General features: G+C 45.5%; 3 protein-coding genes across 5 annotated transcripts; 2 read left to right on the top strand and 1 right to left on the bottom strand.

Annotated features, from left to right (window-relative positions):
* The first annotated feature begins 2,863 nt into the window (after window positions 1–2,863).
* Window positions 2,864–16,889, top strand: CTSO (cathepsin O). Its single transcript, XM_081023202.1, has 8 exons — window positions 2,864–3,179; window positions 5,190–5,298; window positions 6,526–6,665; window positions 8,098–8,265; window positions 9,288–9,409; window positions 12,994–13,157; window positions 14,427–14,519; window positions 15,536–16,889. The coding sequence occupies exons 1-8, from the start codon at window positions 3,048–3,050 to the stop codon at window positions 15,568–15,570; spliced, it is 963 nt and encodes a 320-aa protein (XP_080879328.1). The 5' UTR covers window positions 2,864–3,047; the 3' UTR covers window positions 15,571–16,889.
* A 22,088-nt stretch (window positions 16,890–38,977) lies between these two features.
* Window positions 38,978–47,312, top strand: LOC308486415 (endonuclease domain-containing 1 protein-like). Of its 2 annotated transcripts, none has more exons than XM_081023249.1 (3): window positions 38,978–39,217; window positions 44,674–44,984; window positions 46,750–47,312. In XM_081023249.1, exons 2-3 carry the CDS (start codon window positions 44,700–44,702, stop codon window positions 47,293–47,295), a joined length of 831 nt encoding a protein of 276 aa, XP_080879375.1. In that variant the 5' UTR covers window positions 38,978–39,217; window positions 44,674–44,699; the 3' UTR covers window positions 47,296–47,312. The 2 variants fall into 2 exon arrangements, with proteins under 2 accessions (XP_080879375.1, XP_080879374.1); XM_081023248.1 differs by lacking the exon at window positions 38,978–39,217 and adding an exon at window positions 41,706–42,328.
* Window positions 47,313–49,605: 2,293 nt separating this feature from the next.
* On the bottom strand, window positions 49,606–70,743 carry IL2RA (interleukin 2 receptor subunit alpha). Of its 2 annotated transcripts, XM_081023270.1 has the most exons (6): window positions 70,571–70,743; window positions 62,089–62,283; window positions 60,364–60,456; window positions 57,648–57,878; window positions 53,647–53,713; window positions 49,606–50,475 (listed from the first exon to the last, which is right to left on the bottom strand). In XM_081023270.1, exons 1-6 carry the CDS (start codon window positions 70,647–70,649, stop codon window positions 50,454–50,456), a joined length of 687 nt encoding a protein of 228 aa, XP_080879396.1. In that variant the 5' UTR covers window positions 70,650–70,743; the 3' UTR covers window positions 49,606–50,453. The 2 variants fall into 2 exon arrangements, with proteins under 2 accessions (XP_080879396.1, XP_080879397.1); XM_081023271.1 differs by lacking the exon at window positions 70,571–70,743 and having other exon boundaries at window positions 61,988–62,094.
* Between the last annotated feature and the right edge of the window lie 208 nt (window positions 70,744–70,951).

The raw sequence follows: 70,951 nt of genomic DNA, 5'->3' as shown, positions 1-70,951 counted from the left end.
GATGCAAATCTCTGGTTTTGCTAGAAAGATGAGACGATGCGCTTCATATTAAGTTATTCCATCTGCTTGCAATTGCACCCTGCGTTTACGCCGCAAAGGAATGAGATCCTACAAAAGCAAAGTTTCAATTACACAGCAGCTTCTGGCAGCCTGAAAACTGGGCCTGGCCTGCTGCTAATGGAGGAAGAGAATAGGAAACCCATTTCTGTTCCTTCCATACATGCTCCTGAGATGGGTGGCAGGAAAGATTGAAGCACTCTTTTCCCCCATCTAACATTTGTTAAAAAACCTGAAGCGTTTCTGTTAGGGATTGTAGGAAAAGACCTGCCAAACAAGTTGAAAAACATCTTCATGTATGCAACAACGGCTGTGAGAGTTTTAATAGCACAAAGATGGAAGATCGAGGAAATCCCGACTAAAGAATTATGGCAAGAGAAACTGATGGACGATGCAGAACTGGCAAAATTGACACACAAGCTACGGGACAAGGATCCCTGTGACTTTAAAGACGAACGGGAACCTTTTACAAAGTATTTAAAGATGCAACAAAGTGAATTGGACTCCTTGGCAGGTTTTGAATAAACACTCACAAACTTTTTATTGATAATAACCAGTTAGACAAATTAAGGATTTATACAATGTAATATGCAGAGAATAGCGTTTATAGAGAAAGCAGAGATTGGAACTGAGGGAAGTCGGGGGGGTGTTTTATGGGAGGGAGGGGAGGGCGAAAAATGGGGGGGAATTAAGGATGATATGTTTTAAGATAATATGTTCTGTTTAAATTCCTAATAAATTTTTTTTAAAAAGAAGAAGCACACATCCCCAAAACAGGACCTGTCACTCCTCAGGTATATTTCTGGTCCCCACTTCCATCTCCCTCCAGGTTAGCTCCCACATTTTGCAAAAAAATAAATAAAAATGGAATAAATTCCTGGCAATGCCTGCTCTGAACAGTGAACAATAACTTCTCAACTCATGGCTTGTACTGATGGTGAAACGTCCAGATGTTGACCTTAATTAAATGAATGATTAATCTAGTCCCAAGAATGTCATGTCCGGCACAGAAAGAGCAAACCATTTTGTTTTCATGTCCCTTGCTGACACCAACCTCTTTTTAACAGAGTGTCTTTTTAATAAAAGTGGAAGTGCCCTGTGGTGGTTTAGGCTTATGGGCGACCTTTGCAGACGTGGGTTCGAATCTCCACTTGCTCAGTGCGTGACCTTGGGGGCCAGTTCCTTCCTCTCTGCCTTACCTTCACGCCAGGGTTGTTGTGTGGATTAAGCAAGGAGAGAGGAGAAGCATATGTTCATTTTTAAAATGTTATTTCATAAAGTTTACACACCGCTTGATGGCAAAAAAAAAACCAACCCAAAACAATACCTCAAAGCACGTTTACAAAAAAGATAAAATCATAAAATCAGGAAAAAAGTTTCAAGGCATTAAAACATGGAAAATTTTAAAATATTAACAAATTAAAATTCCCACCAGTGTTTCTAAACACCTGGGTAAGCTACCTTGGGATACAAATGCAGTAAATAAGAAACTGAGTATCTTAAGAAGTGTGCGTGCACACAAAAGCTCATACCAATAACTAAGTTAGTTGGGCTCTAAGGTGCTACTGGAAGGAATTTTGTTATTTTTAAATTTTATTTTATTTTATTTTATTTTGACTACGGCAGACCAACACGGCTATCTACCTGTAACTAGAATAATAAGGGTCTGTCATAAAGAGAGTCTGGGTGAAATCAAAAGCTTCCTTCCGGGATCTAAGTGGGATGTTTTGAAATCCCACAAGAGTTCTGTAAGGGGAAATTAGAGTCTAGAATCATAGAGCTGGAAGGGACCTGCGGGGTCATCTAATCCAACCCCCTGCAATCCAAGAATCTCAACTAAAGTATCCCTGGCAGATGGCCATCCAACCTCTGCTTAAAGTTGGATGCTTATAGTTGGCCTTGGTGAAGATTTGACGTTTTCATCTCTAAAATGTTTTTGATTCAAGTTCCTACTGAAATGGGGCTGCATTTTAATGTTGTACTAAATCTTGTTTTTAAGTTGTATTTTAATCCATTGTTTTTACCTGGTGTTGTGGCACTGTGCGTTAAACCACAGAGCCTAGGACTTGCCGATCAGAAGGTTGGCGGTTCGAATCCCCGCGACGGGGTGAGCGCCTGTTGCTCGGTCCCTGCTCCTGCCAACCTAGCAGTTTGAAAGCACGTCAAAGTGCAAGTAGCTAAATAGGTACCGCTCCGGCGGGAAGGTAAACGGCGTTTCCGTGCACTGCTCTGGTTTGCCAGAAGCGGCTTAGTCATGCTGGCCACATGACCCGGAAGCTGTACGCTGACTCCCTCGGCCAGTAAAGCGAGATGAGCGCTGCAACCCCAGAGTTGGCCACGACTGGACCTAATGGTCAGGGGTCCCTTTACCTTTAGCCGTCCTGAGCCCGGTCTTGGCTGGGGATCATAGCTGTCAACCTTCCCTTTTTTTGCAGGAAATTCCCTTATTCCAACGCCGTTTCCCGCTGCTTCCCGCTACTATCCTGGATTGTTAGACTGTCCCCAGGACAGGTGAGGCTGCTGATCCCTTATTTTCAAAACTGAATGTTGACAGCTATGCTGGGGAGGGCGGGGTATTAATTAATTATAATAATTATTATTATTTATTAAAAACCTCCAAGGAAGGAGAGCCCAGGGTCCAAAAGGGGGGAAGGCAGAGATTCACCTTGAGGGGTGAGAGCCACCGTTTTTTTGCAGTGACAAGTTTTGGCAGTGACAAGTTTTGCCAAGTTGCAAGGCTAGAGGCGACGCCTCGTATCCCTCCCTCCCTCTCTCCCTCCCTCCCGGAGGGACCACTCAAAAGCGCTTTCTGCAGCGACAAGTGGAACAAAAGAGCCGAGCCGGAGGCAGCTGGAGGGCTCAGAAGCGTAAACGTCTTCTTTGAGGCTTCTTCTCTGGGGAGAAGGAGGAGCCAGCAAAGCGAAAGGAAAAAACGAGTCCAGCTGAAAACCAAGCGGCGCCAGGGCGCAGCTCTTCCGGAGAGGCTCTCCATGAAGCCGTGGCTTCTACTCTCCTGCTTGCTGCCCTTCCTGGGAGCCGGAGAGGGTCGGCATCCCGGATCCAGGCATCCCGGATCCAGGCATCCCAGGGGCAGCGAGGGGACGGAGGAAGCCGCCTTGCAGGTAGGTGCGAGCGGGGAGAGGAGAGGGAGAGGCCGGCCGGAGTCCCAGTCCTTGCGCGCTGCTGGAGGCGAGATCTCCATCCCAGTCCCAAATGTGGCGGCGCAGCCAAGGCACACGCGCGTATCCAACACATATTTAAAGCATATGGCTTCTTCCTCGCCCTCAAAAAATAAATTCCGGGCATCAGATATGGGGTGGGTGGGGGGTTACAGGTCCCAGGATTTTGGGGCGGGGGGAGTCATGCGCTTTAAGCGTATGGGGTGCATCTGCCACACAATTTACTCCCGAGCCGACCCCGCTGGAATTAATGGACCCAATTGAATCACAGACATGGATTCCAATGGGTCTACTCTCGAGTAAAGCTTCGTTGGCGACCACCCCCTTCCAGATCCCCAAGTCTGCTCTTTAAATTATGTTTTTAATGATGTACCCTACCCTGGCATCTTTGGATAAAGGGAGGTGTAGATATTGAATTATTATATAATAAAATATATAACATGTATTTAATAATAATAATAATAATAATAATAATAATAAATCGCCCAGCGCTGCTTCCTATTGATTCCAATAGCTTAGCTTCGTATTCAGCTGGGAGTTCATACAAAAGTTACGTGTCTTGTTTTCTATGGCACCATCTGTATGCTTTGCCGTTTAAAAGGTTGGAGGAAATAAGATAACAAAAAGAGGGGTGGGAAAAACAAAGGGTGAAGAGGGAGAAAAATAGCTTGGAGTTTACGGGGTTAAGGAGAAAGACATACAGGAAAAGTGGGTTTTGATGTCCTGTTGAAGGAAGAAGAATAAGCCCAATTTCAAAGATGTTTCCCCCTGTAAAATTGACAAGCAGTGAACAGCAGATGCTTAGGAGACTATTTCCTACAAATATTTTTCAGTGAATAAATGAAAGTGGATAGTTTTTGTACTCCTCATCTTCACCACAAGATGTCAGACTTGAAACCTAAATCCTGAAAGTGGGGCTGTGGTTGGTGAAAGTTTATTATGCCGTACTAATTTTGTGAGCTATGAGATTTTTTGCTGATTTGGCTGCAACATAGACGAACAGGGAATTGCTCAGAAATTGTGGGTCCCTGTGTTAGGGTAGGTTGGTGCTGTTCAGCCAATTCCTGTCTTGGCATAAAACAAATAAATGTTTGTGTGTTTAGCATTTTTTAAGTTCAGCAAGTAATCTTGTGGAAGTGCAATCATTGGGCTTGGCACTTGGTGGTTGTGAACCACTGGGGGGAAAACCCATTGTACTATCACTGTTTACATTAATTGCATGTAACTGATTACATACCCTCCAATATTTCTCCAGTGAAAATTGGACGTCCCATTCAATAATGATTATTTTTACTATTTATACCTCACACATCTTACTGGGTTGCCCCAGCCACTCTGGTGGCTTCATATATATATATATATATATATATATATATATATATGTGTGTGTGTGTGTGTGTGTATTATTAAACATTAAAAAACACTTCCCTATACCTCTGTACCTCTGGTTGCGAACGGGATCTGCGTGTGTGCGTGCTGCGATTCAGAAAAAGAACTGAAGATTCAAACAGGATAGAAAACTATATTAAAAATATAGTGAATTACCAAAGATAACAGAGGATCAAATGAGGCTATTAAATATAGAAATTTCAGTTCAAGAAGTAATTGAGGCAACAAATCAAACAAAAGTAGGGAAATCCCCAGGGCCAGATGGAATAACAGCAAAATATTATAAAAAACAAAATAACAATAACAAAAAGAGGGGTGGGAAAACCCAAGTGACCTCCCTGGGGCGCAAGCCTGGGCAGTATGTCTGGAGGTCCTGGGCTGCCCAGACGACAAGACCCCCCTCTCGGCCTCTCTGATGTGGTCCAAAGGAAAGCAGAGCAAGACGTTTGGCACCAGCTTGGTTATAGGAGTTGCCGGAAGGAGGCGTACAAGACGCCATCCAACAAACATACTGACAGACTTCATTACATTTCAAGAGCGTAATTATGCTTTCGTTTTTTCCAGGAAAGCATTAAGAGAATCAGGCATTTGAATTCGTTATCATCTAGCGACAACGCTACTGCTGTCTATGGAATAAATAAATTCTCCCACTTGTCTCCTGAAGAATTTAGAGGTACAGAGTATTACATTACAAAATATTTAATGCTTTTGCATTTATTATTATTATTATTATTATTATTATTATTATTTATACCCTGCCCATCTGGCTGGGTTTCCTCAGCCACTCTGGGCAGCTTCCAACGGAATATTAAAATACAATAGTCTATTAAACATTAAAAGCTTCCCTAAACAGGGCTGCCTTCAGATGTCTTCTAAAAGTCTGGTAGTTGTTGTTCTCTTTGACATCTGGCGGGAGGGCATTCCACAGGGCGGGTGCCACTACCAAGAAGGCCCTCTGCCTGGTTCCTTGTAACTTGGCTTCTCGCAGTGAGGGAATTGCTAGAAGGCCTTCGGCGCTGGACCTCAGTGTCCGGGTAGAACGATGGGGGTGGAGACGCTCCTTCAGGTATACTGGAATGAGGCCTTGCCTTATCTTCAGTGCAAGCTATTTTGACATCCTTTTGATATGATTCGGTGTGCCTGAACATCATGCTAAGAAGGACTAAAGTGCTCGTTTTTGTTTTGAGAAGATCTATGGTCTCCCTAAATTTCAGACTCTCTGAGCTTCAACCTGTCAGAATGTTTCATTATGCATGTTGCTATGGCGATTATTACTTTTGCGGCTATTAATCATCCCTTTCTCTGTTTATTTCATTTAACCACCCCTTTCTCTAACAGGAGCTTTTCCCTTCATAGTTTGATATCTCGGGGTCTAGGGTACACCTGAGAATTGAGCAGTCCAGACTTTTGCAGAAATAAATAATAATATTTATTATTTCCCCAGCCACTCTGGGCGGCTCCCAATCAAGTGTTAAAAACAATACAGCATTAAATATTAAAAGCTTCCCTAAACAGGGCTGCCTTCAGCATGAGCTCTTAATCTCAAGGTTGTGGGTTCAAATCCCATGCAGGGCAAAATATTCCTGCACTGCAGGGAGGTAGACTAATGATCCACCTAGACCCTTCCAACTCTACAATTTTATGGTTCTATTATTATCCCAGGCCTTTGGTGTTTTAAACTGCGGGAGGGATTGTTCTGTTCATTACTATGTGATTTATTTTTGTGTTTCTGTACTGTAAAGCACTGTAAATCATAGGATCCTCAGATGAAGGGCAGTATCTACATTGTGTAAATAATAATGACTGGGGAAAACGCAAGTGTTTGGCTTTTAGAAACCATGTCTCTGAATTGGCTGTAATTAAAACTAGAAAATAACAGAACTTTTGTTTTGTTTTAAAGCTACTTACTTACAAAGTAGACTTTTTAAAGTTCCCAAGTTTATGCCGAGAGCGAGCCTAGAGGGCACAGAAGCACCCTTACCAGCAAAGTTTGATTGGAGGGACAAGAATGTCGTTACCAGCGTGAGGAATCAAGAAGCGGTAAGTTCCACAGTTGATTTTCTGCCTAACTTTGGACTGGCTTCCCTCAAAACCCCAGCAACCTTAAGGTAATATAATGAGGCAAGATGATAAGAAGATAAGAAAGGAAAATTAACACAGAAATAATAAGTAATGTTTTAAAATAGATAGGAGGGATGTGCAAACTTTTTGGTTCTTTAAGGGTATACAGTATTGTTCGGTAAATGTACGAGTAGTAATTGATAAATCGAAAGCTGTTGAATAATGGGAGCTGAACATCAGGAATGGATTGTGAACCAGAGAAAAGTGTGTACTATTAGGCAGCAAAGGGGGGAAAAACAGGGGCACATCTAAGACGAAGAGTGGGAGGTCATCTTGTTTGCATTAAATTTGATTTAATTCGGCATTGATTTGTTTAAAATTTGGAAAAAAATTAATTGGCAAAAGAAAGAAAGAAAAGATAATACAGTGAGGGTTCCAGTGCCCCTTTGAGATGAGAATACATCTGCATTATTGACACGGCAGTGGTGCATGCTTATAGCACCATTTCTCTGGTTGATATGAACTGGCTTTTTCATTACAGGTAATTGAAAAGCTGAGTTGAAGCCTCTGCACTTGCCGTATTCTTTTAAAAATCCAACAATGTCTGTCTACAGCTGCTGAAAATAGATGGGATAGGCAAATCTGGAAAGGACTGCAAGACAATTACTGTATAACTGAGAAATATGTCATTATTAACTCTATGGGTGTCGCTCAGCTGGCGGTACGGCTTTTCGGTCGTCCTCCTCATACAGTTGCAAAGCCACCCTAAATCTGCTCTGGAAAGTTTTTTTGGGGGGAGGGGGCCCTCTAGAACAGATATAGGGAAGGATAGGAGGACAGGAAATGCCTGACAATTGCTTCCTTCCCTGTTCCACTGATGGAAGCCTTGCTGCCAGTTGAGCAACACTGCAGGATAAAACACTATCTGTATGGAACTATGTGAAAAACAGGCTATTTTGAACTAAATTTGTGCTAAAAAAAAAGTATGAAGGGCAACTAACGACGATTGTTTTTCTTTTTCTAAATAATTGTTAAAATTAATTTTCATTTATAACAAGCCAACAAAAGCCGCATTAATACAATACCAAATTATAATACAATTAAAAAGCCAATTATCCAATACCAAATTAAACAATTTTGAATGACTTCCCGTGTTCTGGATTTCAGGGAATGATGTTCTTATTTCGTCCTGCTCCAATACTCTTAGTTAGTCCAAATACGACAGTTCCGATCTTGATCCTTTATTTTAACAGCCACTGATCTGATGACTTTCGTTCGTATTTAACTGTTCCATATCCATTAATTTTGCAAGGGGAGTTTTTATCCTGTAAATTTCTGTGTGAAATGTTTGTTTTACATTCATCTTTACGCTTTCAGTTGTCATCCATCACCCTCAGCATTTCTTTTCCAGTGTGGCGGCTGTTGGGCTTTCAGCGTTGTCAGTGCAGTGGAGTCCGTGTACGCAATTAAAGGGAACGTTTTGGAGAACCTCAGCGTGCAGCAGGTTATTGACTGTTCATACGAGAATAAAGGCTGCAGCGGCGGCTCTACGGTTACTGCGCTGAGTTGGCTGAATCAGGTATTCACTTCTTACAAACCCACAGGCTCCGTTAATACGTGACAGTGTTGGGTAAAGAGAAGGCAAGTCTCGGACTTGAACAACACTCCCCTCTTGTAGATCAAAGGTTGCGTAGTCCCAAATATTGTCTCCAACTTTTGCCAATTAGATATCTCCAGGGCTGTCATAAGTCAGGCAAGATGGGCAATACAGTGGTACCTCAGGTTACAGACACCTCGGGTTAAGAACTTTACCTCAGAATGAGAACAGAAATTGCGTGGCGGCAGCGGGAGGCCCCATTACCTAAAGTGGTACCTCAGGTTAAGAACGGTTTCAGGTTAAGAACGGACCTCCAGAACAAATTAAGTTCTTAACCAGAGGTACCACTGTAGATGGTCCTACTCCAGCATCTGCTCATCATGTGACCTCCGTTGAGGCAATATTTCTCCCACCCTGACATAAGTTGAGATCTATAGTACGGCTAGCGGGCTCTCATCTTCCTGCTGTTGGCAGTGCTGTTTTTGCCAATTTTCTATAAGAACAGCTCAAAAATGGCATTTGTTTTGCGATTTTGCCAAAAAAGCTCAACAACTTTTCTTTCCGAATTTTCACTGTTTGGCAACCCTGGGTTATTTGCAAGAAATCAATCTTTTATTGCGGCAGTTACTTTGGAACTCCCTGCCTACTGACAACACGCAGGAGCCTCCACTGCACCTGCTAAAAACGTATTTTTTTAGAAAAGTCTATCTGGACATATAGAATGTTGACATGTGTTTTAATTCACTTTTAGTTCATCATTGGTTTTAATTATTTTTGAACGTTTAAAATAGTTGCTTTCAACTGTTCTTACTGATAATTTTATTGTTTTATTCTTATAAGCTGCTGATTTTTTTTTTTTTTAAATCAAGCAATATATACATTTTAGGAAGTAAATAAAATAATTTAAGTAGTACAGACTCTGGCATGACCAAAGCAACTTTCAATAGCACAAAAGTGTGTTGTTATTTAATCACAAGCAACTCTTTCGATTCGTCTTCTTGCAGACACGCGTGAAACTGGTGAGAGATGCGGAGTATACTTTTAAAGCTGAAACAGGAATGTGCCATTACTTCAGCCGTTCTGATTTTGGAGTCTCAATCACAGGCTATACCTCTTATGATCTAAGGTAACAACTAGTGAGTATTTTCACAGGGTCCTCCCCCCCCCCACTAGCCCAGTAGATTCACATTCCAAGTGACTACTACGGTTATAAACCTCTTCAGTACTGCACATGTGGGAAACCTATGGCCTTCTGGGTCTTGCTGAAAGTATAGCTCCCATAGAGGCAAAGGTAAAGGGCGCCCTGTCCATTAGGACCAGTCGTGGCCAACTCTGGGGTTGCGGCGCTCATCTTGCTTTATTGGCCGAGGGAGCCAGCGTACAGCTTCCGGCTCATGTGGCCAGCAGGACTAAGCTGCTTCTGGCAAACCAGAGCAGTGGACGGAAACACCGTTTACCTTCCCACCGAAGCAGTACTGTCAAGGAGGTTGGTTGATGGGTGCTAGAAGAGATAACAGCCCGGGAGTCCAGCCAGCTTTACATGATTTATTAAGTCCATTATACTATTTACAATCCAGAGCTCTCAAAAGGCATGACCTCCTCATTCGGTGTCAGTTGCCGAGACTGGCCCCTCCTTTCCTTTTCTCCAGCATAACAACTTCCTGAAGCCTCCCCTTTTCCTGCCTCCTTTACTTAAAGAGCAAACCCCCGGAAGTTGCTCCCCCCTCCCTGATTCATTGCTTCCTGACAACCCTTCGTCATCCTCCCTCTCTGATGAGGTGCCGCTGCTCACTATCGGAGGCTGCTCTCTATTTCCCCAGCGTTTCCCCCTTCTCAGCCCCCAGTTCCCTGACAGGTACCTATTTATCTACTTTCACTTTGATGTGCTTTCGAATTGCTAGGTTCGCAGGAGCAGGGACTGAGCAACGGGAGCTCACCCCGTCACGGGGATTCGAACCGCCGACCTTCTGATCGGCAAGTCCTAGGCACAGCACCACCTGTGTCCCTACAGCTCCCATAGTCACTGACAAATAGCCATGCTGGCTGCAGAGATGGCATGAGTTGAGAGTCCAACAACATCCAGAGGATTCCAGCTTCTCGTATCTCTACGTACTGAGCATGCATGCTAGAGATGCAAACATATTGCTTTAAGAAAACATGGAAACTATCATAACAGACGTTCTTAAGAAAAATGCCTCTCATTTGTGTGTGTGGTTTGGGAGCTGCACGGTCAGGGAAAAAACAATGCTATCCAGGGTTGTAAAGACTGCAGGGAGAATAACTGGGTGCACTCTTCCCACCTTGGATCAAATCTATGCTTCCAGGTGCCATAAGAAAGCTGCAGAGATAGTGCAGGATAGTGCACACCCCGGAAATGATCTCTTTCAGATTCTGCCTTCTGGAAGAAGGTACAGGGTTATAAAGACTAGGACTATCCGCCTGAGAAACAGTTTCTATCCAAATGCGATTTTGGTTTTGAACGTAGTGTAAGGTGGTTTCTATGGGAGTATATTGTATTTAATTATGGGGTATCTGAGTTTTTAGGGGGCTAACCAGGCTGGGATAGCAGGCTTGTTGGTTTTTGAATGTCTGATGTAGATTTTTTTCAATTTCATTGTTCTGTATGGGACAATGACAATAAAGATTATCGTATCGTATCGTCTTTTAGAGTACTCAGCAGCAGGTTGTTGAACCTTGCTAAATCCTGCCTCCCTTCTGGAGTTTCAAAGATCATACATGAATGTTGACATTCCAGGTAGAGAGAGACTTTGACCCCTGGAGCAGCAAATGCGCCCACAGTTCTCATTTCCCTTCCGAATGCAGAGCAGTCATTGACTGCAGAGTAGGATGACTTGTCAATGCAAGAGGATGCATAGAAAGTCTTTTTAACTTCCACGACCGGGCTTGTACTGTTTGTGTTTCTTTTGCAATGTGTGCCCTGCTTTTCTTACTTGACCTGAACAAACAGTGCCAGGGAGTACAACTTGTGAAAAAAGCAGATAGTTCTTACTTGAGGTTATTTAACTGGGTTCTACGGGGGGGGGGGGGGGCGGTTTGTGACTCATCATCAGAATAAATGGGGGTGGGAGAAGGGTTTACAAATAGCTTTAGAAATCAGAGAGTGGTATCCAGCTGGTTTATCTCCATTGGGGAAGGCATCCATTGTCAGGGTGGAAGGGGAGATAATCTTTGCAGATTGGAGGGTGGGCAGAGGCTACAGGAAGAGGTGTATCTACTGGCAAGATGTCTTCCCACAGCAAACTGAGCACCACAAGTACTATTCTAGCAATAACACTGGCGAAGAAGTGGTCCAATCTGAAAAATACAAATTTTTGGTTACAAAACTGTAAAAATAAAGAAAAAGTAAGTTTGCAAAACAATAATTACCATGTGGTTAGGGTAGATCAACGTGTCACGTGTCCGCTTATCCCCAGTGTAAATATGACATATCAGCAAAAGTCGGAAATTGAAAGATAACTATAGCATGTACATGAAAATCGATTTCAGATTTGAAATCAGCATTGAAAGAACATATAGTGGTACCTCAGGTTACATACGCTTCAGGTTACATATGCTTCAAGTTACAGACTCTTCTAACCCAGAAATAGTACCTCAGGTTAAGAACTTTGCTTCAGGATGAGAACAGAAATCGTGAGGCGGCGGCAGGAGGCCACATTAGCTAAAGTGGTGCTTCAGGTTAAGAACAGTTACAGGTTAAGAACGGACCTCCGGAAAGAATTAAGTACTTAACCCAAGGTACCACTGTATAAGAACAGTTGAAAAATCTCATGCAAAAGAAAATGGAAAAAAAATGTTCCCCACTATACTGTGTATCCCAAGGTAATACATTTTTTTGCATACCTCCAACTGTACATAGATATACACGCCATTTTCAATGCTATACATGTCATGTTCAATGCTATACAAGTCACTTACATTTATACTCATATTGTACTACTTTGGCTATGTGTTTAATAAAATATTGAATTCTTGCATTGTGAAAAACAAAGATTATGGTGAAAAGTGAAAAACATGAATTGCAAAAAACCTAGATCTTACAGAAAAAAACAACTTCAGATATGAAATCAGCACATCGAAATTAAGTTAGAACAACTGCATGTGTCAATATGACAAAAAATTTGTTCCCCAGGTTGAGGAAAAAATAAGGTCATGGCGCAAAATGTGATTCTTGATCGTTGTCAGATGAATAGACTTCTCTAAAGGCTGGCTTACCGTGAGGGCAGTTTCCAAGTAGAATGATACACAAAACAGTGAAAGAGTTCTTAATTGAAACCACCCTTGTTGAAATTGCCAGTTTCAGTAACTGTAAAATAACATAAAATAGGGTTGCCATATTTCAAAAAGTGAAAATCTGGGCACAAAGTTGCCTGGACACTTCTGAGAAGGGTTGCCATACACTCAAGTTTCCCTGGATAATTTTAACAGTTCCGCTCAGACACTGTTTGACGGACAAGTCCTGAATGTGTCCAGGAAACTCCAGAAGTATGGTGGCCCCAACATACCAATACTACTCTGAATAACTTCTGCGTAGTACAGCAAGTTTATTTCCTGTACTATAGACTGACTTCTGCAACCTAAGGGGCTGGATACCTGCCAAACAGAAGGTGCTCAGAAACTGGTTGGTTTCGATTTTGATGCTAGACTGAATTCTGACCCTGAGGGACTGGGACTATTCTTCTTACCTTGCAGTGGCCATGAAGACGAAATGATGAGGATGCTAGTTAAATATGGGCCTTTGCCAGTAATTGTAGACGCAATCAGCTGGCAAGATTATCTCGGGGGCATCATCCAGTATCACTGCTCCAGTGGAGAAGCAAATCACGCTGTTATAGTTACTGGTTATGATACGACAGGTGAGTTTTCAACCACCAATTATTATTATTTTTTTTCATGGTAAATCTTTATTGGTTTAAAATGCAGATGTAAATGATCATTTACAACAAAGGTAAGTATAGAAAAATTCAATACAGAAGAAAAAACATCACGACATGAGAGTAAGAAAAAAAGTTAAAAAGATGAAAAAGAAAAGAAAGAAAAGATGAATGATTATTAACATAGCAGTTTAGAGAAGCCACTTCCACCCTGCAGAGGAGGTGGGATTGCGGGCGTCATGGCCCCGCCACGCGACTGGGGGAATCCCCAGCCACGTCACCCCCTGGCCAGCCAATCAGCTGGCTCTGGGGGCGTGGCCTGCCCTATTTAACGAAGGCGAGGCCAGGGATCTTCCTCTTTTCCTGCCTACCAGCTGTTCCTGGTATTAGTGCCATCCCAGTATTAGTGCCATCCCAAACATGTCTGCGTTCGCATGGCGGTTTATTCCATTCACCTGACGTTTCCCCAATTGCTAATTTCAGCATTTTATCTGAGCTTTCACAAGACAAGAAAGCCACAATCTAGTGGAAGAGAGTAGAACTTTAGTGCTCATTTCTGTGCTAATTGGTTCGGGGGGGGGGGGTCCATTTGAAACCGTTACCTCAGAAAATTGCAGGAGTAAAATGACAAAGTTTGGGGTGGTATTGTGGCATGCATTTCCTTTTTCTTTTTAAACAGTTTGATTAAAGATTTCATTGTGCAACAAACCATTAAAAAGTTGGGTGCCTCCCCCTCTCTCTGCCAAGTGGTGGCAAAAGCCTGGGTCCCAGACAATCACCCAGGGTCTGTGTTCCTTTTGAGAACTGCCGTAGCTTTAAGAAATATTCTTTTTCACCTATTCACACCTTCAGTGTGCATGGAGGCGGTCCAGATCTTACAGCATGGTCATTTAAAGAGGGATTTGGCCCCACAGCATTGCAGCCAGCCTTCAGCCAGCCTGCCCAAGATGGATCCCAGTCTATCCCTCCCCCCAGTTCCATAGGCCCCCTGAAGTCCTTCATGGAATCACCTAGGGGTCCATTAACCCCCAGGTTAAGGACCCCTGGTGAATTGCATCAATACAATTTAACACACACTTCTGCATATTGAAGAACTATGTGCTAGCTAAGCCAGATTCTTCGTAAAGAATCCGGATTGTGTTTTGTGGCTCTGCTTTTAAGTCTCTCCGTGTCTGTCCAACGAAAGGCATTAAAGTTTGCCGAAGATGTCCTAAACAAAACAAAACAAAACTTACTGAAATTATTTTACAGGTAGCATTCCTTATTGGATTGTTCGAAATTCCTGGGGCACTTCGTGGGGAATAGACGGCTATGTTCGCATTAAGATAGGTTCCAATATCTGTGGTAAGTTGAGGAAAAGGCACTGCAGTCGATCCTTCACATTTAGGCCTCCGTATGCATTTTTCCATGGCCCTATTTTAAGAGGCTATTTGAAACTTCAGGTAGATGCATTTTGCGTTCCTCCTCTCAACGTCCCAAGATGAAGCTAAGTGCAGCATCAAAGCAAGCCCATTAGCATATTATCAAAGCAAGAGAATATAAACATATATGAGCTCATTTGTGCAACAACGGCCAATTAGCTTGGGGTTATTTTGATTACCAAAATGGCGTCTGCAGGCCTTCCGGAACGTTTCAACAAAATACCCCATAAAAACAAATGGTTCATGAGCAACTTAGTTAGGTAAAGGTAAAGGGACCCCTGACCATTAGGTCCAGTTGTGACCGACTCTGGGGGTTGCGGCGCTCATCTCGCTTTACTGGCCGAGGGAGCCGGCATACAACTTCCGGGTCATGTGGCCAGCATGACTAAGCCACTTCTGGCGAACCAGAGCAGCGCACGGAAACGCTGTTTACCTTCCCGCCGGAGCGGTACCTATTTATCTACTTGCACTTGGACGTGCTTTCGAACTGCTACGTTGGCAGGAGCCGGGACAGAGCAACGGGAGCTCACCCCGTTTCAGGGATTCGAACCGCTGACCTTCTGATCAGCAAGTCCTAGGCTCTGTGGTTTAACCCACAGCGCCACCCGCGTCCTTTTAGCAACTTAGTTACTTCTGAGTAAAAAAGCTAGGGGAAAGTAAGCTCAAGTATAGAGACAGTTAAAACACTACGTATTCCTCCAAGGCCGGCCGTCACTCACGTCTAATGCAGTGATCATGCTACTCAGAACATCATCGTCTCTGCTGGGACCCTCTCCCATTCCTTCCTGGAAGTATTAGTGATCTAAAATGAAAGGGTGTTCAGTAATATTGGTACAGCATGGGAGCCAAGGAGTAAGAGATGATGTTGCAATAATACTTTCCTTTGTAAAGGATTTGTCCAATGATCCAGTGGTTAACGTTGATCTCGTTGCCTCCTAGGCATCGCTGATGAAGTTTCTGCCGTGTTTGTGTGAAGCGGTTAATCTGAATGCAGAATCGGTGACAGACATTTCAAACACTATTTTTCCACAATGTGAAGGAGTTTGATTCTTGGGAAAGGAATTTTGGGCATTCTGACGGCAACAAACAGAAGAATCACCTTCCAGAAAGTGCCATAAAACTTTTATTTTGGGGAACTTGATATCCGCTCTGCAGCGTATTCTAGACCATCAATTGTGCAAACAGAAGGAATTTTATATTACCAGCTCTAGTTTCAGTTTTGGGAATCTTGACTCCACCTGCGCTTAGCACAGTACAGTGGTACCTCGGGTTAAGAACTTAATTCGTTCTGGAGGTCCGTTATTAATCTGAAACTGTTCTTAACCTGAAGCACCACTTTAGTTAATGGGGCCTCCTGCTGCCGCCGCTGCGCGATTTCTGTTCTCATCCTGAAGCAAAGTTCTTAACCCGAAGTACTATTTCTGGGTTAGTGGAGTCTGTAACCTGAAGCGTATGTAACCTGAAGCGTATGTAACCCGAGGTACCACTGTATTTTAAATAAGAGTTGAGCGATTGTTGTCAGAGAGCTGGATTTATATCAGGGAGGCCCGAGTTCATCAGGTAGAATGTCCCTGATGTGCAGCCTTAGACAAAAACCACACACTCTGCCTCAGTTCCCCGTCTGTAAAATGGTAACATCACACCTCACAATAATTTTGTGATAACAAAATACAAATTTATAAAACATGTTGCAAATTAAAGTCAGAACTATACAGTGGTGCCCCGCAAGACGAATGCCTCGCAAGACGGAAAACTCGCTAGACGAAAGAGTTTTCCGTTTTGGAGGTGCATCGCAAAACGAATCTCCTATGGGCTTGCTTCGCAAGACGAAAATGTCTTGCGAGTTCCTGCGGTTTCCCCCCCCTTTCCCCCCCTTTTTCTAAGCCGCTAAGCCGCTTATCTGCTTATCCGATAAGCTGATAAGCCGCTAAAAGCCGCTAATAGCGCTAATCCGTCAATGGGCTTGCTTCGCAAGACGAAAAAACCGCTAGATGAAGAGACTCACAGAACGGATTCTTTTCGTCTTGCGAGGCACCACTGTATGTGTGTTGAATGTACAGGGTGCATCCCTCTTATTCCAGCATTTTGTAGAATATACTGGTAATAATAATATTGTTTTTAGTTTATTGATTTTATCTTTTGAATGTTTGAAGGAGTTATTTTTGTACTGATTTTACTGATGATTTTATTGTTCTTTTGTAAATCACTTTGAGGTGGTTTTTTTTAACAACCAGTGTATGAACTTTATGAAATGATAAATAAATAAATATTTGCAGTGCTGCAGGTGTAAGCAGCTGTATTCTCTGATATTTTCTGCTATAGCTGAGCTCTCCCTTCCACTCCTGTTCTAAACCCTTATATATTCTCCAGGAACATGGCATCGCTTTCTGTTTAGTATATGTTGCTTTGGAGCCAAATCTAGTCTTTGCTGCTCCATTTAAAATACCTTCAACATTATGTAAAACTGACTTTTGTTTTCGTTATCAGGAATTCAGTTTCCATCTCTTTGGCTCTAGCCTGGATTAGCCTTAACACACAGTTGTGATCAAAACATGAGTACAATTTGGCTGGATTGATAAAGAATTTTTTTTTACCCACTTTTTAATTTACATTTGTCATAAAAACTTCTCTTCTCATGAGGTGGCCAAAGTATTGGAGCCTCAGCTTCAGGATCTGTCCTTCCAGTGAGCACTCAGGGCTGATTTCCTTCAGAATGGAGAGGTTTGATCTTCTTGCAGTCCATGGGACTCTCAAGAGTCTCCTCCAGCACCAGAATTCAAAAGCATCAATTCTTCGGCGATCAGCCTTCTTTATGGTCCAGCTCTCACTTCCATACATCACTACTGGGAAGACCATAGCTTTAACTATAATGACCTCATACAAAGTGCTAATGACTGACACAAAGATGGTATGGTTTACCAGCAGTGTTCAGTACAATGCTTAGTACAATGTGGGGATTTTCCAGAGTCACGCTGAAGCTGAAGAAGCAGAGGAAACTGAGGATGATGATCAGGGTTCGAATTCCAGTTCAGTGGGCAGTGCTAGTGCTGATGTCGGTGACAGCGATGACACAGCAGACTACAAGAGCGTGAAGGCCTCACTCAGACCATCTGATAGGTCTGACACTGAATTGGAAGGACCACTGTTCACTATTGGCCACCATTCTCCTAAGAAAGAGGAAATGAGTGCTGAAGATTTGCATCTAGTATGCAGATCTGAAAGGGCCACAAAGGGCAAACCTTCAAAGAGGTATGCTGATGAGTTTGCTAAAACAGCAACTGCTGCTGTTAGTAGCTCAGAAAAGGTGTGGGAACCTTCAAGCTTCCAGGAGGTCCAGGAGTTAACCTCAAAGGATGCAGAGCCATGGCTAAAAGCCATGAAGGCTGAACTTGATTCCTTAGAAAGGAACAAGACCTGGGAGCTGGTTCCAATAGTACCAGGGATGAAGCTGGTTGACAGCAAATGGGTCTTTAAGGCCAAGACTGATCAGAATGGCATGGTAGTAAGACACAAAGCCAGATTGGTAGCCAGAGGTTTTTCACAGGTACCAGGACTAGACTACCACGAGACCTACTCACCCGTCAAGTATGAGAGCATTAGGCTTATGCTCATGATTGCTGCAGAAGAAAAGCTTCACATTTCACATCACGCCGTGAACACAGCTTTTTTGTACCGGGTTCTGGGGGAGGAGATTTACATGCTTCCACCTGATGGAGTGCAGGTAAAGAAGGGAATGGTCTGTAACCTACAGAAATCCCTATGTGGTCTCAAACAGAGTGCCAGGTGTTGGAACACAAAACTAACAGACATTGTTTTCTCTAGGTGTTCACCAAGGCAAAGCTGATCCATGTGTGTTTGTCAAAGAGGAGGGGCAAAACAAACTGTATTGTGTATGCTTTATTGATGATGTTTTTTGGAAGAATCAGGCTTTGTACCAAAGCACCCTAGCTCAGCTGCGAGAGCACTTTGACATGAAGGATCTTGGTGAGGTATCTAACTATCTTTCTCTGGAAGTAGAAAGAAACCAGGCAGTTGATTTTTTGGTACACCAATTTCAAACAATTGCTGATGTGTTAACCAGGCTGAATGAATATGGTTGATGCAAATCCTGTGGACACACCGATGGGTAACAGGTTTCCAGGTAGATGATACTGGGGAAGCATTTTCTGACACTACATTGTACAGATGCATTCTAGGCAAACTGAATTTCATTGCCAGATGTTCAAGATCGGATATAGCTGTAAACACTAATCTGTTTAGCAGACACGCTAACAATCCTACTGTTCAGGATTGGAAAGCTCTCAAGCGCATAGCACACTATCTGAAAGGTACTATGCACTACAGACTCAGATTCACTAGTGTAGTGATATTGGAAAATCATAGAATGTTAAAACTTTGGTTCATGCAGGAGAGAAGCATTGTGGGAGAGTCAAAACTGTAGAATTCTGGGGATGTGTATCTGGTTCTTTTAATTGCAGACTTCTTGTCTTTAATAATAATAATAATAATTTTTATTTATACCCCGCCCTCCCCAGCCAAGGCCGGGCTCAGAGCGGCTTACAAGCAATAATAAAACAAGTTGAATGATTACAACTTAAAAACAAAATTAAAATACAACATTAAAATATTGAAACATTAAAATATTAAAATGTAGCCTCATCGCAGGAGAAGGAAAGGAAAAAAGAAAGAGAGGGAGGGAGGGAATCAAATTGGCTCCAAGCCAAAGGCCAGGTGGAACAACTCTGTCTTACAGGCCCTGCGGAAAGAAATCAGATCCTGCAGGGCCCTGGTCTCATGAGACAGAGCGTTCCACCAGGCCGGAGCCAGAGTTGAAAAGACCCTGGCTCTGGTTGAAGCCAATCTAACTTCCTTAGGGCCTGGGACCACTAGGGTGTTGTTATTTATGGACCTTGAGGCTCTCCGTGGGGCATACCGGGAGAGGCGGTCCCGTAGGTACGAGGATCCTAGGCCATGAAGGGCTTTAAAGGTCAAAAGCAGCACCTTAAATCTGACCCTGTACTCTACTGGGAGCCAGTGCAGTTTGAAAAGCACTGGGTGAATATGCTCCCATGGCAGAGACCCCATGAGGAGCCTCGCTGCAGCATTCTGCACCCGCTGGAGTTTCTGGGACAGCTTCAAGGGCAGCCCCGCGTAGAGCGAATTACAGTAGTCAAGCCTGGAGATGACCGTTGCATGGATCACTGTGGCCAGGTCGGGGCGGGAAAGGTAAGGGACCAACTGCTTGATGCAGCGAAGGTGGAAAAATGTCGCCTTGGCTGTTGCTGTAACTTGCGCCTCCATGGAAAGGTGTGAAATCAAATTGCCTCCTGAATCACCTCCTCTGGGCAGGAAGAAAGATGTTATCTGATTTGTAAATTCTGACAGTTGGGAGTCACAGATGTGGAATGGTGTGAAAAGGCTATCAGGTAATTTGTAGCTTAGAAGAGTCTGGTGTTTCTCTGGGATTGAAAGGGGAGGCTTTGATCTTCAAGGTCTCTGCGAATAAACAGAGTTCAGCTGTCGAGTCTCCTAACAATTGGGAGTTATTGTCTCCGCATGCAGCCATTGGCGAATTGCTAATTAATATAAAGAACGGATTGGCCCCTAAGTTTTGTCTCCACGTGGGATTCTATGGGATAAAACTTCAGGGAATTGAGATGCAAAATGCAGACCATCTTGCCATGCAAATCCTTTGCTACGTGGATTACCTTGCCCTGGTGCCTGAGGACGCAGGACCAGTGGAGAAACCTTTTTGCGTTACTATGCTTTGAACTGTCAATGTTGTGAGTATGTTTTAGTTAGCTATACTAAGCAATGTTTGTATTTTCTTGTTTGTAACTTTTAAGAAACGTGCAAGCTTTTATTTTCTGAATGACCTTTTTTCAATAAATTTGGAAAAGGACTTTTGCCTTTTTGATTCCTGTGCCTTTTGCCTGGGAAGCTTAGCCACTCTGGACACCTACTGGTTATACATGTTGGATTTCTGTCTGCGTGGTAGAGGTACCGGATGAGGAAGGGGGTTCTGGGGAGGAGGACCCCCTAACACTCTCAGACCATAGGGCCCCACTGCAGGAGGATGCTATAATTGTCAAGAAGAAGGGCACATAAAAAGGTTCTGCCCATACCTCAACGCAGGAGCCTATGGAGGGCAGGAATTCAGATCTCCCTATGAGAAAAACAGCTATGCCCCTTTCCCAGCCTGTCCTAATACAACCCAGGGATATGGGAGCCAACCTTCTACATCCTATGGCCCGCAAGCACCTCCTACATCCTATGGCCCGCAAGCACCTCCACCTCAACCACCCCAGAACCACCGGCCCCAACAAAATACGAGACCTCAAATGCCCGCCTTAAATCCATCCAACTCCCATCGAACCAACGCTACCGCTCCACCTATGCACGCGCCAAATCAGCCACCTCCTCTCAACATCATGATGGGAGATGGAGAGCCTTATTGATAATTAACAGGGGATCCCGACCAAACCCAAGCCATCTGCCCCATCCTTGCACTATCACCGGAAGACCCCATTTGCACAATTGAAATCAATGGGCATCCCTATGAATGTTTACTAGATATGGGAGCCACATATTCCACCCTAGCAAACAGCCACCTTGAACCTCGATCAGAGACCAGACGCTGGACGGGATACCCCGCACTTGTCCGCTCTCCCACCCAACTAAGGTCACCCTAGGGCCCTTGCTGGCGGAACATACCTTCCTTTTAACCAGTAGCCCAGTAAACCTCCTTGGCAGAGGCTTACTTTGCAGATTAAATGCCACAATAAAGTGCTCCGGAGATGGCATATATCTGTACATGCCGGAAGAATCCGTCCCCACCTTTCAAGGAAGGCATAGTTCAAGAAGCTAAATTGGCCCGCCAGTTTCCAGACCTCCCTCCTGATCTTGAGAATGAAATGCCCCCCCCCCCGGGCTATGGGGTACGGAGTCTACTTCAGTAGGACTTCTAAAATCGGCTACCCCGGTTAGGATTACTTACAGAACAGATCTTCCTTTCCCATGCACTAAGCAATACCCTTTACTAAAGGAGGCCATAGAAGGACTGACGCCTATGATTGAGGAATTTCTCAAAAAGGGGATCCTGGTTCCTTGCGCGTCACCCTGCAATACCCCCGTACTCCCCATTAAAAAACCTTCGGGAGAAGGGGCCCCAGTTTGTTAGCGTTTTGTTCAGGACCTGAGACATGTCAACCAATTTGTGATACCACACCACCCAGTGGTGTGCAACCCAAATTCCCTCCTAAATGCAATCCCGGCAGGAACTACATGGTACAGTATTACCGGACTGAAATGGGTAAATGCACTCCCGCTAGTTCTCCATAACATACGGAGTGCACCCACTGGACCTTTAAAACTGTCCCCCTTTGAACTCTTATTCGGGAGACCCCCCCTCCTGTCTATAACACCTTATTCCCCCTCTCGGAACTCGAGGTGGGGGAAGCGGAACTTACTAACTATGTCATTCAGCTTCAGAAACAACTACAGCGCCTCCACCAGTACGTGGCTATTGAAGGACAGAATCTACCCATTGACGTCACAGCCCACTCCTTCCATCCGGGTGACTGGGTCCTGGTCAAGGTATACCAGAAACTGCTCCTCCAGCCTGCCTGGGAAGGCCCTTACCAAGTGCTTCTAACCTCGCCAACTGCTGTGAAGGTGGGAGAAAAGAACGCCTGACTCCACCACATGAGGTGCAAGGCGACACCGCCACCCCAGGAGGTGCAGGAGAGCCACGGAGAGGACTACACCTTTGAAACCCTGCCTCCCGCTGCGATCTCCTACATCGACAACGACGAGGAACAGACCGGACCAGATCGGGGTCAGAATCGGACCCAACAGACTGGACCAGATCGGGGTCAGAATCGGGCCCAACAGACTGGACCAGATCGGGGTCAGGATCGGGCCCAACAGACCAGACCAGATACCACCTCTTCACCCAACCGGACCTCCGAGATCGTCCCGGACACTGACGCCATCAAACTACGCTTCAAACGTGTTTGACAGCTCTCCGTTTGACAGCCCTTCATTTGACAGCTCAAGTGACAGCTCCGTTTGACAGCTCAACTCATCGCTTCACCGCTTCCTTTCAGCCCTTCATTTGACAGCTCAACTGACAGCTCCGTTTGACAGCTCAACTCATCGCTTTGCCGCTTCCTTTCAGCCCTTCATTTGACAGCTCTTCGTTTGACAGCTCGCCGCTTCTTCCCAGCTCACCGCTTCTTCCCTTCCTTTCGGTGCTCAACTCACAGCCCATTGCTCCTCTACTCCGATGCTGAACATGAACTTACTCCCCACCTTTCTTATCCTCTCCACCCTGACTGGGATCCCCGCTTTTTCGTCAGACCATTGTACTGGATTACAGACAGACTTCCATTTCTTAGACTTTCACAGTATCAAAACTGGGGGAAAGTCAAACCCTGACCGAATGGGGGACTTTGACTTCTGTCTCCCTGAGTCACGAACTTTGCTGCGCCATTCGTTGGTACCCTGGCTTACCGATGACCAGTACTGGGAACTCTTTACTCGAGACCGAAATCTTCAACGTATAGGGTCAGCTGTCCTCACCCTTGACCATCCGTACTACCGCCTGAAATGTAACAATGGGACTTATCTTCTTTATGGCAACGGGGAAGTCTCAAAGGGTCCAAACTGGACCGAGATCGAAGTTGGAGGGGCTACACATGTGTACACAGACTCTAACCACCCTTCCGAGAACTTGATCTTTGGGTTCCAATGCCTTCTTATGACCCCTGAGCCTCGAAAACCCCAACTCCAAGGACTCTGTCTAAGGCGGTTCTGTTGCCTATGGAACCTTGGACTCACGATTGGAAGGGAGCTGAGTACCTAGAAGTTTGGCACCACCCTATACACCCCTCTCGTTCCCCTGTATGGGACAATGCTGGACCTCTGAGGTGTGGCGGGATTGCTAAGGACAGGCAGCTCCTCAACACCACTGACCCACTGCACCCAGTTGGCACTGCACCCCAGCAGCTTGGCACAGGCCTTTCCTTCCCGGGGGAAGATCTCCTTTCGTCCTGAGAACAGAACTCTTATATCAAACTTCTAAGCCAGGTGGCTAAAGAAGCCCCTTATCCAAACTGCTGGATCTGTGCCCATGCACCCAGCCACCTCCAACAGAGTCTCCCCCTAGTTCCAGTACCGGTGACATTGGAACAATTTCGTTCCGGGGATGTTACCTCATGGAACTCGACTGCGCTAAACCTGACGCACCAGTACCTATACCTCACAGGTCCAACAAAGGGACCCCTCTGTCGCCGCTTCACTGGAGAAGGAACCTCCATCAGGTCCAGTACCTGTAGCATCAACCTTGAGATCTTAGCCACCGGCCAAGTGACTGTCACCAATCCTGCAGGTTCCCAGACTTTTCCGAACCTTACTTTCGCTTGGGCCAACACCATCGGTCACCCACCCACTTGGAAGCCTCAACACTCAGACTTTATTCTGTTAAGGACCTTTGCCTCGGGCAGGAGGGAATCCTACCTCAGCGGTTTGTTCTGGGTGTGTGGACACCGCGCATACACCTGGATAAGCTCACACATGTAGGGATCCTGCTTTGTTGCATACATCGTCCTGGGAATCAGGGTGATCCCGCATCTGCCCCCCAGGAGACAGAGGAACAAAAGGGAGCAGAAGGACCTGTCAGACCTCTCTGACGTCGCTGCAAATGAGGAAACGGTGGGTCGAGCATTGTTCCCTGCTTACGAAGCTGGATCTAATCACGTTGACATTCTCAGGCTCACCGACATTCTCCTCAAGTTCATGCAGGAAGCTACCCAGGTAACGGACTCCCTGATGTCTGAACTCTCTGAGGTAAGACAACTTAGTTTACAAACGAGAATTGCTACGGACTTTTTACTGTCCAGCCAAGGAGGGACATGCGCGTTGATAGGTGCTGAATGTTGTACATATGTGACTGACCAATCTTTGAACATCACTGGACATTTAAATAATATCCATGAGCTGGCAGGGAGACTCAATGACATACAGCACGAAGGACTATCCGACGTTGACTTGTGGGGCTGGCTGCCCAAGCTAGTGTGGCTCCGACAATTACTCAAAGCGATTTTTTTTTACTGTCATTATCATTGTTCTCTGCATTCCTATCTTCTGCTGCGCCGTACATTGTCTTAGCCCGTGTTGCTCCCTCCTCTGCTGCCCTGCTCAACCCACCTCCTTTTCTCTTAAGAGCTTATTCCCGCTCGCAGGGCACCCCCACTTTTCTGGAATATGTACAAATGAGGCACCTGGGGGAAGGGGAATATGAGATCACCGTGATTTAGGGTGCGGAGAAAGGATTTGCAAGTTCTTGCAGAACTTTGATGCAAATCTATCTCCGAATGGTGGACTGATACAGAAGGGGGGGCATGTCTTCGGCACCCCTTCCCGCCAGTCACCAGAGGGTCTGAGGCAATGACCTCAAGGGGCACATGACCCCATGGGAAACCCCAGTCCCCTCACTGTTGCACAAGCACCACACGTTACCCCAAGCCCCATGCCTTTTCCCCCCTACGCCCATTTGTTACAATGAATAGACCGGGCGACATAAATCCAAACGCCTTATTCCTCCCTCCTGCCCGATTATTTCCACTGGTAGACCATACATTGTAGTATTATGTATCTTATGAATGAACTGGCCTATTTGTGTACTGGAGCATCCTGCCCAATCAAAATAATGCATTCACCTTGCAGAGCTAGCTCAGCTCAAGCTGTTGCACGCCTCATTTAACCTTTGACAAGCCACTGACGACTCGCTGCTGCGAGAGCAATGGAACCGAAACCTCGTAAACCTTTTAACCCTCTCAAAATTGTTACAATGTATCTAGCTATTTCTGAATCGGGCTGTCTGTCAAAAAGGACTAAAATCTATAAAAATTCATAGAAAATCAACCGTAGCACCGATTCTCTTGCTTTCGGTGCCAATTTGCTCAATTTCTCTAGGACTTCAAGACTCCTCTGGTGTCCTCCATAATTTCCCAAGTGAGATGTCACGTACACTCAGGAAGACCCTAATCCTGCCAAATCACCCTGCCAAGCCCTTCCTCCGGGCAGTGCCAGGTGACAGACTATGCAAACCTGGACTCTATTGTTCTCTCATCACCGGTACTCAGGATGTACTTATCTGTGCATATCCCCAGCTCTGCATATCCCCCCTCCCTCCTCCATATGTTAATCCCGTGCAACCCACCCCTTTCTTGATGTAATCATGATGTAACTGTGATGTGTTGATGATGCTTCTGCGCTGTATCATGGGAAATGGAGGGAAGTTTTAAAAGTTCATGTCACCCCATCCTCGGGGTTCAATCTTGCCTTGAACCTGTTGCGCAATAAACTTGGATCCTCGTCTCCTTGCTCCTGTCTCCGGCTGCGCTCCTTTCTTCCGAAGGGACCCGCGGACCCTGTCCGACGAGCTAGGTGGTAGAGCAGCCTCGCCCCTAGATTTTACCGTAACACCTGGAAATTACAAAACCAACCTCAAGTTTGTCCTTGAGGATAAGACAGATGGTATTACTCTGGCTGTGGCAGAATTTCTCTGAGAGGCAGTAAGAATTAAGCAGTCACTGTGTATTATCCAGAACCTGTTTACTTCTAATGTATTTCGCTTTTGAAACTGTTCTGAGGGTCTTTGAAACGTAATAAAGAATGTTTACTCTTTTTTTAGTATTTTGTTGTGAGCTGCCCAGAGTGGCTGGGGCAACCCAGCCAGATGGGCAGCATAAAAATAAAGTAATAGTAATTTTTAGAGCATATATGGTTTTATTCTCTCATTTTATAACTGTTGCATTTTTAAATGTAATAAATAAATTTTAAAAACAAGTATGTGCCATTTGTATGTATATGCAAATTTATCCAATTTAGGAACATAAGAAATCAAAGTGGCGTTATTCTGCTTGTGGAGTGCTCTCCCAAGGAGGCCATATCTGGACCAATTTTATCTACTTCCCTCCCACATTTGTAATAAAAATTCAAGTATAATAGCAGATGCCAAATAAAACAAAGCAAAAAATAAACATACCCAGAACGATACTTAGGATAAATTTTCATACCAATATTTTATTTTTATTTGTCAAAGCAAAATACTTTCGGCCCTTAATTTGAAGAGGGGGCATTGTAACCTTTTTATTATCTGCTCTGCATTGTGGGGTGGAATCTACAAGCCCTGCCTTTTAACTGTATACTGGTATTTCAAGATTTTTATTGGATGTTCTTAACTGGTTTTAATCTCAGCTGTACTGGGTCCCACTCAGAAAAAGCAACTCAGTAAGAATCCAGAATCTGTTACAGAAATGTAGTCTGCCACAATAATTTTAGGCTCATTTAGGACAGAAAAGTAAGGGACAGGTTAGATAAAGAGCAAGCTAGAGAAGACTTGAAAGTTTTGACAACATTCAAAAATTCTCAATTTTATAATTCTTTTTCCACACAAAAAAGGGGGCATGAAAAATCTGTAGGCCTTTTCCCACAACAGACTAAATCTTCTGCCATTTGGGGGCAGTAGATAACAGGTACACAAATTTGTTGGGAAACTGCTATGGAATGGAGAATGTAAACCACTATGAATTGCAATGTTCTTCAAAGGATAGCAAGGCACACAAAAAAATCCCAAGCCATATTTCATCTAGCTCAACAACCTACTCATCAAGTAGTATCTCTTACAAGGGCTTTTACCCGCATGCAAGTACATAATACTTCATGACGTGGTTTAGCTGCAAGGCAACTGCAAAGCATATAGCTTGTGTTGTCAGTTAACACCTCAGTCCTAGAGTGTGCCCATTTCAATTTTAGGTTAATCAGGGTTTTACTCTACTGCACACACCAAATGCTTTATATAATTATATTGTACTTTAATTCCCCCATTCTTTACGTTTTCAAAATTTCAGAGTGCAATTTGACGTTGTCAATGCTAGTAGAGTGAATTTGCTGATGATGACATTCTGTTTATGCATGGGGCATGGTTCTTGACAGGAGTGCCTTCCCCAGCACAAAACAGAACACAAATTCTCTTCTACAAGTAATTAACTTGATTGCTTTTCTTTTTTTAAATAGTTGTTACTGATTTTCTTCTCAAAACAAATATCCAGTATCATTGCTAAACATACCCCGCCCTGTTGACTTGCCTCAACTACCATTTCTGGTTTATTACATCAGATGATAAATTCTGCTGTTTATATACAATATTCTTGTACTTCTTGTTCTCTTAACTTGATTTCCTTTATTCAGTTGTCCCATTAGCAAAACTTTACAATAACATTTCTGGTCTCAGTGACCACATACAATTGTGATCTAACTCTGACCATTTCACAAAAATAGTGGCTTTTAGAAATATAACCCTTGCAACAAAGCCTTCTTGGTTGTATTTTTGTTTTGTTTTTTTTTAAAAAAAGGTCAGTTGATACTTTTAACCAATTTTACCAAGGGTGGTAGGCCTTTAAAAAGGTGTAACTCTCTCTTGATAAGAGAAAAGCAGACAGGCACAATTTTCCTGTCCTCCACCTGCTTCCTGAGGTGAAAACAAAGACCTAATACAACTAAGGAGGAAAAAACCTGGTCTGAAAAATGCAATTTATATTTTGTATTATTAAAAACCAAATTTAGCCAGAAACACCTGTGAATTAAGTTTTTAAAACTGTAAATCTGCCATATAAACACTTCTTGTGTTCTGCCTTCTTGGTGTTAAAACTTCTTTTGGTTATTTTTTCTCAAGTTTTATCAAAATTACGTATAGGAATTCCTAGGAGACCTGATCACACCCAGGTCCTGGAACAGCTGAATACAGATTAACAGCAGCTGAGAAGAGACTTTCATTTTGTTTTCTTAGCTAGGTATTTTAATCATTTTCCACTATTTTCACCAATAATGTCATTTATAATCATTTTGCATGCTGCTTTTCTTAAAAAGGAGGGGGGAAGAAACCCTCAGTAAGAACTTGACTCAGAGGGGGAACCCCAAAAGCTTCCGCTTTTTTAGATTCAACATGAAACTGTGTAAGGTCCACAAAGTTAAACAGCAAGCAAAACCCTCCAACCCACAAAAAAGATCCTCCCTCAACTGCAAATCTTCCCCAAAGACAAGTGCAACTCCGCAGCTGCGGTTAAAAAAGAAGCGGATCGTACCAACTGGGGAAGAGGGGGGGTGAGGAGCTCTTCTGAAAAACGGTTTGAGAACATTGCTGCTCCCCAACCCAGCCCTGTCCGCAAATATCACTCCCCCCACAAATACGGTGTTTTTAAATTAAATATGAGTCGAGTCTGCAGCGTCTTTATTTTCCTAATCTGGAGTTTCAGCTATAAAAGCCTCCCCCCCCCATGGTGATTTCTGTTTGGAACGCACCCTTCAGGGGAATTTTATGCAAATAGTACACTTTATAGGGGGTTTCCCACAGAACTCCCAAAGGGCTACGTGGAGCCCTTAACCCTTTCTTCTCCCGACGCTGTGCAAAATACAGACACACTTGTGTACTGAGCAATTAACAATCCGATCATGCAATTAGGCACCCATTAGTTTAATGGGACGTGGGTGGCGCTGTGGATTAAACCACAGAGCCTAGGACTTGCCGATCAGAAGGTAGGCGGTTTGAATCCCCACGACGGGGTGAGCTTCCGTTGCTTGGTCCCTGCTCCTGCCAACCTAGCAGTTCGAAAGCACATCTAAGTGCAAATAGATAAATAGGTACCGCTCTGGCGGGAAGGTAAACAGCGTTTCCGTGCGCTGCCCTGGTTTGCCAGAAGCGGCTTAGTCCTCCTGGCCACATGACCCGGAAGCTGTACGCCGGCTCCCTCGGCCAATAAAGCGAGATGAGCGCCGCAACCCCAGAGTTGTCCACGACTGGACCTAACGGTCAGGGGTCCCTTTACCTTTACTAGTTTAAACTAGCGCTCTTCATCACAACTATATATGCAAGGATTTGGGCTCCACTGTGCAACAGTGTGCACGGTTACTCGGGAGTAAGCTTGACTCAACCTAGTGGAATCTTCCTCTTGAGTTAACACATGTAGGATAAAGTTATGATTCTGTGCTAAATCACCATGGATTTAATTGGACTCTAATCTGAGTAAGCATGGATAGGACCTAGATGCCTAGCTACTACTGCTAGGTGTACTTACTTGGACGTCTGAGTATAATAAGCTCAAAACAAACATAGAATCATAGAATCAAGTTGGAAGGGAACCTTAGAATCACCTAGTCCAACTCCATGCAATGTATGAATATACAGCTGTCCCGTACGGGGATCGAACCTGCAACCTTGCCATTCTCAGCTCCTGAGTATATTCACTAAAAACTTTCTGACAATAAGAGTTGTTTTGGGCACCACAGTTGAAGAAGCGATATTGACAAGCTGGAATGTGTGCAAAGGAAGTTGATAAAGATGCTCAAAGGCAGGGGGTAGACAACCTAAAGCCTGGGGGCCGGATGCGGACCATTCGCCTTCTCAATCCGGCCTGCAGATGGTCTGGGAATCAGCTTGTTTTTACAGCGCTCTATGTGGGGCTACCTTTGAAGGTGACCCAGAAACTACAACTAATCCAGAATGTGGCAGCTAGACTGGTGACTGGGAACGGCCGCCGGGACCACATAACACCGGTCCTGAGAGATCTGCATTGGCTCCCAGTACGTTTCCGAGCACAATTCAAAGTGTTGGTGCTGACCTTTAAAGCCCTAAACAAGCCTCGGTCCAGTATATCTGAAGGAGCGTCTCCACCTCCATCCTTCTACCTGGACACCGAGGTCCAGCGCCGAGGGCCTTCTGGCAGTTCCCTCACTGCGAGAAGCCAAGTTACAGGGAACCAGGCAGAGGGCCTTCTCTGTGGTGGCCCCCGCCGTGTGGAACGCCCTCCTACCAGATGTCAAAGAGAATTGAGACAGCGAAGAGCCATCTTCAAATATCTTAAGAGCTGTCACATGGAAGATGGAGCAAGCTTGTTTTCTCCTGCTTCAAGTTACAAGAAGGGAGGTTCTCACTAAACATCAGAAAAAACTTTCTGACAGTAAGAGCTGTTGGACAGTGGAACAAACCCTCCCCCCTGAAGCTGGTGGGCTCTCCTTTGTCAGGGGTTTTTAAGCAGAGGTTGGGTGGCTATCTGTCATGGATGCTTTAGCTGAGATTTCTCCATTGCAGGGGGTTGGACTAGATGACCCTCGGGACCCCTTCCAACTCTACAGCTCTATGACTGTATAAGCTGACAGCGACTTTCTTCCAACAATGACATTTCCACTTCACTCTGTAAGTGTAGCCTACCTCACAGAGTGGTTGGGGGAGGGAATGAGAGGGTGGGTGCCTAGGTATGCCTTCCTGAGGTCCTTAGAGGAAACATGGAGTGTAACTGTAATAATTAAAAAAAAAAGTAACATCCACAGACTGGTTAGTGCCAGAGGCAGATTCAAACGACAGCTGATTTTTGTACAGTCATGCCTTGGTTTGCGAACGCCTTGATACAGTCATACCTCGGGTTATGAACACTGCGGGTTGCGCATTTTTGGGTTGCGGACCATGCCAAACCCAGAAGTACTGGTGTTGTAAACAAAAATTGCCCTTTTCTCTTAGCTTTTTTCAAGAGCCCATATAGAGTCCTTACATAGGTTCCCTATTGGTAGGAGAAAATAACAGAGGCCAACCAGAGAATATTGAGAAGCGAAGCAGCTAGTAAGCCTGATCTTTATTAAACTGTTGCAACAGGGTCCCCACTCACCACACGCAGGAGGGAGGAGGAACGCAGTACAATCGTGTGCAAGCCCTTATATAGACTTTTGAAATTGCCAGCCTGTAGATCAAGACCAGCCCCAGAAACATCATACATACATCACAGAAGGGGTGTCTACAGCAGAAACCTGACAATAGAATAGAATGTATTATTTATTATTTATTATTTATACCCCACCCATCTGGCTGGGTTTCCCCAGCCACTCTGGGCGACTTCCAACAGAGTATTAAAATACAGTGGTCTGTTAAACATTAAAAGCTTCCCTAAAGAGGGCTGCCTTCTGATGTCTTCTTAAAGTCTGGTGGTAGTTCTTCTCTTTGATATCTGAGTGCTTTGTTTACCTCCTGTCTGCCAGGTTACCTGTTTAATGGTCACTTGATTGGATTTCGTGGGGAGCCTGGCCAGTCTTTTGTAGTGATAAATACTTAGTTCCTGAGCCAGGTCAGGCTCACACCCTATTCATATCTTAAATGTGCCCTTAAGACAGGATTTGTGAGGAAAGAGACAATGGGGAGGTTTCCCACTTTGATCTTGCAGACAATAAATTGAGGTCAGTTTGGGAATAAAAAATGGTTTCAGGTTGGTCTTCCCGTGCTGATCTATGTACGTGCTTGGTTGGTACACTTACGAACATTTAACATATATCTAAGACCTCAAGAAGATCATGGCCACTGGTCCCATCACCTCCTGCAGATAAAAGGGGAAGAAATGGAGGCAGTGAGGGATTTTACTTTCTTGGGCTCCATGATCACTGCAGATGCTTCTTGGGAGAAAAACAATGAGAAACCTAGAGAGCATCCTAAAAAGCAGAGACATCACCTTGCCAACAAAGGTCCATATAGTTAAAGCTATGGTTTCCCCAGTAGTGATGTATGGAAGTGAGAGCTGGACCATAAAGAAGGCTGATTGCCAAAGAATGGATGCTTTTGAATTATGGTGCTGGAGGAGACTCTAGAGAGTCCCATGGACTGCAAGAAGATCAAACGTATCCATTCTGAAGGAAATCAGCCCTGAGTGCTCACTGGAAGGACAGATCGTGAAGCTGAGGCTCCAAGACTTTGGCCCCCTCATGAGAAGAGAAGACTCCCTGGAAAAGACCCTGATGTTGGGAAAGATGGAGGGCACAAGGAGAAGGGGATGTTAGGTAGATTTATTGCTTTATTCTTGGCGTCCGGCACGCTCCCCTGCACTCCTCTGCAGGTCGTAAAGCAATTAGCAGAATTGCACAGCGTCCGTGTTGAAAGGGCAGTAAAAGAAGTAGAACACGGTTCTTCTTTTCTAGTAGCACTTTATTTGCTCAAAAATAGCATATTTACAATCCATCTGATTCAAGCTGCATTTCTGTGTCTTTCTCTCTCAGTTGCAGCTGCGCAACTAAGCTGCTTTCACTTTTCACTCAGCTCACAGCATTCCAAGCTGCTTTCGCCACGTCCTGGCTTACTTCCCTTGTAAGCGCCTCCTCTCAGCCTCGAGACACAGAAGGTTAACCCTTCACTACACCCAACACCCCCTCTTGTCTCGCGCCTGAGGGGAGAATCGACCCTTGGTCGTCCCAAACCCAGACCTTCACAAAACTCTCCATGTCTTTGGAAGGTGAGTGGCTTCGTGAACCCATCAGCTAGGTTCTTGGCAGAGGGACAATACTTCAGCGCAACTAATCCCTCCTGAACACTCTGGCACACATTCCGAAAGCGAATGTCTAGGTGTTTAGTTCTGGCCTTGAACTGACCTGACTCTGCCAAACGCAGGCATGGTTGATTGTCCTCGAAAACACGTATCGGCAGACAATCCACTTCGCAGAGTTCCTGCACCAAACAAGCATAGAACTCTACTTCTCTGCACATCTCTGAAAGAGCACTAAACTCAGCCTCAGTGGATGAGAGCGCTATAAGACTTTGCTTCTTGGACCTCCATCCAACTACTGAGTTCCCAAACTTCACCACTAGGCCAGACACAGACTTGCGATCCTCAAGATTAGCCCAATCCGAGTCCACAAAGCAAGTCAGTTTGACTTCTCCTTGTGCTGGCAACCTAAGACAAAAGTCTTTGGTCTCCTGCAAATACCTCAGAACTCTCTTGATGCCATTCCAGGCTTGCACACTAGGGTTTGATGCTTCCCTGCTGAGCAGATTGACAGCAAACGCTATATCAGGTCTGCTCCACTGGGACAAGTACAACAAACTCCCTAGAGCTGACTGAAACACTTCAGTATTTTCGAACGCAGCGCGTTCTGCTTGCTGGCTGTCCTTCACAAAACTAGTCTCCATAGGACTTTTTACTCCTGCACAATCACTCATCCTCATTTTCTGAAGCAATTGCTCAATTTTACCTCTCTGGCTGAGCAAAAAACTTCCATCCTGTGCACGTTCAACACTGACACCTAGATAGGTTTTGACAGCACCAAGCTGTTTAAGCTTGAATCGTTTACCTAGCTCTTTGGCAAACTTTTCCGCCTGTTCATCTGTTTCTGAGAAGAAAAGCACGTCATCAACAAAAATCATCAAACACTCTTGTGTTGCTCCTGAACCTCTCAAATAAAAGCAACTATCAGCAACACTTCTCCTGAAACCTAGCTTCTCCAAAGCTTCATTCAGGCACATGTTCCAGTTTCTAGCAGATTGACGTAATCCATAGATGGATTTGTGCAACCTCTACACAACATCCTGCCTTGAGTTCTCAAACCCCGGAGGAGGAATCATGTACAGCTCCTCCTGGAGATCTGAGTTAAGGTAGGCAACATCCACATCAAAGTGGTTTACCTTCCAGCCTCTCTGTGCTGCACAAGCTAAAAGCGTTCTCAGAGTCTCCGCTCGTGACGTTGGCGAATACACCTCCGTGAAGTGTATTCCCTTCCTCTGAGTAAATCCTCAAGCAACTAATCTGGCTTTATACTGCGGCTCTCCTGCGCCAGTGGGTTTCAAGCGATAAACCCACCTGGAACTCACAGCCTGCTTTCCCGGTGGCAACTCTGTGAGTGAGAACACACCTAGATCTTTCATGGACTTCATCTCTTTGTTCATTGCTCTGTGCCACTTGCCTGCTTCTTCCTCAGGTAAACTCTGAATATCCTTGAAGGATTCAGGTTCACATCTTGCAGAACCTACCCAGACACCTGAAGCGTCGTACCGATCAGGAGGCCTCCTTGTCCTCGCTGATTTCCTCAGTGTGACTCCTGGTGACCCTGCCGCTTCACTGGGTCCAGCTAAATCATCCTCAACTTCAGTGTCTTCCCCCTCTGACCTGCTGCGCCTCTTGGGCCTTACAGCTGGTCCAGCAGGTGAAGAAGGCTCACTCTTTGGCTCAAACTTGACACTTGCCTGAGGAGGTGTTCTAGGTTCCCCCCTCTGAGGGATCCTGAGCTGTCCCTGCCTTGGACTCTGTTGCTCTGGACCGTGGTCCCCAGCAACAAGTTCCTCTTCCTCCTCAACATCTGAGTCATAGAACTGCTGTGGAAGCACGTATGGATTAGCGTGCAGACGCTTCCAACCAGCTTGCTCACAGAACTCAGCGCTATTGCTGATAACCAACCTAGACTGGTCTCCACTTGGGTACGCAAACCTCCAGGCCTTTGAGCCAGGCTCATACCCTACAAAGATCATCCTTTTAGATCTTGGCTCACCCTTCTTGCGTAGAGCCTTTGGAATAAGCACCCAAGCCTCACAACCAAACACACGAAGGTAGTGCACCTTAGGCTTCTCTCCATGAAGTAAGAAATACGGTGTATTTCCTACACTAGAGTTATACACTCTGTTCTCGGTATGGACCACATATCGCCAAGCCTCCGACCAATATTTCTGGGGTAGCCCTGCGTCCCACAGGATCGCAGACACAGCTTCCTGCACCGTCCTGTTCTTTCTCTCTGCGACCCCATTCTGTTGCGGAGAGTAAGGAGCGGTCAGTCTGTGGCTAATCCCCTTCTCCCTAAAGAAATCCTGTAAAGCAGAACCAGTGAATTCAGCACCTCTGTCACTTTGAAAACCACGAACTTTGGTGGAAAAGGTTACCTCAACTGCGGTGATCCAATCCCTGATCATTTTAGCCGCCTCCCCTTTCGTTTTCAGAGAGAAGGTCCAAGCAGACCTCGAAAAATCATCAATCAAAAGTAAAGAATACTTCGAACCTCCCAGTGACTCAACAGACATGGGTCCACACAAATCTGCATGAATTAATTCAAAGGGTTTTGTGGTCTGCCTCTCTGACTTTGGATATGAGCATGTCACAACTTTCGCCTGTTTACATGCATTGCAATCTAGAAATTTGTCACAAGCATTAAATTTGCACCCTTGTGTCAGCTCTGGTGCTTTCTGGAGAGATCTCCAATTCAAATGAGCGAAGCGTCGGTGCCAAATATGTGAACAACCATTGTGGGGTGCTACATTCACACATTGGCCCTTCGCATCTTCGGTGTCATCTTCTCCTGTGGAAAAAGGCACATTTACAGCAAACAAATTATCTTTAGACTGCACTGTGTACACGTGTTTCCCATCCTTGGAAAATTCACATTTGTCACCTGCAAAAGAAATTTGAAAATCATCGATCAATAGATCATGCACACTTAACAAACAGTTAGTTAAACCGGGCACTGCATAAGCTTTGACTTCATGCTTAAGAAAAGGACAGAAGAACAGTCCTGTTTCTGTGAGCCTTTTTCTGCTTCCATCTGAAAACTTAACATACTTCTCAGTTTTTACTGTCCTGCAATTCCTCAAAAGATCAGCAGATGGCACCAACGAATTTGAGGCACCAGAGTCTATTATTACAGAGAGAAAGTCTTGTTGTTGACATTCCTGGGTCGCCAGGGCAACAATCTCCTCACTACCCCCCTCCTTGGGGCTTCTGCAGATGTCCTCTCTGGTTGTCACGGCAACAGACTCCCCCCGGCAGGAAGACTTGCCCACGACCTTCACAGCTTCCGTAGATGCAACTCTCTCAGTTGCCATGGAGACTGGACTTGTCTCGGCGTTCCCACACAACTCTGAAACCCTTATCTCTACTTGATGCAGGTGGCTGACCTTGAAGCCGCTAGCTCTTTGCAGCTTCCCAGGCTCCGACTCACGACGTAAACAACTCTTGGCAGCTTTTGGAGAAAGAGGCGTCTCTGAGCTTTCACTGCTCACTGCCCCCCCCCACTGCTCACGGGGTCTCCAGGACGTTTTTCTGCACCCCCTCTGATGGATGAAGGGCTCCCAACACTTGGCCTCTCTCCAGGTTCCTCACACAGACACGTTGCAGCATCCACACAGCTCCCAGGCTCAGCAAAAGCACAAGCATCATTGCTAGCAACAACAACAGCAACAGTTCCTTCGCCCCCCTGTGGGGGCTCCCAGCTCCTCCCAGCTGTGCATCGGCACTCAAGAATGTGGCCGGCGCCATCTTGCCTCTCCCTTTCAGATGCAGCCACTTCTCGGCCCTTGCTTCCCACTCCAGCTCCACAAGCTTCTTGGAGTGCTAGCCAAGCGGCCTCTGGCCTTCTTGCACCCAGGACAACAGGCACCAGATGAGCATCCACACTTTCTGCCAAAAAGGCAAGCACACGCTTCTCAACTTCACTTTGCTCTGCAGCCCTATTAGCCTCTGCTTTCCCAGCTGCATTCTGTGTGGGGTGAATTACATTCCACAGCTGCTCCCCAACCAGCAAAAGCTCCACTTGAAAGCTCCACTGCAGCCAATTTTGGCTAGTCAGTCTCTGACATGGCAGTTTAAACTCAAAGCCATGTTCACAGGGCTGAGCCATTGCCCCCTTCTGTTGGCTTTTCCCAAAGGTACTCACTCAGCAGTCAAACTGAGAATTCCGGACGTCATGGCTCTCCGTCAGCCTCCTCCGATCTGCCTCTTTGACGTCTCCGGCAGTCAATCAAGCTGACGATCAGCAGATAAAGCTTCAAAGCCCTTCCTCACACGCTTCACGTTGACCCATAACCATGTTAAGGTAGATTTATTGCTTTATTCTTGGCGTCCGGCACGCTCCCCTGCACTCCTCTGCAGGTCATAAAGCAATTAGCAGAATTGCACAGCGTCCGTGTTGAAAGGGCAGTAAAAGAAGTAGAACACGGTTCTTCTTTTCTAGTAGCACTTTATTTGCTCAAAAATAGCATATTTACAATCCATCTGATTCAAGCTGCATTTCTGTGTCTTTCTCCCTCAGTTGCAGCTGCGCAACTAAGCTGCTTTCACTTTTCACTCAGCTCACAGCATTCCAAGCTGCTTTCGTCACGTCCTGGCTTACTTCCCTTGTAAGCGCCTCCTCTCAGCCTCGAGACACAGAAGGTTAACCCTTCACTACACCCAACAGGACGAGATGGTTGGACAGTGTTCTCGAAGCTACCAGCATGAGTTTGACCAAACTGCGGGAGGCAGTGGAAGACAGGAGTGCCTGGTGTGCTCTGGTCCATGGGGTCATGAAGAGTCGGGCATCAAGTGTAACAAAAGAGATATTTACATTTCCCTATTTCCCAGCCAAGTTAATCACACCCCTTTGTCTTCATCTGGATTTGTTCTTTCTGGAATGTCTACCTGTCTGGCACTCAGGCATCAGGATGCAAGGAATTATCACTCAGGCAGAGGGGCTGCTGAGTAGCTGAGCTCACATGTCTATATGAATTTCTGAAGTTTTCCCTGTGAACCAGTACAGCAGATAGATACATTTATCAGTGAATTGCTACATTTGGTATCGTGCAGGAAAGGCCCTTTGAATAGATAGGAAGAAACTGTGATGAAGTGTTCTGTGGGGACAAATCACAAAAGTCCCAAAAGTGATTGTGCTGATTTTGGTAGTGGGCTGCATGTGCATGTTATCTGCTGGAGGGGCAACTCCCCCCAACCTATACAAAAATTCCTGCAACACACCCACAATAAATCAGGCTATTGTTCTTCCGCGAAGGATCATCCAGCCAGTGGAGGGAGGGCTGGGAAAATATCTGCCTCCACTTTTTATCCAGAGCACCATCTCTTAGTTGTGGCTATTACAAGCTAGCTTATTGTTTGAGGTGCCGGTGAGCTCACGTCCGTGGCCAGCTAAGGCCATTGTCTTCCAAAGAAAACTTGTCCTACCGGTTCCTTTTCTCCTGGATCAGAGGTTTTCAGCCTTTTTGAATCCATGGCTCCCTTGACCAACTGCCTTCTTTCTGCAGCACCCCTGTGGGGCTCAGGAGCCCAGTTACGTCGCCCCTCGCCTGCAGAGCTGGCAGCCCCTCAACCCCTTTTTGAACATCCTCTCTTGCGGAGTGTTCCCTGTGGTAGGAATTTTGAGGTCTTAGATACATGGTAATGTTCATAAACACATAGGCTCTGGTTACAGAGTTCATTTTTTCACATTCAAACTCTGCCTGGCATAAGTCACCACAAATGACCCCGTTGTGGAAACTGAAAAGGGGAAACTATTCTGAACCTGAGTGGGAAACTTTGAGCTTTGGGTTTTTGAGAAGTCACTAGCAGGCTGGCAGCCTTTGACTCAGATTAGCCAGAGTTCCTACAGTTTTGCTTGGCACGCTCTTCACTATAGGCAAATGACTTTTAAAAAATAAATTAAAAAAACCCAACACAACCCATTCATCAAGTGTGGGAAAAGGAAACTGAGAAATCGTTTTTGTTTTGTAACATTTTACTGTGCCAGGCAAATTCTCGGTGCATCCAGGCACAGAACTTTTATTGCTGATCTAGAGGCATGTAATTTTGCTTTCCTTATTAGGTGCTCTTCAGTTGGCAGGTGCACTGCAGCCAGAATGAGAAATCCTTGCAACTTATTGCAGATCCTAGCTGGGGAAGGGTTGGAGCTCAACGGTAGAGCGTCTGGCAAGTTCCACTCATCTATGGCAGGTCTTTGGAGAAGACAGCCCTGCAGGAAACCCTGGACAAAGTGCTGCCTGCCAGTGTCAAGACTGCTAAGGTAGATGGTCAGACACAATACAAGGCAGTTGGAGGATGGATGGCAGCTAACAGATTGAGGCTGAATTCTGACAGGACAGAAGTACTGTTTTGGGGGGACAGGAGGTGGGCTGGTGTGGAGGACTCCCTGGTCCTGAATGGGGTAACTGTGCCCCTGAAGGACTAGGTGCACAGCCTGGGAGTCATTCTGGACTCACAGCTGTCCATGGAGGCACAGGTCAATTCTGTGTCCAGGGCAGCTGTTTACCAGCTCCATCTGGTGCAAAGGATGAGACCCTACCTGCCCGCAGACCATCTCGCCAGAGTGGTGCATGCTCTGGTTATCTCCCGCTTAGACTACTGCAATGCGCTCTACGTGGGGCTACCTTTGAAGGTTGACGCAAAAACTGCAATTAATTCAGAATGCGGCACCCAGACTGGTGAGTGGGAGTGGCCGCCGAGACCATATAACACTGGTCCTGAGAGACCTGCATTGGTTCCCAGTACATTTCCAAACACAATTCAAAGTGTTGGTGCCGACCTTTAAAGCCCTAAATGGCCTCGGTCCAGTATACCTGAAGGAGCGTCTCCACCCCCATCGTTCTGGTCCAGCTCTGAGGGCCTTCTGGCGGTTCCCTCCCTGCGAGAAGTGAGGTTACAGGGAACCAGGCAGAGGGCCTTCTCGGTGGTGGCGCCTGCCCTGTGGAACGCCCTCCCAACAGATGTAAAAGAAATAAACAATTATCTGGCTTTTAAAAGACATCTGAAGGCAGCCCTGTTTAGGAAAGTTTTTAATGTTTGATGCTGTATTGTGTTTTTAATATTCGGTTAGTATAAATTCTTCTTCTTCTTCTTCTTCTTCTTCTTCTTCTTCTTCTTCTTCTATAAGGTAGCTTTGTATTTTCCTATGATTAAGGTTGGCAACTATTGTCCACTTCTGAGTCTGACTCTTGCTTGATTCTTCTGGAAACCAAACTGAAGAGAATGATGCTTTCCCCGATTCCATGAAAAGCACCACCTGTTTGGTTTTTTGTTTTTTTTTAATCAATTGGCAGTCTTGCCAGTGACGTGTGTGTTCATGGTGGCGAAGGCATGCAAATGAGCAGCCACAGCTACAAAGGCTGTATTTTTAAAAAAGCTCTTGAGGATTTGTGGGCTGCATTAACAGAAGTGAAGTGTCCCGATCGATGGAAGGAATAGACCCACTCTATTCTGCCTTGGTCAGACCACACCTGGAATTCTGGGTCCAGTTCTGGGCACCACAGTTTAAGAAGGATGTTGACAAGCTGGAATGTGTGCAGAGGAGGGAAACCAAGATGAAAACCAAGCCTTATGAGGAATGGTTGAAGGAGCTGGGTATGTTTAGCCTGGATAAAAAAGGAGACTGAGAGGAGATATGATAGCCATCTTCAAATATCTCAAGGGCTCTCACATGGAAGAGGGAGCAAGCTTGTTTTCTCCTGCTCTGGAGGGTGGGACTCAGAACAATGGCTTCAAGTTACAAGAAAGGAGATTCCGACAAAACATCAGGAAGAACCTTCTAACAGTAAGAGCTGTTCGACAGGGGAATGGTCTCCCTCGAGAGGTGGTGGACTTGTCGGGATGCGCCCAAGGAAACGGGGGCAATTTGCAGGCCCCCAGCTGGCTCCAGACCACCAGCCGGTAGCTGGGTGATCTCCGGTCCTTGACACAGCATGAAACAGTGACCTGCAGCTTCAGAACTCTTCAGGAGTTGGAGCACACTCTAATCAGCAGAGTAAATAACTCTTCGCAATGGAAAGGCAGAAAGAGGCATATGTAAAGTGTATTTGCGGGTGGCGCTGTGGGTTAAACCACAGAGCCTAGGACTTGCCGATCAGAAGGTCAGCGGTTCGAATCCCCATGACGGGGTGAGCTCCCATTGCTCGGTCCCTGCTGTTGCCAACCTAGCAGTTCGAAAGCACGTCAAAGTGCAAGTAGATAAATAGGTACCGCTCCTGTGGGAAGGTAAATGGCGTTTCCGTGCGCTGCTCTGGTTCGCCAGAAGTGGCTTAGTCATGCTGGCCACATGACCCAGAAGCTGTACGCCGGCTCCCTCGGCCAGTAAAGTGAGATGAGCGCCGCAACCCCAGAGTCGTCCGCGACTGGACCTAATGGTCAGGGGTCCCTTTACCTTTAAAGCGTATTTACAAGCAGTTTATTCAGGACAAAGGAAAAACATGACTCTCCCCTTTCATGTCCAAGCAAGCAGCTAAAGCAAAAGCTATACACAAACCGAAGTTCCCAGCAAGCTGTGTTGGACTGTAAACAGACATGTGACATACAACAATTCCACACGCCTGTTCTTAAGGTGGAACGGAACATCGATATCCTAACAGGACTCTCCTTCCTTGGATGTTTTTCAGCAGAGGTTGGATGGCCATCTGTCATGCATGCTTTAGCTGAGATTCCTGCACTACAGGGGGTTGGACTAGATGACCCTTGGTGTCCCTTCCAACTGTATGATGCTTTGGTTTGCTTTTGTGGAAAAATACAGCGCTGAGAATAATTTTGTCTTTTCCTGGTAATGGGTTGCTATGCAAAGGTGTTAGAATGGGAGTTTCCCCACATCCACTCCTAACGCACTGTTCTCTGCCCGAAAGCCCTGACCAATAAGAAAACACTCAACATCCTCACCCTTTTTGCAGCTGGCCATGACAAATACTGTATCTGATTGTGCTTGTCACCCTACCAGTTCAGGGTCAAGATAAGGCGGAAGACTTGAGAAGAATCGAGTCTGGCCATAAATATCTGGTCACCAGCTTTCAACTCATCTGGGCACTTTCTCACAAAATCGGCGACAGAAGCTGGCCAGGGAGTTTTATCCCACAAGCAGTTTGATAACGCCTTTACAGTAAAAGGAGCGTTGCCTAACCTTGAGAAATCCCTGCATCAGAAGAAGAAAAAGCACATTCTAATTTGGGCACCCACATAGATTGGAAACTGTATTCAAACAACAGCTGGAGGAAGTTAATCAGGGGCTAGATAGCCTGCTATCGTTTTCCTTTGGGAACCGTATTTAAGAAGTCAATCTCAGGGTTGCACGTTGCTTATATTCTTGTGCCCTGCCTGGAGGAGAACAAGTCAACCGATACAAGTGTCAGCCTTCCAGAAGGTAAAGGATTACTATTTGAAAATGATTTACAGATGGCATTTAACTCCAAATAGGCTTGCTAAGATGTATATGACTGAATTAGATAATTGCTGGAGTTGCAAAGAGGTGTAGGGACTGTTCTTTCATATGTGGTGGACTTGTAAAAGGGTAAAAGGGTATTGGGGAATGATCCATAACGAATTGAAAAAAAGATGTTTAAAAGTACTCTCCCCCCAAAAACCAGAGTCCTTTTTGTTGGGGATAATTCAGACTGAAATTTGCAGGTGTCAAAAAAGGTTATTTATGTATGCCACTACTGTGGCCCATGTTTTGTTAGCCCCAAAATGGAAAACGAGCGAGGTCCCAACCAAAGAAGAATGGCAGCTTAAGTTGACAGAATATGCGCAGCTTGCAGACTTAACATAGAATAAGAGAACAAGAAGAACATAGGTTTAGAGAAGATTGGAAAACATTTATTGAATATATGGGAAAGAACTGTGTACAGCTGAAAACGCTGGCAGCATTAAGATAAATTCAACAATGTAAATAAGTTATGATGGATGTAACAATGGAATACTGAAAGGTATAGTTTCTGTAAAATATGCAGGGGTTTATGATATGTAAAATGAACCATGTAAAGGGAAGAAGGGAAGTCATTGATATTTCAAGGATGTAAAAATGAGTACTTTAAACTGTAAAACAGAAAATTTAATAAAAATTATATACACAAAGCAATTTTCTTCTCTATTAAAACAATTTCCTTCTTCCGCTCTCCCGTTTTTTAAAGATGATTTTTACTGAATTTTTTATGATAAAAAAACCCACATAAAAACGAACGGGACACAGGCTTGATTTGAAACTTGGTGCAGCTTGCAAATGAGCAGAAAGAAGGAAACAGTCAAACAGTCATGGAGAAGATAACAGAACCATAGAATGGAATACAGTTGTACCTTGGATCTCAAATGCCTTGGCTCCTAAACAAATTGGCTCCTGAACAATCAAAACCCGGAAGTGAGTGTTCCAGTTTTCGAACGATTTTCAGAAGCCGAATGTCCAGTGTGGCTTCTGCAGCTTCTGATTGGCTGCAGGAACTTCCTGCAGCCAATCAGAAGCTGTGCTTTGGTTTCTGAACGTTTTGGAAGTCAAACGGACTTCTGGAACGGATTCCGTTCGGCTTCCAAGGTACGACTATAATGGAATTGTAGAGTTGGAAGGGACCCTGAGGATTATGTATAGTTCAACCCCCTGTAATGCTGGAATACGCAGGTGTCCCGTATGGGAATCAAACCTGTTACCTTGGTTTTATCAGCGCCACGCTATAACCAACTGAGCTATCCAGACGCAGCAATATAGAAGGCCAACAAAGCTAATTTATAGATTTAAAGCTAAAGGCAAAAAATGTCTAGGCGGAGATCTGAATGAAGGACTGCTCCCTGTTGTTGTAAAATGAGTTTGACCAATGGAAACCAAATAACTGCAAATGATCTTTTAGATTTAACCCCTCTATGTTGTCTCTTGCGCTTCGTAACTTTCTGCAAATGCTAACTGACCTATCTTATTCCAGCATCCCTTTAGAGAATGAAGTGAGACTGAGCTCTCCAACGCTGGGCGAATTCCAGCCTCGCTGCTGTTGCTAGGTGGATGATTAGATCTTTAAATGAGGCATTTTGCATGGTTTCTGGGTCTGGAGGAGCACTCTGTTCTTAAGAAATAAATAAATCACCTGACTAAGCAGAGGGATGTGCAGTGGAGATTAGGGTGGGGAGGGCGGAATTCAGCTCACTTTGCATTTAGACCTGGTTCTGCCGCACTTCCCGAAACACCGTGGGAACCAGAACACAGCTCTCCTTCATAAATCACATTTCCCCTGATTTTGCAATGCTGTGCTCCAGCTAAGCAATGTTCCCAAAACTGCCTATGTGAAAGTTTGCATTAAAAATCTGAATGCATAAAGTGAAGATAACAACACACAAAATGTGTTATATTAGAAGAAACAGCTTGCAAAATATGCACGCTTAAATAAATGTGTTTATTTAGAAGAAATTAGCACTAAAGTTCCTGCAGAAAATGTGGGGACCTGAATTTAAGATTGGAGAAATGGAGAGACTTGAAGTTATCGGATCCTTCCCTCCCTAGGTGGGAGGAAATGAGATCCATTGTGGGCTAGTGGTTAGAGCAGGTGTGGGGAAAAGACAACTTCTGATAGCCCTGGCCGTTGGCTGTGCTTGCTGGTGCTAATGGGAGTTGTAGTTCAGCGATATCTGGAGTGCCAAGTGTTCCCTAAACCTAGGTTAGTGTGTTAGACTCCTAAGGGGTTGTTTCCAGCTAATGAAACTATGCATTTAAACAAGCGTCTCTCCAAACAGCCACTCAGTTTTGAGGAGCCTGCACAATGCTGCCGATTCTCCTCCTCGTTGCGGTGTGCCAGCTGAACTCGCCAGGGAGCGCCGAGGTGGTGACCTCTTTTGAAGACGTCTGCCCCCAGTTTTTCTTCAGAGGAACCCCTCCGAGTATCGGGCTGGCTCCCCCGCGCCCGGCTCGGATTTGCCAGCGGTACAAAAACCAGTATCGTTTTGCCACTCTGTACGACCGAGACAACCGCATCCCGGTGTTCTCTGCGTACATCTACAACCCTGGGCAGGCGAAGAGGCCGAACACATGGAGGATTGAACCCCAGGTAAGAGGTCTGAGCAGACAAGAGCCGCTGCTTTAAACTCAGTGTCCCCACCTGCGTTCAAGTATGTTTCTCAGCACAATTCACAGCTGGGGAGCCAGCTGTGGTGTAGCGGTTAAGAGCGGTGGACTCGTAATTCAAAGTGTTGGTGCTGACCTTTAAAGCCTCGGCCCGGTATATCTGAAGGAGCATCTCCACCCCCATCGTTCAGCCCGGACACTGAGGTCCAGCACCGAGGGCCTTCTGGCAGTGGCGTAGCGTGGGTTGTCAGCACCCGTGGCAAGGCAAGTAATTTGCGCCCCCTAACCCGCATGCCTGGCACCCCCCCCCACAGTGGGCGGCGACCCGGCGGCTCGGATCGGATTCGCACAGCCAGCACTGCAGAGAGAGAGAGTGAGTGTAGGGGCAGAGAGCTGCGAGTGCGAGCGCCCCCCCCAGATGTTGCGCCCGGTGCGGCCGGCCCCCCCTGCACCCCCCACGCTACGCCACTGCCTTCTGGCGGTTCCCTCCCTGCGAGAAGTGAGGTTACAGGGAACCAGGCAGAGGGCCTTCTCGGTAGTGGCGCCCGCCCTGTGGAACGCCCTCCCATCAGATGCCAAGGAAATAAACAACTACAGTGGTACCTCAGGTTAAGAACTTAGTTCGTTCTGGAGGTCTGATCTTAACCTGAAACTGTCCTTAACGTGAGGTACCACTTCAGCTAATGGGGCCTCCTGCTGCCGCCGCACAATTTCTGTTCTCATCCTGAAGCAAAGTTCTTAACCCGAGGTACTATTTCTGGGCTAGCACAGTCTGTAACCTGAAGCGTCTGTAACCTGAGGTACCACTGTATCTGACTTTTAGAAGGCACCTGCTTAGGGAAGTTTCTAATGTTTGATGTTTTATTGTGCTTTTAATATTCTGTTGGGGGGTGCCCAGAGTGACTGGGGAAACCCAGCTAGATGGGCAGGGTATAAATATATTTATTATTATTATTATTATTAGAAGTAGTAGTAGTAGTAGTATTCAGCCTGCCTATTTGGGAGGGAATTCAGACATTGCAAAATGCCTAAGTTCCTGAGGAAACCCTGATCCGGGGAGGCATTGCACCCCAACACATCTTACTGCTGAAAGTGGGGAGAGACTAGCGAGATGGTTGAAGGCAGTGTTCGGCGGGGGGGGGGGGCAGGTTTGTCTTCTCATTTACTCCCTTTGTCTTCTCAGTGTGGTGTAGTGGTTAAGAGTGATAGACTCACATCAAACAATTGTTATCCCTCACTTTCCAGGGCATTTTCCTTACCACAAAAAAATGTTCTTGGAGAGGGTGGAAGCGTGTTTCTTGCATAGAGCACCAAATCCAAAGTAATTGGGCAATCTCAATTTACTGGTATGGGATCAAATCCCACACAGGAATTTTGGATTCATTGGTGGGGCTTGCTTCCAAGTAAACATTCCAAGTAAAGATGGGGAGATGGGCTAGATCCAGAAGGGGGAGCCAGTGTGGTGTAGTGGTTAAGAGCGGTGGACTCGTAATCTGGTGAACCGGGTTCGCTTCCCCGCTCCTCCTCATGCAGCTGCTGGGTGACCTTGGGCCAGTCACACTTCTCTGAAGTCTCTCAGCCCCACTCACCCCACAGAGTGTTTGTTGTGGGGGAGGAAGGGAAAAGGAGATTGTTAGCCGCTTTGAGACTCCTTCAGGTAGTGATAAAGCACGATATCAAATCCAAACTCCTCCTCCTCTTCTTCTTCTTCTTCCTTGCTTGCACCCCTGTCTCTCTTTTTCCTAAAGCTCTTGGATTTAGCACTGCCGCCCGAAATGGAAACGGAAGGATCCCTCCTGCAGGAAGGTGATGACATGCAGGAAGCACTTAAAGGCAGCCAGGCCGTTTTGCTAGATTACAAAAACCTGACCGATTTCAACAGGGGTCACCTTAACCCCAATGGCCACCAGCCCGACCGGGACGCCAAGACTTCCACCTTCACGTTGACCAACATTGTGCCGCAGTACATCAAGCTGAACGGCGGGGCCTGGAACCACTATGAGCAGTCGACGATGGCAAGCAAGACCGAAGGATGCAAGGAAACCTTTGCCGTGGTGGGCGCAGTGCCAGGGGATAGCTTCATTGCCAAAGGGAGGGTCAACAAGCCCAGCCATGTATGGTCTGCAGCCTGCTGTGTCATAGACAACAATCACCTGAGATCTTGGGCCATAATTGCCCGGAATGACGAAAACGCAGTGCAGACTCTCACTCTGGGGCAGTTGGAGGAGAAGCTGGCAGAGTTGTATAACCAGAGTCACATCTCTCTATTTGATAGTGATTGTCCCCGGGAATAAAGCCTTGTTCACTGAGACATCCTGCATGAAACTAATGATTTTAAAGTATACGTTATGTTAGTCACATGTTATGTTAGTCACAAGGTTTGACCTTAAGTACAAGGTTTTTTATTATTATTCTGTAAGTAGTCAGCCTGGTTTTTTTCTTTGGCAATCACTCATAGCTGAGTAAGATTGTCTTCCATTAACACAGTTTTAACAGTGAGTCCGAAAGTGACTGTGGAGGCCAATTCTGGATCCACACGTCCTTCCACAGTGGGGACATAGGTTTCTGGGTGGGAGCTGATCCCGGTGAGGGTTTGCCAAGCGTGCCTTCCTCTTAGCACGTTTCTTCCTTGCGTCCTGAGTTCGAGCATCTTCAAAGCTCATGACATCTTTGGCAAAGGCTGTTCTCCAATTGGAGCGCTCACAGGCAAGTGTTTCCCAGTTGTCGGTGTTTATAACATTCGATTGGGAGCCACCCAGAGTGGCTGGGAAAACTCAGCCAGATGGGCGGGGTATAAATAATAAATTATTATTATTATTATTATTATTATTATTATTATACTACATTTTTTTTAGATTTGCCTTGAAACAGTCTTTAAACCTCTTTTGTCAAACCACCAGCATTACGCTTTCCATTTTTAAGTTCGGAATAGAGTAGTTGTTGCAGAAGATGATAATCAGGCATCCGAACAACATGACCAGTCCAACGCAGCTGATGTTGAAGAATCATTGCTTCGAGACTGGTGATCTTCGCTTCTTCCAGTACACTTCTGGCATTAGTTTGCCTGTCAGCCTGGTGCTGCTGATCCATATCAGGAAGCTGGTATAGAGGGGAGGGGAGCTTTAAACATTTGCCCCCGCTGTGTTTCTAATCCGGATCCTGCCATGGTTCCATTTGCCTCTCAGTTCAGGAATATTTTTGTACACACAGAAGCTCCAATGCACAAGCAGCACATATTAAATTTTTGAAACAATTTTTTTTATTGATGCTTTGTTGATACAATGAGAAAAGAGGGGGGAGAGAAAGAAAGAGAAAATAAAATGAAGGGGGGGGGGACACCTTGGGCAGAGCAAACAAGTGCAGTAGCTACAGGCCAGCCATAGCAACATTGGAGGTGTGTACAGACATGCACACACCCTGTTGGTCCATCCAGACCACCAAGAGGTGTCTGAAGAGTTCAAGGTTACATTCCAGCCAGACAAAAGCAGCCAAGGAGGGTGACAGTGAGAGGTGTGACCTGGGAAGGAGGGGTCATAGTCTGGGGAGAGTCCTAGGGGCTGGATAGGAAAGCCTGAAAGGGCACATTTGGGGCGAAGGCCTCCCCACCACTAGTGCTAGCCCACGGGGCCTGGCTTTCCCCCTATGAATATGTCCCAGTTTTGCTTTCTAGCTCATCTCGGCCGAAAATGTGGTTGGTGAGAAGGACCGGTCCTTTGCAGGGGTGGCCCCACAGTAACTGAACTCCTTGATGCATAGGCTCCCTTCTCCCTTTAGGAACACAGGGCAATAGAAACGTTGGTGGGTGATGGATCAGGGCAAGGCAAAAGCCCTTGGGAGGATAGTTGCCTGGCGTAAAGGTAAAGGTAAAGGGACCCGTGACCATTAGGTCAAGTCGTGGCTGACTCTGGGGTTGCAGCGCTCATCTCACTTTACTGGCCGAGGGAGCCGGCGTACAGCTTCCGGGTCATGTGGCCAGCATGACTAAGCCGCTTCTGGCGAACCAGAGCAGCACACGGAAACTCCATTTACCTTCCCACCAGAGCACTACCTATTTATCTACTTGCACTTTGAGGTGCTTTCGAACTGCTAGGTTCACAGGAGCAGGGACCGTGCAATGGGAGCTCACCCCGTCGCGGGGATTCGAACCGCCAACCTTCTGATCGGCAAGTCCTAGGCTTTGTGGTTTAACCCACAACGCCACCCGCGTCCCTGCTGCCTGGCATCTAACAGCCAATAAGGAATAAGTAAGGTGGCCTACCCTTGGGGAGGAGTTCTACAGCTTTGGGGCCACGACAAGAAAGGCCCCACTGTCACTGCAGATATATGTATTATTACATTTACATCCTGTTTTTCTTCCACGGTGATATATACACAGTTCTCTCCTTCCCATCTTACCCCACAACAACCCTGTGAGGTAGGCCAAGCTGAGAGACTGTGACCAAGGTGAGCTTTGTGGCCAAGCAGGAATTTGAACCCTAGTCTCCTGGGTCCCGGTCCAGCACTCTAACCACCAAGTCACACTGGCTTTCATATGGTGGGGGCAAGATAATTTATATTTCTTAATTTTCCCTAATGTGCAAGAGTGGGGTGTTATTGCAAGAGGCTAAAATCTGTATGGAATTTATTTTTTCAAAAATACACCAGCAGGAGTCCAGCAAATGCATGAACGATATGAGCGTCATAATAATAGGGAAATGAACATCATATTATGCATGAATGAATCTTGGGCAAATGTTGTTTACATGGAAAACAAAACAGAATATGAAGATGGAACTTTTAAACTTAACTCTATGCAGAACAATAGGCAAGATTAAATTAACTACAAATTAACAGCTGCTAAATGCTGTGTTAGGGACGCGGGTGGCGCTGTGGGTAAAACCTCAGCGCCTAGGACTTGCCGATCGCATGGTCGGCGGTTCGAATCCCCGCGCAGGGTGCGCTCCCGTCGTTCGGTCCCAGCGCCTGCCAACCTAGCAGTTTGAAAGCACCCCCAGGTGCAAGTAGATAAATAGGGACCGCTTACCAGCGGGAAGGTAAACAGCGTTCCGTGTGCTGCGCTGGCTCGCCAGATGCAGCTTGTCACGCTTTCCACGTGACCCGGAAGTGTCTGTGGACAGCGCTGGCTCCCGGCCTATAGAGTGAGATGAGCGCACAACCCTAGAGTCTGGCAAGACTGGCCCGTACGGGCAGGGGTACCTTTACCTTTAAATGCTGTGTTGGGGCACCTAAAGCCCAGAATGCCTCTAGTCAAAAGTTTACTACATTAGCAACGCTGTCCTAACTACACAGTCCTTTAGAAGAAGACCAACTACCCAAAGTGAAATTCCGGGAGGCATAAACGTCCGTGGTTTTAGTTTCACATTACTAGAGACCAGTTGGGCTGCCAGGATGTACAATCCAGGAAAATCCAGATGGAAGATTAGTCCAGGCATAAACTGTAGAAAAATGCTTATTACAAGCAGCAAGAATAGAATCTAAAAAGAAAGGAAAAGGTAAGTTATTGCACACGCGTGCACATACACACACACACACACTGTAAAAAAAAAAGTGTCTGGAAAGGTGAAGCTAAGATGTTGACCACAGAAGAAATTGCAAACTTTTCTCTGCTTCCCAACATCCCAGAACTCTCTTCCCAAGTTTGATTGGTTCTTCTAATTCCACCTTTGCTCACAACTAAGACTTGTTCCACAGTTGCTATGTGGCAGCCAAGTTAACAGATAGAGCAAGATAAGCGACTGAACCGACACTTGCGGTCAAGTTGCAAGACAGCGGGTAGGCAAACTAAGGCCCAGGGGCCGGATCAGCCCAATCGCCTTCTAAATCCAGCCCAAGGACGGTCCGGGAATCAACGTGTTTTTACATGAGTAGAATGTGCCCTTTTATTTAAAATGCATCTCTGGGTTATTTGTGGGGCATAGGAATTTGCTCATTTCCCCCCTCCAAAATATAGTCCGCCCCCCCCCACAAGGTCTGAGGGACAGTGGACCGGCCCCTGCTGAAAAAGTTTGCTGACCCCTGTGCAAGCCGCATCCATGACCTCCAACCCAAGCTAAAGATAGTCCCACCAAGCTAACTCAAGTCCTATTGCTTTTGAAAGCCTTCATGATCAAATTAAGGTAGGTTCAGGGTGCTAGGTTAAGAACGTAACTATCAGGCGGCAGAGGAACCAGCCCCCACAGCAGGTTGCCAGGAACGGACAGGACAAGGAAAAGTACAGTGGTACCTCGGGTTAAGTACTTAATTCGTTCCGCAGGTCCGTTCTTAACCTGAAACTGTTCTTAACCTGAAGCACCACTTTAGCTAATGGGGCCTCCTGCTGCCGCTGCTGCAAGATTTCTGTTCTCATCCTGAAGCAAAGTTCTTAACCTGAGGTACTATTTCTGGATTAGCGGAGTCTGTAACCTGAAGCGTATGTAACCTGAAGCGTATGTAACCTGAAGTGTATGTAACCCAAGGTACCACTGTACTTAACCCGAGGTACCACTGTAACAGCATTGCCCCAAGTGAATCTCTGCCCACTCCATCTCTCCCACTTCCTCATGAGTCCAGCAGCGGAGCAAGCCAATCGGGTGCCCTGTGCAGGGGGCGGGGCCAGCCACCCCAGCCGCCCGCGGGGCCTCCAAGGAGTCTGCCTGCCTCCTCCCACTCAGCCACCCTACAGCTGAGGGGCAGGCGGCGGGTGGACCATTTGGGGCAGCGGGGAGCCTGTGAGTGCTCAAGCCACTGCGTTACTCCCAGGAGAGATGCTTGGCTCAGGTGCGCTGCAGGCCCTGTGCTGAGTGCCGCTAGGTGTGGCGTTTGCCCTCCTATGTGTGTGACATCATACTGGGTTCATAGGGAAAGGGTTAACTAATTGTAAAATGACTAACCAATGGGGACCCAGGGAGCAGAGTTAACTGTGTATAAGGTTTAAGCACAGAGGTACCGTATTTTTTGCACCATAACACTCACTTTTTTCCTCCTAGAAAGTAAGGGGAAATGTCTGTGCGTGTTATGGAGCGAATGCCTGCGGGTGGCGGAGGGGATCTGCTGCAGTCGTGAGCAGAGGATCCATGGTTCCCCTTCCTTCCCTCCTCCGTGGCTCGCTTTGAAACAGCAAAGCGGGAGAAGAGCCGCGGAGTGGGGAGGAGAGAGGGACAGAGAGCCTGCTTCTTTAAAGGAGCAAAGCGGGAGGGGAGAGGAGCCTTCTCCCCTTATACCCCTCTTCTTCATTATTAGCAGCATCCTTCTCCACCCACCCCACGCGTGTTCCTTGTCCCTTGAGTGCTTTTCCTTCCTTCCCCACTTAAAACATGGTTACAAAGCACGGATCCACATGGATCCTCAGGATTTTTGCACTGGGTCACCCCAAATTCACCATCAGATCACCTAGCATGTCCATGGCTACATCTTGCACCAAAAAAATCACACACCCACTGTTGCCTGGGGCTGCAGTGGTGCAAAAACGTGGTTACAAAGCATGGATCCACATGGATCCTCAGGATTTTGCACTGGGCTACTCCAAACTCACTGTCAGATCACATGTCCGTGGCCACAGCATGAACCACAAAAATCATATATCCACTGTTTCGTTTAGAATATTTTTTTCCTTGTTTTCTTCCTCTAAAAACTACGTGCGTGTTATGGTCTGGTGCATGTTATAGAGCGAAAAATACGGTATTTTAGGGGGTTAGAGTTGTAGAGAAGACAGTCTGGAGTGGGAAGAGACAGATAAGATAAGTCAGTGGGTTGGGCTAGTCTGGTGTGTGTGTGTGAGAGAGAATATGTTAAGAGGAGTTGGTCAAACAGTTGAGATAATCAGTCAGAAGGTATTAGGAAGATAAAGATACTAAAGTTAAGAGGAATATTATCTGAGAAACCATAAACTTGTTAATGCTTGTAAAATAAACGGTTTTTTTGGTTCACTTTTAACAACTGTCTGGACTCAGTGTTTTACCAGACAGTAACTGGTTGGTGGCAGCGGGGAAGCGAGCACAGTGGTGGCACAGGGATCAATAGACCGTTAAACATCCGGGGTTGTGTTCGCTTCAGGAGGCGAACGGGGCTCCAGAACTAATCCCGTTTGCATCCAGAGGTACCACTGTATAGACATTTTAAATTCCCTGCCCTGGAGCTCAAGACCACCCTTCCATACATCATACATACATCACAGAAGGGGTGTAACCCAAGACCACCCCCCACAAACATCATATCTACATCACAGAAAATGTGTTGTCGTTTTTCCTGTCTGCCAGGTTATCTGGTTGCCTTTCCATATAGTCTGTCACCCATTAAAATGCCGATTACTCAATTCCCGAGACAATGGGAAGGCTCCCTGACCCCCTCCCTCCTTGCAGAGAAAACACCTGGTCAGTTTGGGAACCAAAAGTGGTTTTCCTGTGCTGATCTATGTATGTGCTTGGTTGGTACACTTATGAACATTTAGCATATATCTAAGACCTCAAAATTCCTACCATACCCCTCATCTGCCTCTGAGCTGTGACTTCCCTCAAATCCCTGCTGTAATTCTGAACTGTCTTCTTCTCTGGAAGGGTCAGGCTGGGGAGATGGCCTCCACCAATCCTCCTCTGCCCAGTCCCTGACAGTAACTACAGTTTTAGGTTACAGCTTTTCCGGTGCAAAGGGCACTTTATAAGGCCACTTACCCCACAGTTCCTGCGAGGATTCCTTCTAAGATGATGAACTTGGTCTTTGCAGCAAGGCTGAGAGCAGCTTTAAAACGAAAAGGAAACCACGTAGTCAGGGAGTGAGGAAATGGCTGGCTTATACTATCAATGCTTCAGGGTCCACGTTCTGCTTGCTTACTCTTTATCATCCCACGGTGGGATTTATGTATAAGCTAAACAAGCTACAGTTTAGGGCTACACTCTCTTGCCCCCCCCCCCAATTCTTTTAAAGGAAAACAAACTGGATGTACATTTCCAAAATACAAGATAAAAAACAAATGAAATAAAACCTACATACAGCAACAGTGTTTTGTGTTGTGTAGGCTCCCTATTTGTTATGTGCAAATGGCTTTAGATACATATGAAGTCCATGAATTACCATACAGTGGTACCTCTGGTTAAGAACTTAATTCGTTCTGGAGGTCCGTTCTTAACCTGAAACTGTTCTTAACCTGAGGTACCACTTTAGCTAATGGGGCCTCCCGCTGCGTGATTTCTGTTCTCATCCTGAAGCAAATTTCTTAACCTGAGGTACTATTTCTGGGATAGCGGAGTCTGCAACCTGAAGCGCCTGTAATCTGAAGGGTCTGTAACCCGAGGTACCACTGTATAGCATATATTCAACACAAAGAACAGTGACAATTTGTTGTTGACAAAGGACAGCTGGACATATAAAGGGCCCCATTACCTTCAGGAACTTAGAGCCTCATCAAACCTAAATCTGGCCCTGATCCCACCCAACACCTGTGACTCCTATAATGAGTCCTCCTTGCAAGCAAAATGCTCTCTCCTAACTCTGGAGGAGGAAGAAGAAAAATGGGAAACTGGAATGAGACCCTTGTATGGGGCAAATGTGTGAAACACACCAGAGCTGGTGCCGGTTGGAGAGGATGGTGCTGGACTCTGTGGATGATTGGCGTGCGTCAGTATAACACAGCTCCTTGGTCGCATCCACAATATACATTTAAAGCAGGTGACTCCCCCAGCCGCCACTGCTGCCACTGCCGCCAAAAAAAGGGAACTGTAGTTTAAGTTCTGTGAGGAGTAAGCAACAGTTCGCAGAATTCCTTGGGGAAAGTAATTTTTTAAAAAGCGCATAGTGTGGATGTGTCTTTATGGACACAAGCAATTCTTAGAACTTAAATATATATATTTAAGTTTTTAAATATATAATTTTTAAATATATTTAAATATTTAATATGTAAATATATAATTGCTGTTTGCAATTGCTGAGTATTTAACTTGCCGCTCTGTTCTGGTTATTAATTTTCTCTTATTTTGCCTAAAATGTTTATGGTCCTCGTGTATTCAAGGCTCTCTAAGCAACAGAATAAAATACAGAATGGCATACGTGCACCTACAAGGTATTTTGGAGAAGTTAGTTGTTTGTTGTGCATTTCGACACCTCGAACCAAATTTTGCGTGATGGTCCTGAGACCAAGGAGAAGGTTTTCATGTATGTTTGGATACAACTGGACGCCATTTTGAATAAAGTTGGTGGACTGGACCTTTCAAAGCTGGACTGAATTTAATGACGGATTTTAAAAATGGGTACTTCAGAATTCCAGAGCGACGCTGGATACAAGGCTGCTTGCTCGTTATATATAAAATGAGAGAGTGTAAGAATGGTCAGATAAGTATTAACCTTCCTAAACTATTTGCTCAAATATTAATTATAAAATATTAATTATAAAATTAGATTGGTTAACCCGACATATTCTGTGATATTTCTGCTTCCATCAGGCCCTGGTCCCCATGCGAAAGCAGACACGGCTGCCTGAATAGGGTGGTGGAACAAGGAGAGTCACCCCATTAAGAAGGAAACATCAAAATGAGGATATTTGTGAGGACAACAGAACCCTCCTCTCCTCTGCCTTAAGAACAGAAGAAGAGCCTGCTGGATCAGGCCAATGGCCCATCTAGTTCATCATACTGTTCTCACAGTGGCCAACCAGGTGTCTGTAAAAAACCTGCAACTGGGACCCGGGGTAAGCAGAGACATCACCTTGCCAACAAAGGTCCATATAGTTCAAGCTATGGTTTTCCCAGTAGTGATGTATGGAAGTGAGAGCTGGACCATAAAGAAGGCTGATCACCGAAGAATGGATGCTTTTGAATTATGGTGCTGGAGGAGACTCTTGAGAGTCCCATGGACTGCAAGAAGATCAAACCTATCCATTCTTAAGGAAATCAGCCCTGAGTGCTCATTGGAAGGACAGATCCTGAAGCTGAGGCTCCATGACTTTGGCCACCTCATGAGAAGAGAAGACTCCCTGGAAAAGACCCTGATGTTGGGAAAGATGGAGGGCACAAGGAGAAGGGGACGACAGAGGACAAGATGGTTGGACAGTGTTCTTGAAGCTACGAACATGAGTTTGACCAAACTGCGGGAGGCGGTGGAAGACAGGAGTGCCTGGCGTGCTCTGGTCCATGGGGTCACAAAGAGTTGGACACAACTAAACGACTAAGCAACAATAAAGCGTAATGCTGGTGGTTGACAAAAGAGGTTTAAAGACTCTCTCAAGACAAATCTAAAAAAATGTAGTATAAAAACTGGCCTGCGAGTGCTCCAATTGGAGAACAGCCTTCACGAAAGGTGTCATGGGCTTTGAAGATGATTGAACTCAGGACAAAAGGGAGAAACGTGCTAAGAGGAAGACATGCTTGGCAAACCCTCACCATGATCAACACCTGCCCGGAAACCTAAGTCTCCACTATGGAAGGACATGTGGATCCAGAATTGGCCTCCACAGTCACTTACGGACTCACTATTAAAACTGGGTTTATGGAAGACAATCTTACTCGGCTACATATGATCGCTGGAGAAGAAAGAGAAGGAGAAGGAGAAGGAGAAGGAGAAGGAGAAGGAGAAGGAGAAGGAGAAGGAGAAGGAGAAGGAGAAGGAGAAGGAGAAGCATTGTCACCTCTAGGCAGAGCTTAGGCATCATGGCTAAAGCCATCCAAGTTGGGAACAGCACTGTCTCCTAGGGGAGAGAGTTTCATTATTTAACTTTGGTCCACACTTCTGCCTGTGCTGTGCCTAAAAAGCGCCCACCCTGTGGAACGCCCTCCCGCCAGATGCCGAAGAAATAAACAATTAACACAACTTTCCAAAGACATCTGAATGAAGCCCTTTATGGGGAAGTTTTTCGTGTTTGGTGTTTTAATGCGGCTTCATAATTTGTTGGAAGCCGCCCAGAGTGGCTGGGGCAGCCCCGTCGGATGGGTGGCATATAAAGGAATCATGATTGTCAGGGAACTGCCATCAGCTCAGAGGCGAGAGGTGGAAGGGCAGTTGGGTTACAGGGAGCCTCCGAAGATCGTGAGAAGTAGTTCTTCCTCCGGGGAGGAGGGAAACCACACCTCCAGTGGGGAAGGGATGCAGGGCTCGGAGGTTGCAAGGGACAGCCACAACACCGAGCCTGAGCAAAGCAGGTCCCCCTTTGCCCACGCCCTCTCTGCGCAGTTGGTTTGCGCACAGAGAGGGGAGGCGTAGGATGGGGTCAAAAGAATGCTCTGCTGGGGCAAGTTTAAGGACCGCCCACTCCCAGATTCTGCTAGTGACTGAGCAAGACATGGAATTGAGACGTTCTGAACTGTGAATGTTTTTGTACCGATAATAAAGCCTTGAAAAGACCAGTGGGGGTCTTGCTTATTCGCTCTCGAGCAACCACGCCGGCACACATAACAATGATGATGAAAGAAGTCTAGAATCAGCGGCAGAAGCTGAAGTAGGGGAGGAGGGAAGCCAACAGGCAGAGACTCCTGACATATCAGACCCAACCGTCACAGCCAGTAGTCAAGTATGATGAGAGCTGTAGCAGAAATCATCTGTAGGCCACCAAGTTGGGGAAGGTTGGTGGAGACAGGCGGACAACAAATATGGTGGCCATCGTCGTTATTAGTTCGAACCTAGGATATTCTGTAAGGGGGAAAGTGCCCTGTTACTATGCAACGTTTACTCTTAAACCTCATCTTACCTGCACCAGAACCCTTTGGTGTGTCCCTGTTGTGTCCCTGTTGTGTGCTACAACTGAGATTTAACTTAGACCAAACGTTTTTTCCACCAGAAGCCTCACAGGTGCTGACTTCAGAGAAGGGGACGGTTCCTCGATAGCCTTCCAGGCATTCATAGCGCAGTTTCTGCCCCACGTGGTACATTGTCACTTTAACATCGGCATTGCTGAGGGGTTCTGGTTCTCCGCAGAAGCCTACAGGGCGGAAGAAGAAAGTGAAGAAGTCCAGCAGTCAGTGATGGAGCCAGGAACAAGCAGGGGCTGTTTGTTTGTTTTTAAGGGCCACATATTTTTATTTTCAATTTCGTGAACCCATTTTTATCGCTGTTGTTTTACAGGTAGTATGAAAACCAAGGCAGGGGAAAATGAGAAGCGGGTACACGAGATCATCAAGGACAGAGATTCAAAAGTTGTTTGGCACCTTTTGTTGCCTTTTTAAATAGACTGTAAAAGGTTCCCATTCTTCTTTAAAATCACAGACAACAAAATGAACCTGACTCCTTGGCAGGTTTTGAATAAACTACGGTAACACAAATTTGTTGAGTTAATATGGTGGATAGATAACATAAGGATGTATACAATTTTATAATATGCAGAGAACAACATGAGTTGAGAAATCAGAGAGAGGAGCTGAAGGAAGTCTTGGGGGGGAGGGAGGGTTTGTTGGGGAGGTGGGAGGAAAAAACATGGGGGGGGGAAACAATGAAGATGATTTGTATTGTTGATTTGTTTTGTTGAATTTGTTAATAAAAAAACCTTTTTAAAAAGCTGTTTGGCACCTTCTAGGGCACCAAATGCAGCAGGCCTAGTATAGGGGTGCAACAACCCAATAGAGAGGTATATCCTGTATCTGCCACCTGAGGTGGTTGCCTAACTTTACCTAATGATAGGACCGGACTGTCACCACAATTCTGGGTCCAAGATCTCAAAGAGATCACTCTTCCATGGTTAAAGAAAAGGTAAAGGGAGCCCTGACCATTAGGTCCAGTCGTGGCTGACTCTGGGGTTGGGGCGCTCATCTCGCTTTACTGGCCGAGGGAGCCAGCGTACAGCTTCCAGTTCATGTGGCCAGCATGACTAAGCCACTTCTGGCAAACCAGAGCAGCGCACGGAAACGCCATTTACCTTCCTGCCGGAGTGGTACCTATTGATCTATTTGCACTTTGACGTGATTTTGAACTGCTAGGTTGGCAGGAACAGGGACTGAGCAATGGGAGCTCACCCCGTCATGGGGATTTGAACCGCCGACCTTCCGATCAGCAAGTCCCAGGCTCTGTGGTTTAACTCACAGCGCCACCTGCGTCCCTCTTTCCATGGTTACATTTGTGTTAAATGCACGATCAGGGACATGTACAGGATTAATAGCACCTTAGGAGTCCCAGCCACCTACCCTGAGATGTTCTGCTACTTCTGAACATCCCAAAATTTCTCCAACCCTGCTGGCCTAATATAACATCAGAAGAGGAGCCTGCTGGATCAGGCCAATGGCTCATCAAGTCTAGCATCTTGTTCTCACAGTGGCCAACTGGATACCCATGGGAAACAGGCAGGATTTAAGGACAAGAGCCCTCTTCCCTCTTGTGGTTGCCAGCAACAGGCATTGTGAATTGTTTTGTGGATTACGAGTGCTGCAACGCTTTGTGGATTTTATAATATGACTTTTCTTGTGGTTGTGCTGTTTGATCTTTTTTTTTAGTTGTTTTGTTAATGTCGTATGGAAGTGGCTGTTTCATTGGTGATACGTTAATCGTTTTATATACCCTATTTTTCCATGTATAAGATGCCCCCATGTATAAGATGACCCCTATTTTTGAGCCCCAAATTAAGAAATGAATATTCTAAACATTCCATGTATGAGGCCCCCCAATTTTAAACTTAAAAAATAAGGGAGAAATATAGTCTTATACAGTGGACGCTCAGGTCGCGAACGTGATCCGTGCGGGATGCACGTTTGCCACCCACAGTGGCGTGTCTGCGCACACGCGGGTTGCGATTCAGTGCTTCCACGCATGTGCAAAGCGCAATTTAGTGCTTCTGCACACGATCGACCCCCGAAACTCGGAAGAAGAAGAAGAGGAGTTTGGATTTGATATCCCGCTTTATCAATTACCCTAAGGAGTCTCAAAGCGGCTAACATTCTCCTTTCCCTTCCTCCCCCACAACAAACACTCTGTGAGGTGAGTGGGGCTGAGAGACTTCAGAGAAGTGTGACTGGCCCAAGGTCACCCAGCATGTGGAGGAGCGGGGAAGCGAACCCTGTTCCCCAGATTACGAGTCCACCGCTCTTAACCACTACACCACGCTGGCTCTCTGGTACCCGTTCTGGTACTTCCGGGTTTCGGCGGGTCTGTAACCTGAAAAAACACAACCTGAAGCATCTGTAACTCAAGGTATGACTGTACACAGAAAAATACATTAATTTATGTTGCAATGGTGATGCTCTGCGTGATTGCTTATTGTAGGCAAGCCGCTTTGTGACTCATGTAAGCGAAAAGAGGCCGTAGAAATAAAACAAATGAACCTGAAAAGCAATGATATTCAGAAGGATAATGCCCCTAACTGGAGCAGCACACAGGGCACCAGTTTACTCTTTGCCTTTATTTGTTTCCTGTGCGGCTACATCTCTACTTGCGGAGTGACTTTAGGCTATAGGATATGAAGATGGAAGCATCTGTCTTACCTGCCAGATTTGTAGGTTGGGGGCTGGTGGAAGCTATGGTCCAGTTTCCTGCTGTAGAATGTACTGTAGGAGGAAGAGTCTGCCGCGGGTCAGCTGTGTAGAAGAACGAGGAAGAAAATAAGGTACTCCGAACAATATACAGTGGTACCTCTGGATGCGAACGGGATCCATTCCGGAGCTCCGTTCGCATCCTGAGTAGAACGTAAGACGTGTCTGCGCGTCTGCGTGGGTCGCATTTTGCCACTTCCGCGCATGCGCATGATGTCGTTTTGAGCATCTGCACATGCGCGAGCAGCAAAACCCAGAAGTAACGGTCTCCCATACTTCTGGGTTGCTGTGGAGCGTACCTTGAAAACGCTCAACCTGAAGCACATTTAACCTGAGGTATGACTGTAGAAGTGCTTGCTTGTTAGGCGCATCATGCGTTGAACAGCAAAGCAGCAGTGTCTGTTTTCAGTCCAGGGTCCACTTTCCCTTATGGTGAGCCTGGCAGGAGCCACATAACTGTGGTGGGTGGAGCCAGAAGCAAAAGCGGGCAGAGTAATAATAATAATAATAATAGTATTTTATACCCCACCCATCTGACTGGATTGCCACCGCCACTCTGGGAGGCTTCCAACAGAAACACAGGAAAGCAACAACATCTAACCTTGAAAGCTTCCCAAAACTGGGCAGCCTTCAGATGTCTTCTGTATAATTTTTCATAGACATCTGAAGGCAGCCTTGTTTTGGGAAGCTTTTCACAGTTTAATGTTTTTTTATGTTTTTATATATGTTGGAAGCTGCTCGTAATGGCTGGGGGAACCCAGTCAGATGGATGGGGTACAAATAAATTACGATTATTAACCTATCTCCTTGACATCTGATGGGAGGGCATTCAACAGGGCAGGCGCCACTACCGAGAAGGCCCTCTGCCTGGTTCCCTGTAATCTCGCTTCTCCCAGTGAGGAAGCCGCCAGAAAGTCCTGGACCTCAGTGTCTGAACAATGGGGGTGGAGACGCTCCTTCAGGTTGACAGCACAGAGGCCATTTAGGGCTTAAAGGTCAGCACCAAGACTTAGAATTGTGCTTGGAAACATCCTGGGAGCCAACGTAGATTTTTTAGCATTGTTGTTATGTGGCCCCGTGGCTGCTACCAGTCTCGCAGCTGCATTTGGGATGCGTGATAGTTTCTGAGGTCTTTTCAAAGGTAGAGCGCATTGAAGTAGTCCAAGCGGGAGATAACCAGTGCATGGAGCACTCTGGCGAGACAGTGTGCAGGCAGGCAGGTCTCAGCTGTCGCAACAGGGGAAACAGGTAGACAGCTGCCCTGGAAACATAGTTTACCTGCACCTCCATGGGCAGCTGTGAGTCCAAAATGACCCCCAGGCTCCACACCTGGTCCTTTAGGGGCACAGTTACTCCATTCAGGACCAGCGAGTCCCTCACACTTCCCTGCCCCGTCTCCCCATTTTGTTGGGATTTAATTTCAATCCATTAACCACCCTCCAACTGCTTCCAGACACCCACAAAGGACCTTCGCCACCATCACTGGTTCCAGGAGATCGAGCCGAGTATGGCTGCGATCGGCTGCCATTTTTCTTTTTTGCAAAGTGGCGTTACATGCAAAAACAGAAGTTTTTACCTGCAGATGCATCTCTCCATTTCTCAGATCTTCCAGCTGACTTCAAAGAGGAAGACAAGGTATAGAAATTCATTCTGTCTCCCAGAAACACAACTTCTTACCTACACAAATTGGGAGCAGAGCAGTTCTGTTCCACTTAGCTGTACCGCCCACGTTCCTGCATGTCAGAAGATTGCTTTTCCTTGGTTTTCTCTGGTACCCTTTATGGCAATTGTAACGAGCAGGTGTGCCCACGACATACCCTTCAGGAGCAGTGTATTTTGCAAACTTGATTTTCTGTGGAACGGGGCACTCTACTGCAAAAGAGAAAGGAAGTTTGCATGTGTGAACCAGGGATACGGGATGTTAGCAAAGCCATTCAAATAATGCATAATAAGACGTAACCGGCTGGATTTTTGAATAAATACGGTATACTATTCATTGTATCAAACTGTAGATTTCAACGGAAGTTTCATAAAGTTCAACGAAAAAAGCAGAAGACCCAGTGGATCAGTTCATTCTCTAGTCAGTTCATACATGTATAAGTCATCATCATCAATCTTTATTACGGTCCAGAGACCCAACAAATCATTACAAAGCAATACACAATTCATATAGCCTACCTCCAGGTTAAACAAGCATTTTGTTCAGAATATTGGGATCATTGGTTCTTGCAATCACCGATAAAAACTTTGCCACTGCTAATGTTCTAGCGTTTGTCCGGTCTTCCAATAGGAACCTGACATAGTGAGCCTCTGATTTTCCCGGGAAAGGTACCAGCAAGGGTAATATCAGTTCAGCCCTGGCTTGCTCATATTTTGCACAGTGCAACAAAATATGTTTTATAGAAGCAATGTCTTGAGCACAGGAGCAAAGTCTGTCCTGGTAGGGAACTCCTCTCAACCTGCCATCCAACACTGCAGAAGTGTCTATTCTACCTGTCTGTTCATAGAGTCCAATAATCCACATAAAGGGTTGTTACAGTTCCACAGAATTCTTTCACAGAGGCTAAGACAAGGATTTCTGGAATATTAGCCTTGTTTCGCCATCCTAGGCTTCATCAGTAGAACAGGCTCTAGGTAATGCAAATAAATACAATTTCGTAATCTCACACATTTTTACAGCAAAAATAATATAAAAAACCATAAACAACTGTAGATACCATATGTAATATAGTGGATCTTATAGCATAGTATTAGTTGCAGTAAACAACGACTGCTACAAGGCAGGATTATATGGACAAGCACAATATTGGTTTGAGTAACAAGTGTCAGCAATCCACAGATACAAAATTTATTTCTTAAAGTGACCCATATGGCACGACAGAAAGAAAGCAAACTTAATCCATGCTCAGATGTGTAAACTCATACATAAATGTAATCAGTTTTTAGATCTAAAGTAAAAGCAGTCCACAGATACAAAATTTGTAATAACGCAAGCAGAGTCCAGGAGGAAAATAAATCCTGCCAACACTTCACTGAAGAAATTGAATGAAACAGCGTATAATTTGAGAGGAAAGGAACAAAGAAGCCTTTCTTACTTCTGGCCTGGTTCATAGCGGGAAGACAGTCAACCAGTCATACAGAGGGGGAGAAACTCCCTCAGGACAGCATAGCCAATCACATGCTACCTCAGTAAACACACTGCCTGGTTGCTAAGAAATGTCTCTACCAGTCCCTCTCTTGTTTATAATAATAATTTATAGCAATTTATTATTTATACCACGCTCATCTGGCTGAGTTTCCCCAACCATTCTGGGCGGCTCCCAACTGAGTGCTAAAAACAATACAGCATTAAATATTAAAAACTTCCCTAAACAGGGCTGCCTTCAGATGTCTTTTAAATAATAATAGTGAAATATACTCAGAGTCGGGAGTGGATTTCATGCTCTTTATTCAGCTCATAGTGGTGAGGAGGAATGAAAGTTTCCCCAAAGTATCTGCTTATATACATTATTTACACAATGGGCTGCACGTGATTGGCTAATTCCAGAATTCTCCTGTAGGCCAATCAGATTGTGGATTCACTTCCATCTGGAGCTAGATTGGGTGGCTCCTGCAGACCAATCATACTGCTGCATTGTTCTAGGACCAATCAGATTGCTGCATTCTGAATCCTATTGTTCTAGGACCAATCAGACTGCTGCATTTTGGATCCTATTGTTCTAGGACCAATCAGACTGCTGCATTTTGGATCCTATTCAACTCAGTACATAACAAATAATAATTTAATTTAACAGAATTAACCCTTTAGTTGCAAACTGGATGATCCTTGTTGTTGCATTTCCAAGGTCTGGGGGACAAACGCAGCCTTCCAAATCTCTCTGGTCAGTCCCCAAGACTCTCCCCACGCCACAGCCCTCACCAGTCCTGTTCCACAGCCTCCTCAGGCTTGTGTGTCTAGCCAGAATGCGTCCCTGAACTCTGAAAATGCTCTTGCTTGCCTCTGTGTGTGTGTGACAATAATACATTTACATCCATCGCTCCTCCCGCTTTTGCTGCTCCCCTAGGAAATATTACTGGGGTTTAAGTCCACAAATCACAACTTGAGGGATGGGAGAGAGATTCAACTCAGTTGCATTTAAAGGGGAAATTACCTAATTCACACTTTCTAAACCAACATGCAAATCGAAACACAGCCATCCTTCGAAATTCACACTTCTCCAAGTTGCACAGTGCCGTCCTCCAGCCAGTTAATGTATAACGTTGGGGTAAGTGCGCACTCATTGCTGAAAACAGCGTATGAAAAGACATTATATTGGGTGTCATTGCTTTGGAAAAAATGTGTATAACGGGCAAAACTGCACACGCAAATGGAGGCGTTCACAAAGTAAAGGAAGGATTGAACTCTGATTAATAAGAATACACACAGAGGCTTGAACCAGCAAGACTCTGGGAAGGGTTCGTATAATAATCTCTCTCTGCCTCCACCCCTCGGCTCAGGTCCCCAGGTCGTTGTATTCACAAAATAACTTTTACAGAGTGTTTGTAAGAACCAATCAGATGTCTTCTGAGCATTTCAACAGACCCCACCTGGGGACAAAGTTAAACTACTAAAACTAATTAAGCATGGGGTAAATAAAGAACAGAACTACAAAGGAGTGCCAGAGGTGATAAACAAGCAATATACATGATAAGAAGGATGGCCAGGAGCACAGCAATCATTATCACCTTCAGGTGAGACCTGTTTCCTGGCCCGAAAATTAACATCCTAAGATTAACATATCAGAAAAGCTACATCAAAGAAACTGCCCACTGTCTTTGATGACCCCGGATGCCTGCCTCGCGAAGCAACTGGGCTGTGTACGTGACTGGTCAAGAAAGAGAAATGGAACAGGGATGCAGAGGTGTAGATTGATCAAGAATCATATCAAAATAGTTTAAACCCAGTCAACGCAATGCTTTCATTGCTGACACAGATGGCTTACTCTATATTTGTTATAATTCCTCATAGCAATCCCACCTGATCACTACAGCAAATGTGTACATCTGGGGAAATTTGCATTAAGATGCTGACATGTTTTCACGAGGACTTAAAAATTAATAAATTGTAAACGGGTGTGGAATTATGAGGAACTGAACTGAAGACTGGAAGGATGAGAAACTGAGGCCACATTCACACGCCATGCATACAAAGCACTATGATACCACTTTAAACAGTTATGGCTTTCCCCACCAAACAATTATGGGAGCTGTAGTTTGTTAAGTTATCACAGGCATAGGCAAACTCCGGCCCTCCAGAAGTTAGGGACTACAATTCCCATCATCCCTGACCACTGGTCCTGTTAGCTAGGGATGATGGGAATTGTAGTCCCAAGCATCTGGAGGGCCGGAGTTTGCCTATCCTGAGTTATCAGGAGGCCCCCATCCCCCTCACAGAATTAAAATTCCCAGAGTGGTGTAACAATCCCTTGTCCCAGAGAACTCTGGGAATTGTAGTTCTGGCAGGGGACAAACAACTCTCAGCACCCTTAACAAACTACAGCTCCCAGAATTCTCTGGGGGAAGTTATGGCTATTTGAAGTAGTGTCATAGTTATTCACATGTATGGTGTGGTGACTGTGGCTTTAGAACAAGCTTCATCAACCTCGGCCCTCCAGATGTTTTTGGCCTACAACTCCCATGATTCCCTAGCTAGCAGGACCAGTGGTCAAGGATGATGGGAATTGTAGTCCCAAACTTCCAGCCCAACCCATTACAATGCAATTATCTCAACATAAACAGTGTTAGTAGACACGTATTAGGATTTTCCTGTAAATGCCCTTTACAGATGGCTTTGAGCTTCACCCTGCAACTGCGCTATGACTCTCTTGTGACTCATTTAATCAAGAGTGCCCTTTAGAATAGGCAGTTTTGGGGCAAAGGGGGGAATGAACGAAAGATAAGCGTCAAAAACAGATGAAAAATGGAAATCCCAGGCTGCCCGCTGCTTTCAAAGAACCGTTTGAAGCCTTAGCAGAAATGTGTCACCCCTTTATGAGGAAGTAGCTTGCGGAGACTTTTTTATTTGATAAGCCTGCTTTCGTTTCAGAATATGTGGCTGAGGTGTGCGGTTAATCTCTCTCTCTCTCTCTCTCTTCCGATCATCAGTCCTGCAGGAGAACCACAGCCTGCTACTAGGTTAGAGAAGGGGAGGGGAGTGACCTTAAAACCATCTTATACACACGCAAAGCACATGCACAGACATATTGTTTTGGTTGAGGACCAGCAAATGGTTCAGGGCGCCTATTAGTCATTTTAACCATAGGACTCGGGGACGGCTCAAGACTTTTTGCAGCCTGAGGCGAAGGACAAGATGGCACCCTCCCCCAAGGTATATACAGAAGCCAGTTGGACTGGTAGTTGAATCTTACTCCAATACGAGTGAAAGGATGTTATGTACTGAGCTGAATAGGATCCAAAATGCAGCAGTCTGATTGGTCCTAGAACAATAGGATCCAGAATGCAGCAGTCTGATTGGTCCACAGGAGCCACCCAATCCAGCTCCAGGTGGAAGTGAATACGCAACCTGATTGGCCTACAGGAGAATCCCGGAATTAGCCAATCACGTGGGGCCCATTGTGTAAATAACAGACATTCTGGGGGAACTTCCATTCCTCTTCACCACTATGAGCTGAATAAAGAGCATGAAATCCACTCTTGACTCTGAGTATATTTCAAAGGACAGTGTCTTCCACTGAATTTGGAAGCAATGTCTTCCACTGGATTCTAGCTTAGGCGATACAGGGTGGACCCAAGCCTGAGGCAGTTGCCTCACTTTGCCTCATCGTAGAGCCGGCCCTGACAGAATCACGGAATTGTAGAGTTGGAAGGGATTCCCGAGGGCCATCTAGTCCAACCCCCTGCGATGCAGGAATCTCAGCTAAAGCATCCATGACAGATGGCCACCCAACCTCTGCTTAAAAACCTCAAAGGCAGGAGAGTCTGCAACCTCCCAACAAAGTCCATTCCACTGTCGAACAGCTCTTACTGTCAGAATGTTTTTCCTAATTTTTAGTCGGAACCTCCTTTCTTGTAACTTGAAGCCATGGGTTCGAGTCCTACCCTCCAGAGCAGGAGAAAACAAGCTTGTTGTTCCCTCTTCCATGTGACATCCCTTAAGACATTTGAAGATGGCCATCATATCTCCTCTCAGTCTCCTCTTTTCCAGGCGAAACATGCCCAGCTCCCTCAACTGTTCCTCATAAGGCATGGTTTCCAGACCCTTCAACATCTTGGTCACCCTCCTCTTCACACATTCCAGCTTGTCAACATCCTTCTTAAATTGTGGTGCCCAGAATTGGACACAGTATTCCAGGTGTGGTCTGACCAAGGCAGAATATATTCAGTTCAATGTAAGTTTATTGTTCTAGCCAATGTCTATGACAAACCTGCAGCAGCAGTACCAATGAAGTAATTGAGATCATACACCCATAATTTGAGGCAACATCTGCAATGTAAGAGAGGTTACCAGGGACGCCAACAAACTGAAATCCAGCTTGATTTCAAATTAAACCACCAACTCACCGCAATGATTTCCAGCGATTTTACCTAACTCCTTTTTTTCTGATTTCCTCCCCTTGAAGCCAGCGGAATAGAGGTCCACTCTCTGTGCTACGAAGCTATTATTGTTACTCAAAAGAATGCGGACCATTTCTACCTAGCTGCTTGCTTGTGTGAACAGTGGTTTCTGAAAGCAATTTCTTGAGTATATAAGGGGCAGGCTATGATGTCTTCCACCTCAGGTTGACCACTAATACAAACTCTGTCTGTGTACAGGACCTTGTTGTATCAGCCATCCAAAAGCCAAAACACACCTCTGTGTATACGCATGTCTGTCTGTCTATCTATCTATCTATCTATCTATCTATCTATCTATCTATTATCTATCTATCTATCTATCTATCTATCTATCTATCTATCTATCATCTATCTATCTATCATCTATCTATCATCTATCTATCTATCTATCTATCTATCTATCTATCTATCATCTATCTTCTATCTATCTATCATGGATATACTTTAGCAACACTTAAGGGAAGCTTTCCTTCTGTTCTGGAAAACATATCCTATGTGTTTCACTTCCTTCCAGCGTATAATGGATGACATCCCTTAAAAATAGACTGTGTTATATGGAGACAGACCATTGGTCCATTTTGCTCAGTGTTGTCCACACTCATTGGGTCTCTCGTTGTCCCAGCTAGAGACGCCAGGGATTTAACCTCAGAGCAAGGCAGATGATCAGCCAATGCGTTAGGTGGCCCTTTCCTGGTGTGCATGCCCATTCTGGAGCGCATTATTTGGGAAGCTCAGCGGCACAACATGCGCACTGCAGGCAGAAGGTATCAGGTTCAATTCCTGGAACCTGCAAGGAGGGCTGGGACTGCCCCATGCCTGAATCCCATTAGACACTGTAGACAATGATATCCTAGAGGGACCAAAGATCTGACTCAGTCTGAGCTAGCTTCCTTGTGTTACCGGCACCCGATGAAGGCAAATTTCTATGTTTCTCAAACTGTTTTTACTTATGTCCACATTTAATCCATCAAGGCTGACCTCCTAAGCCCAATTACTTGGGAGAAAGTCCCACTTAATTATTAGCATACCCTCCAACGTTTTCCCACTGAAAATTGGGACACCCTGGCAGAATTCGAGACCAGGGAGAAGGGTCGATGGAAGAAGATTGGAAAAAATTCAAAATATATCTTCAAAAATACTGCAATATAAAAGAATGTTAGAAAGAGGTTGGAAAAAGAATATTAGGTCGTTTTGGTAGATATGATATAATGGACTAAGCAAAAATGAGTTGTTGATTTTGATGAAATGGAGGAAGTTGAATTACATTATTTGAAATTTTAAAATACGTAAATGAAAATAAGGTTAGAAGGAATTGCTGGAAATACGATCTGAACTAGAATACAAAATTGGGAGGTGAGAGGAGGTCATGGAAATAAGTAAAGGGAAAAGGTTAAGTAAAGGTTTAATCTGTTTTTGTTTTATTTTAACTTAATGTATTTTTATATCTTTTGTTAAGTCTTCTTTTTTACTCTATTTTATTGTTCTTTTTTATTTGTTTATTCTACGTTTTGTCACGGTTAAAGTTTTCCTTGTATTTTGTATGGTTTTTCTTTTTCTTTTTTGTAATTTTAAATTTGAAATAAATATCATTTAAAAAGAAAAAGAAAAGAAAAGAAAAGAAAATTGGGACACCCTATTCCACAACAACAATAATTTTATTATTTACACCCCATATTTTTTATAAAATTAAAAACAATTTTATTATTTGTATGCCACCCATCTGACTGGGTTGTCCCAGCCACTCTGGGCAGCTTCCAACAGACACATATAAAAACATGATAAAACATTTAAAAAAACTTCTCCATACAGGGCTGCCTTCAAATATCTTCTAAAGGTTGTTACAGCTACTTATCTCCTTGGCTCGGGGTGACACATAACTCCAAACCCTCCAACATTTCTCCAGTTGGAACGGCTTAAGGAAAAGCAGGACATTCTAGGATCAAATCAGAAACCGGAACGACTTCTGTAAATCTGGGACTGTCCCTGGAAAATAGGGACACTTGGAGGGTCTGTAATAGGACTTATTAATTTCAGAGTAAAACTGGTAAGTCCTATTACAGACCTTATTTATTTATTTATTTATTTATTTATTTACCTTAACTGGTAACAGGGACGCAGGCAGCGCTGTGGTCTAAACCACAGAGCCTTACTGATCAGAAGGTCAGCGGTTCGAATCCCCGTGACGGGGTGAGCTCCCATTGCTCGGTCCTTGCTCCTGCCAACCTAGCAGTTCGAAAGCATGCCAGTGCAAGTTGATAAATAGGTACCACTGCAGTGGGAAGGTAAACGGCATTTCCGTGCGCTGTTCTGGTTCGCCAGAAGTGGCTTAGTCATGCTGGCCACATGACCCGGAAGCTGTACGCCGGCTCCCTCGGCCAATAAAGCGAGATGAACGCCGCAACCCCAGAGTCGTCCACGACTGGACCCAACGGTCAGGGGTCCCTTTACCTTTACCTAAAACTGGTAAGGATTGTGGTGTAATTCATCAGGTTGAACACATACAGTTAGGACAGCCAGAGGACAGCTGCAGCGGTTTGCTACTTACCATCAGTGGCAGCCAAAGTGGTGGGTTGGAAAATCCCCCATATGAGAAGTAGCCCCAGTCCAGTGTAAAAGCTACCCATCTCTTCTCCAGCTGTAAGCTGGTTCTGAAGGTGGCAGGAGGTTTTCCACTGACTGAATGCGAGCCGACACGCCTCTCTAGTGCAGAGCCAGAGGAAAGGGACTTGATAACATATTTATATGCTCGTTGTCTCAAGTCTGATCAGCGTTGCTCTCTGACTCTCCCCCATCCACCCCCTCCTTGTCTAAGAATAGGCGAAACTGTCCTTCTCAGGTGTGAGGACTACTCATCCAGGAAGCCACATTTTCTTGTCAAGGTGTGACACAGCTTTGCTCTTGCTGTGGAGGAGGAGGAAGTGGTTTT

The sequence above is a fragment of the Podarcis pityusensis genome (genome assembly GCF_964106645.2).
Source record: "Podarcis pityusensis genome assembly, chromosome: 10".
NCBI classification, from domain to species: domain Eukaryota; kingdom Metazoa; phylum Chordata; class Lepidosauria; order Squamata; family Lacertidae; genus Podarcis; species Podarcis pityusensis.
Note: the sequence above shows the minus strand (reverse complement) of the source record. Positions and strands in the feature narration are given on the sequence as shown.

Bases quoted from the DNA above. Each gene is read 5' to 3' on its own strand.
- CTSO (XM_081023202.1), top strand. From the start codon at position 3,048: ATGAAGCCGTGGCTTCTACTCTCCTGCTTGCTGCCCTTCCTGGGAGCC. The intron at 3,180-5,189 runs GTAGGTGCGAGC...CGTTTTTTCCAG, and splicing joins CGGAGGAAGCCGCCTTGCAG to GAAAGCATTAAGAGAATCAG. The intron at 9,410-12,993 runs GTAACAACTAGT...CTTACCTTGCAG, and splicing joins TATACCTCTTATGATCTAAG to TGGCCATGAAGACGAAATGA.
- LOC308486415 (XM_081023249.1), top strand. From the start codon at position 44,700: ATGCTGCCGATTCTCCTCCTCGTTGCGGTGTGCCAGCTGAACTCGCCA. The intron at 44,985-46,749 runs GTAAGAGGTCTG...TTTTTCCTAAAG, and splicing joins CATGGAGGATTGAACCCCAG to CTCTTGGATTTAGCACTGCC.
- IL2RA (XM_081023270.1), bottom strand. From the start codon at position 70,649: ATGGGTAGCTTTTACACTGGACTGGGGCTACTTCTCATATGGGGGATT. The intron at 53,714-57,647 runs GTAAGATGAGGT...TTCGTTTTAAAG, and splicing joins ACCAAAGGGTTCTGGTGCAG to CTGCTCTCAGCCTTGCTGCA. The intron at 50,476-53,646 runs GTAAGTGGCCTT...CTTTCTTTTTAG, and splicing joins ATCCTCGCAGGAACTGTGGG to ATTCTATTCTTGCTGCTTGT.